A 72,089-nucleotide genomic window follows, 5' to 3' on the forward strand; every position below is an offset into this window, starting at 1 on the left:
TTTTCTCTTTCTTACCAGTAATGAATTGTAAAAAAAATACTTACATGCAAAAGCAGAAGTGTAAAAAAAATAAATGGCATTTATTCTATAGGAAATATATACTGTAAGTATGTGTTTAAACATGATGTAGAAATATAAAATGAATGTTTTTTTATAAAGTAAGAAAGGAAACATTTTAAATAATGATTAGTGGTAATCGAAAACAGGATATTAAAAACAAGAGATAATATACTTTTATTTAATTGATATAGCAAATGCATTAAATAATGTAGGTAATTAATAAGGGTAATGTTGTTCATTAGAAGGGTAGAGGTACAAAAATGATTTTTATTCAAAAGGTAACAAAGGAAAAATAAGAATAAGGATTTGGGAATCAGTATCTAGCCCAAGGACACTTCGCCATTCAGAATGGGGAAGACTAGGATCAAACCGCCAGCCTTCTGGCTAGAGGACAACCACTCTAACCCCTGAGACACAGTATATATATATATATATATATATAAGGATAAATCTAATGTAACAAATACGTGATGGATTTTAAACTTAGGGTTGTTACGCAGTTACTACTACATGAAATATATCCCATTTCTGCAAAGAAATCCTCATAAATTCTACAATGTGCTCCTTTGTTTTTTGTTCATCATTTAATTTTCAAATTAAATATTATTTGTATAGTTCATATTCACAAATCACAATTTGTCTCATAGAGCTTAATATGGTGTGGCACTTTGAGTCGTCATCAAGATTAAAAAAGTTCCATAAAAATACAGACCATTTACATCTGAGTGATCCCTCTCCCAGGATGGAAACATGCACACCAGTAGCCTGCTGGAGGTTATTATGTAGGGCTCTGTCCGTGCTCCTCCTGTTCCTCCTCGCACAAAGGAGCAGATACCGGTCCTGCTGCTGAGTTGATGGCCTTCTACAGCCCTGTCAAGCTCTCCTTGTGCACCAGCCGGTGTCCTTGTATCTCCTCTATGCTCTTGAGACTTGATCATGAACCACACCGCAATGTTATATAGTTTCCTATCTGCATGCACTTCATTGTCACTGTAACAGGTTTGATCTTTTAACCTGCAACCTTGGCTCTACTTTTTAAGTATTCCTGTGTCACATATGTGATATTGATATATGTGTTTGTCTCCTATTTGATTCTAAACTATTTTACTTTAATTATTTATTTGATTCTGGCAGCAGTGGAGAAAAAAAACTTTATAGGGAAAACTCCAACAGAACCAGACTCCAGATGAATGACACTCCTTGGCTTGGTCAGGGGAACATTGGGGAGAATGTAAAGAGAAGAGAGAGAGACCAAGAGTAGTTTTTTTTAATAATTGTTAGACTGGTTGTTGTAATAGGATAATTAGACAAAGCACAAAATATGGGACAGAGAAAAAGCAAAGTTAAAGATATGTCGTAATGTGATATATGCGAGATAGAGAAGTGCTAAGTTCATACAAATTATAATAAACTTTATATAGCAATATTGTAATTCCTTGAAGCACTGGAAGACAAAAGTTGTTTCCTTGCTGTGAAAAAAGAAATGAAAAAAAGACACACATGTAGCGAGTTCCAGACACACTCCATGAAAACACTGCGACACCACAGCTATGTTTAGATTGATTTATCTGTCATGATATAACATGAAACAAATCGCCACAGGTAGTGGGTTCAAAGATCAAAATAATCAACATATTCATATAAAATAAATTGACATAACATATAAACCCATATGTCAGTAAAGACAATCTGCTAACATTATTAGAGCTGATTTAACATAACAATTAACATTTAAATGTATACAGATACAAGAAAGTTATACTATCCCCTCCTCTTAATGTGGGCAAATGGAAACTCCCATTACACACATTTCTTTGCAGGATGCGTAGCAATGATGTAATGTATTGTAATTGTAATTCTGATCGTATCCATCTTCTTTGTAAGAAACGTGGAGTTGGCGAGGAGCGGCATGCTGGCGGCAAGGGTTAGCCTATAGCTTACAGACGGCAACAGGCATTGAGAATAGGTTATAGAAAAAGTCAATTTTCTGCCTGATTTTCTCATTTGCTGTTGGTAGGTCATAAAGAGGCAGCAATACTAAAATTACACCGTTTTATACCCAGTTAAAAAAAAACTTGTAGGGGCTTTAAAATATGATACAGGATACACACAAGATATGATACTAAAAGCCAAGATCAGGATAAAAAGAAAAAGATATGTAACATGTTTGATGTGTAACTGAGCCTTAACTCTGTGTTTTTTTTTCATTTTGTAGTTTGTATGAGGCACCTGTAGCAAGACAGTACAGACGAAACGTGTGAACAGTTCGGGTGGACAACCTGAGAGTTAATATGGTGCCAGTGAATTTTTGGCTTTAAAAACATATTGAGTTAAATGTGTTCAAGCTGCACCAAATTGCACATACTCATAGATATCAGTCTTATAAGTATGCCTGATGTTTTCATTATTCTTAAAAATTCACAAACATTTTGAAAAACACCCTCGCCTCATGAAATGTTGATGAAAGTAAAAAGCAATATCCCTGGCTCACCCCTATCCACTTTTGCACCAACGTTTAATGGCTTTCTGGCCTGACCAATACTGCATCCTTCAACCAGGTTTGGTGGTAGTTTTGTGTAATCCTGCTAACAAAGAAATTATCAAACCCAATCAGTGTTTCCCATTAGTTATCTAGATGATTTGTCATGTCACAGTTTCCTAACTAACCAACACTTCTCAAAATAACGCAAGAGATCTCTAAAATGGTGTCTTGCGCTGTTGCTGCATTGTATAATTGTATTATTTTTCACAAACCAGCACGTGACAATGCAGTTCAAATTTCCACACACAACTTATCTTTCATGCTTTGGTCTATGTAGCTGTCACACAGAATGTGGTGTGCCCTGCAGTGATTTGGTGTGCATGCACCTACTACCATCTAGTTTGAATTAATTATCTTCACTTGAAAGAAAATCATTTCTGAATCTACCAATTTATTTCAATGTGGTAGAATTTGGATAATCCTACACACACACACATTTGTTGGAATGCATGGTTACACAGATACACTAATAAAACCTTATCCCTAAACAGCCATCGATTTATGGAGAATTTGCTCATTGTATTTTTTAAGAATATATTAAACAGGTTCTTTCCTCTCCTTCCTTTCCATTGAACTGACTCGGTAGTGCGCAGCAGCCTGGCAACCGGTGGTGCGTGGCGTGGATGCCCGATCTTTTTAACTGGCAGTATAGAGTCGCCGCTCAGGCATACTGAAGTAAATACAAGACGAAAACTAAATCTAGCACCATGTAAACGTTGCGTCCTTCAATGGAGAAGGTCTCGAGCTGCGCGCGCCCACGGTGTTTACTACTCACCAATGCAGACGGGGATGCGGCGATCAGAGGGTGTGAGCTCCTGAAGACAGAAGAGGAGCTGCATCCCGCCAGCCTGACAGACATTACAGCAGCAGCACATGCCGCCGAGGATGTGTTTTTACACCCTGCCGTTTTCCATCCTCTCTCGGTTAAAGTCGAGTGACGGGAACCTGAGAGACTGAAGACATCTATTTCCCTCGGCAGCAGCAGCAATAGCCAGAGAAACAAGATGAAATTTCCGACTGAGAATCCAAGAAAACCAGGGAACATAAACCCTCCGCCAGGTTAGACCATCAATTACTTTGATAGTGCATTGTATTTTGCAGTGGCTCTTGTACGGTAAAGGACCGTGGCTCCAGCTGAATAAGATTCTACAGTGCTATATATATGGCGACAATTCATTTCCACATGATCTCATTATGTGCGTTTCGAAAAGAAATGCTGCAGTCTGTCAAACTGTACCTGCTGCCGCACGGTCTCTCCCTGTAGCCTTCCATGCATCTCCAGCAGGCTTAGCAAATTCATGCTGACCACAGTTTGACTTTCCAGAAAAAAAAACGGTACAGCAGAGGCTGATGCTGAAGTTTTATTCAGGAGGATGGGGGAACTTTTGCTGACACGGGATACGCTAGGAGGAATTCACATCAGTAAATCATGGCCACAACGACACTACTTTGGAAAACGTGAAGAGGAGCTGTCAGTCACCACCATAGACCTTATAGTCACCACATGCTTCAGTGTGATGCAGTGGGGGGTGGGGGGTGCACGCAGGGTCTGAGTGAAACATTACCTCATTCAGCGGCGGGGAGATGCCCACAAATCCTACATGGGTATCACGTCCTCCCAGCGCGTCGGCATCAGCACATGTTAGCCCGGGCGTTACAGTCATTCAGACCATTCATCGTGTCAACTCTGAAGCCCACCGTTCATCACCTCACCTGCATGCTAGCAAAGACACATTCAAACCACTCCACTGGTACACAAGTATCCTCAGGATGAGACGCAACGGTCACGATTCCCCAGCCTGTTGTTACATAACATTATTTAGCGAGCAGATGATAAAAAGTACCATGTGTTTTGGGCAGTCAGTCCCTCTGGGAGCAAATCAACACTTACTGGAGTCTAACACATGTAATGATCATAGCAGCATCACAGGAAGAGGTGTGACATGTAGCAATGTCTTTTGGAGATGAACACTTTTAAACAGGTACACCAGTGAGATATAGCCATTTCTATTAGAGTAATTATCAAATCAAGGATGCTTTGTCCGGAGCTTTCAACTACATCTCTCTATCTAGCCAGCTTTTATTTCACCTGAAAGGAATTTCTGTTTGGTCTTCATCTGTTGATGTAGATTAAGAGATGCTGTTCAATTTCAGATTAAAGCTATTTAGTTATCAATGAGGTGAGATTGTCTGCCTAAAAGAACCTATATAAAATGTTTCTATAATTGTACTTTACTGCACGGTTTGATTTTTGACCGTTCCATCACTTTATTTGAACAACCCATGAGTCCTTTAATTTATAAAATGTTAGAAAATAGTTTAAAGCCAAGCTGAGTTCTTCAGTATGTTTATTTTGTCTGATCACCAGTCAAAAACATAGAAATTGTTGATTTGTTATTCCAAGTTCTTTGGGTATTTGTTGTGATGGTGATTCTGTTGATTACAGGGTTTATGGACTGCATAGCACTGTTCTATTCCTAACACTCAAAGCACTTTACAATACAAGTTGCCAATGTTGTGCACGTTCGTTTTTATGAGAACCATGAACTGAACGCAACTCAATGACAAATAATGAATTTGAACGGTGAACACGTTCATATTATCTGAGGTCTAGCTAAAATGTTACGGAATGTTTGTCTGCTGGGACTCCTGAGCCACTGCCATCCCAGGGATCTCTCCACTATTAATTAAGAAGAGCGCTTGTATAAACTTGCAAGAAAGATGTAAAAAAAAAAAAAATTGACAAACGCTGCAGAGGCAAGATATCCTGACATTTGAGTGCAACACACAACAACTCCATCACGTTGCGCCCATGATTTAAAACAAAATGACACCCGTTGCATACAGAGCAGTTGTCATTCAGAGGAAAGGGCAAAGGTATCTGGGATGAAGTGATCTGGGAAATAAATCTGTTTTTTATTAAATTCAAAATTTCTGTCACTTCATCATTCTACAGGCTTAGATAGAGAGCAACATCTGCGTGTGTTTAATGTGAGTCACATCCCTTCACCATAAGGCTGTGATTAATAGCTGTTGGTAAAACAAATTTGAATCACATTAGAGTCTTCCATCTACTGCCTGTCTGCTCTTTAGTTCCATCAGTTTTGGAAGAGACAGACATCAATCGGGCAAATCATATTCCTGGGGAGAAATGGCTTTTTGAGATAACATGTCGTTAGTGCAGTGCCAAATTCAAGCATACCTGTAGGAATACAAGTTGCAGCCTTCTTCTATAACTTTTGAAATTACCTGCAGTGGTATGACTTTACGCAAAAACCCAGATGTGAAGAATCAGCTTTTGTCTTCAAAATGCCTATTGTCATGATCAACAATGTCACTTTACTGATGACGCTAAGCTGCCTCTGCTAGAGTGCCGGTCACCTGTATATGTAAAGCTTGTTATTACTGAACAGTCATGTCAAAATTGCCCCAAATTTGATAGTGCACTTTCTTGGTCCCCTAAAAAAACATGTGTGTGAAGCTGATAAGTTTAATGGTTCTCAAGAAATGTATTCAATATACAGAGAGACAGATGGACAGATAGACATAAATGTCTGGAATAAGTAGATTGATAAGCCTTGTTAAATTCTCACTGTCGATAGAGATGAATTCAGTCCATCTCTGATATTTTTAACTGATGGTGAAAGCAGCTAAGATTCTCTTTACCAATTATTTCCTTTATGCTGTTCACCAGCAGGTAACATCACTGTGTAACACACATATTACTGTCCTTTGTTTCAGTGGAAGTACAGACCAACCTGGTCCCCCCGAAGAAGGTGCAGCCAGGCATGCTGCAGTCCAGCCTGGTGCACGCCAGTTTGGCCACCATGCAGAACCCAATGGGCTGCGCAGTGCCGAGGCTTTCTGTCTCGTCCCGCCCTGCCAGCATGGTGGTTAGCATGGAGGCATTGGCTGATGGCTCAGCCCCATTCACCATGATGAAACTGAAGACGGTGCTGGCTGTGTTTGTGGTGGTGGTGGCCTACTTGGTGGCAGGGGGCCTAGTGTTCCAAGCTATGGAGCAGCCCTTTGAAAACAACCAGAAAATCACCATCACAGCAGAGAAAGCATCCTTCCTGCAGAAACACTTATGTGTGTCCCCAGATGAGCTGGAGGCTATCATCAAGGTAAGAGCATCTGGCGGTCGATACCCCAGTCTTTCCTAAGGCCTGGATGTGGTCCCCAGTGGGGACTCAGGTAATCTGCAACCTGAGCTTCACATTGATCAGACGCCATTCAAGCTCCACACTTACTCCACACTCGGCCAGACACCCTGGAACTGGATACAAACCACACTGAACTGTCCCGTATATACAAACGTCTCAATGTATTAATGGCTCCCATACATCTTTGAAACTCCTTGGTGTAATATTCCCTGAGATGTTTTTGTGTGGGTAAAAAACTTTAACTTCTGCTCTGTTGAGTCTATAGACATGTTTCCATGGACATCAATATTCCAACTATTGACCTTTTTCAGAATAAGACGTTATTTCAATTATAGTGTTTTACACTTATAGAGTTAGTAATACAATATTCCGTTCATTCCCGTATACATGTTGCAGAGTTAGGCCGATGATGACTCACATCATTCTGTCCACTACACCTTAACGTCCAACGTTATCTTGCCACTTTAAAAACCTTAACCTGAAAGAGTGCACTATGCTACCGTCAGTGATGCCGATAACGTGTTACTTAGTAACGCATTAGTCTTATCTGACCACTTTTTTCAGTAACGAGTAATCTAACGCGTTACTATTTCCAAACCAGTAATCAGATTAAAGTTACTTGTCCAAATCACTGTGCGTTACTATTTCGTTGTTTGTGGTTAAACCGCTGGGCACGTCCCGCAGCTGGGGGAGAAGTCGCTCCGTCGCCCTCCTCTTCACGCCGCAGGAGTGCGGCATGCCTCAACGTTTTTTTGGGGGGGGAGGTGCTCGTCCGCGGTGCGGAGGCTTTCCTTCTGTTGGGCCGCGGGGCGGTGTCCCCGCGATTTTTAAAATCAAGTAATCTGTAAATTAACTAAGTTACTTTCACAATCAAGTAACTTGTAAAGTAACTATTGAAACACTGGCTACCGTTAACTACTTTAAGTTTGCCAAAGCTACAACTTCTTTTTTATTTTTCCATCTTTTTTTCTGTCCAGGGCATGAGTCATCAAGCAGTTGTTAACTGCTGTTTTCGATGTTGCAAATGCATCGAAAACTTAAATAGGATATTGTAGGGGACAGGTGATGATACAGAATTCACCAAAGACAGTTTACACTAATGTGGTTTGCACACTTACATACCTGGTAGGGAGCTGTGGGGTTACCAAGGTAACAGGTGCACTGGGTGTGGTTAAAAGCGGATGTTTTGGTGGCGCCCGGAAGTTCTGTGAGTGAATTGTTTGGTCAAAATAAACGCACGCCGAGAGGTGCACAAAACAAGATATCCGGACTCCGTGATTCCCTCGACTCCTACATTGGTGACCTTGATTTCTCTGGACGTATTCAGAGACGGACATGGCGATAAACGCAGTCTCGCTTAAGCTCCCGGAGTTTTGGGAATCGCAACCATCGGCCTGGTTTGCTCAGACGGAGGCGCAGTTCTCGCTGAGAGACATTACAGCAGATACGACCAAGTATTATTATATCGTCACGGCTCTCAATAGCCTAACAGCGGGCAGATTGGTAAGCCTATTGGAAAACCCTCCAGAGCACGATAAATATGGTGCGCTGAAGGATCATCTGTTGAAAGCTTTCGGGCGCTCCGACCCCGAGCGCGCACGCCAGCTTCTGTCGCTAAACGGTCTCGGCGACTCCAAGCCTTCGGAGTTAATGGATAAGATGCTGTCTCTCCTGGGAAGCCACAAGCCGGAGCTTCTGTTCAAGGAGCTTTTCCTGCAGCAGCTGCCTACTCAGGTGCGGTCTGCTTTTGCCAACACGAGCATCACGGATTGCCGCGCACTGGCTGAGGAAGCCGACAAGTTTTTCCTGGCGGGGCGGCAGAGCTGTGCGGCGGCTTGGGACTCACCCGGTGACGGTCCATGGCGCCAGGGGGACACGGCCGTGGTCAGCGTCGCAGCGGTGAAGCGGCAACAGAGCTCCCACCTGTGTTTCTACCATGCACGGTATGGTTCCAAAGCTAAATGGTGTTGCCCCCCATGCCGCTACAGCAGGATGGGAAACGGCTCGGCCGGCGCCCACTAGCTGCCATGAGCGTCGGCAGGACATGCAGGCTGCTGTTTATTCAGGATTTCATTTCTGGGCGGCGCTTTCTGTGCGACACGGGAGAGCAGAAGAGCGTTTTGCCCGCATCACAAGTGGACATGCTGAGCGACAGGCACGGCCCTCCGCTGCAAGCAGCCAACGGCACCCCCATCCGCACCTACGGGATCAGGTACATGGAGCTGTGTTTTGGTGACCAACGTTTCAGCTGGGACTTTATAACAGCCAAAGTTACTGTTCCCCTGCTAGGGGCAGATTTCCTGTGCGCTTATGGGCTGTTAGTAGATATCAAGGGCCACCGCTTAATTGATGCGGTGACTTTTTTTTCTTATACCTGCTCAATCGGAGTATCAGACTTTGTGGGGCTCTCCAGCATTATACCAGCCACGGATGAGTTCCACCACCTCCTGATACGGTTTCCAAGCTTAACAAAGCCCACGTTCTCATCCAATAGCACCAAACATGGCGTGGAACATCACATGTCTACATCAGGTCCACCAGTTCATGCCCGGAGCCGGCGCCTAGACCCGGTAAAGCTGGTTATTGCTTAGGTTGAGTTTGAGACCATGGAGCGCCTGGGAATTATTCGTAGTTCAAGTAGCCCATGGTCTTCACCGCTGCATATTGTAGCAAAGAAAGGCGGCGGATGGCGCCCGTGAGGCGATTACCGCCGGCTCAATGATTCAACGACACCTGATCGTTATCCTGTCCCACACATCCAGGACTTTTCTGCCCGTTTGGCTGCTTAAGTCATATTTTCCAAAGTGGACCTAGTCCATGGCTATCACCAGGTGCCGGTGCACCCACTGGATATACCCAAGACAGCGGTTATCACACCATTTGGCCTCTTCGAATTCCTTCGGATGCCGTTTGGTCTTAAAAATGCAGCACAGACCTTCCAGCGACTGATGGATACAGTACTGAGGGACCTTTCTTTTTTATTTGTTTATCTGGATGATATACTGGTGGCTAGTACATCTAAGGCAGAACACACGTCTCACCTGTTGACACTCTTTGAGCGACTCAGTCAGCATGGCCTGATTATAAACCCAGCCAACTGTCAGTTTGGGTTGACTTCTTGGGACACCACATTACTAAGGACGGTGCAGTTCCTCTCCCTTCAAAGGTGGAGGCTGTAACGAATTTCCCAGGCCCACTCTCAGTGAAGACACTGCAGGAGTTTTTGGGCATGGTGAACTTTTACCACCGCTTTCTTCCGCATGCAGCACAGCTAATGCAACCCCTTTATGAGGCCCTGAAGGGTAAAGCCGCCAGGCACGCAGTGATTTGGACAGAGGAAAGGAATAAAGCGTTCGAGGATGCTAAGGCAGCTTTGGCTAAGGCGACGATGCTGGCACACCCCGCACCCAATGTACCGATATCCATCACAAGCGATGCTTTGGACTATGCAGTTGGAGCGGTGCATGAGTAGTGGGTCAAGGGGGCCTGGCAGCCGCTCGCCTTTTTCAGCAGACAACTGCGCCCAAATGAGCGGATTTATAGTACCTTTCGATAGGGAGCTGCTAGCCCTCTATCTTGCCATCCGACACTTTCGTTTCCTGCTAGAGGGCCGAAGTTTCACAGTGTACGTGGACCACAAGCCATTGACTTTCGCTATGGTTAAAGTTGCAGAACCGTGGTCTGAACGCCAGCAGCGCCAGCTTTCCTTCATATCGGAGTTCACAACTGATATACAACATGTTGCGGGCAAGCACAACCTGGTGGCTGACTGCCTCTCCCGAGCAATCACTGGAGCCGTCCAGTTTGGTGTGGATTATGATGGCATGGCAGCAGGTCAAATTTCGGATCCAGATGTTCAGGCGTTGAGGACGGCTGAGACAGGACTGAGGTTGGAGGATGTTGCTTTTGGTGCTGCTGGCACTATACTCCTATGTGATGTTTCCACAGGCCAGACACGAACAGTCGTTCCAACAGGATGGAGACGACAGATTTTCGACGCTGTCCATGGCCTGTCACACCCAGGAAAATGGCCCTCACAGAAGTTGGTTGCAGCAAAGTTTGTCTGGCATGGGCTTAAAAAGGATGTGCGGAAATCGGCTGAAACATGTGTGGTGTGCCAACGCTCTAAAGTCCACCACCACACTAAGGCCCCCCTGGCACATTTCTTAGTACCCGAAAGAAGGTTTGACCATGTTAACCTGGACCTGGTTGGGCCCCTGCCCACCTCTCAGGGGTTCACACACCTTCTCACCATGGTTGACAGAACCATTCGTTGGCCGGAAGCTGTTCCATTAGTTTCAACAGCAGCGGCTGATGTGGCTCGGGCATTTATCACCACCTGGGTCCCTCGGTTCGGCATCCCATCTGACATTTCGTCTGATCGGGGCCCGCAGTTTACGTCTGGGCTCTGGAACACGGTGGCAGAGAGCCTGGGGACTAAGCTTCACCGCTTCACCGCATACCATCCGCAGGCTAACGGACTGTGCGAGCGGTTCCACCGTTGTATGAAAGCTGCTCTACGTGCCAGCCTCAAGGATGGTAACTGGGTCGATACGCTTCCATGGGTCATGTTGGGGCTTAGGACCGCCCCCAAGGAAGACCTACAAGCTTCATCTGCCGAGTTGGTTTGTGGCCAGCCATTGAGAGTCCCGGGGGATTTTGTCCCTGACCCTACAGTTTCTTGGTCAGCAGCACAACAACGAGCTACGCTCCTGGACAATGCCAAGGTTTCCGCACCAGTTCCCACATCACAACACAGCATCCCTAGTTCTTATATCCCTTTCAAACTTCATTCGGCAGGATATGTGTTCATTCGTCATGATGCTCATCGCGGGCCATTTCAACTTCCCTATGACGGGCCATTTCGGGTCATTGAGGCTGGCCCCAAAACGTTTATCGTTGACATTGGCGGTAAATCAGAACATGTATCGGTGGACCGGTTGAAACCTGCCCACTTGGATCTAACTCAACCTACTGAGGTAGCTAAGCCTCCACTGCGGGGGCGCCCTCCTGCACATCCCCCGGGCCAACGTACAGCCTTTCGTGTTCCTCAAGTTAAACCCCCGGATTACGTTTTAAGGAGCTGTGCAGGTCGGATGATTCGAGCTCCAACATATTAACTTTGGGTGTGAATTCTGGGGGGACGTATGTAGGGGACAGGTGATGATACAGAATTCACCAAAGACAGTTTACACTAATGTGGTTTGCACACTTACATACCTGGTAGGGAGCTGTGGGGTTACCAAGGTAGCAGTTGCACTGGGTGTGGTTAAAAGCGGATGTTTTTGTGGCGCCCGGAAGTTCTCTGTGAGTGAATTGTTTGGTCAAAATAAACGCACGCCGAGAGGCGCACAAAACAAGAAGATCTCCGGACTCCGTGATTCCCTAGACTCCTACAATATCATAATGTCACTAAGACATACACATAATGGCCCTTAGATCAGAATACTCCACATCAACATTTTTCTGTTTCTAATTCCTACTATAACCTTATTCAGTTTAATGTCATCAAAAATTGCTATTTTCAAGGCAGTTTCTTATTCAGACTATTATCTCAATCAGGTTGATATCGAAATATTAGTGTCCATGTAAACTTATTTTATAATGAGAAGTTGATTTAATAAAAGTCAATGTTGGTTCTATTAACATTTAGTCAACCACTCTTTTTTACATTTCAATTACTAAGTAAAGATTAGTTGATAAAAAGTGAGATTTTATTCTAGTTTTGGTGGAGACGAGAATGAGCATTCCAGTCAAGCAAACTTCTATCAAATACATTTTTGGCTGAAAGAAATGCAAAAATAGACAGGACATTTGAATAAGAATGTGTCCAGTTGGATGTTGTATATTCAAGCAATACATCTCGACACGAAAGAGAATGACTCAATGAGGACGGGATAGAAGCAACGACAATAGAAAATCAAATTCAATCAAACTCTTGCAATATGAGTCAACCATTGATATTTGTAAGATAACAGAAACCCAGAGAATTTGGAGGAAACAAAAGAACCTTGGACAATAACCCTACAATAAATTCTACTTTAACAATGCTCAGGACTGTGGGGTTTACAAATCTACAGTAGCAAAATACTATGACAATGAAACTCTGTGACATAACAGAAAAGAAAAGTTTATATTTTGTCTTGCAAACAAAAATTAAGAGCAATTTTGGTAAAATTATTTGTAAACTAAATTCTAGTCTGGTCTTCAGTCGTAGGTTTTTTTCCTTTGTTGCCTTTTCATTGTATTGTCTTAGTCATTTATAAAACCAGCAAAGGCCAAATGTGGTACCTATCAAACGTATCCTGTTACCCATTACTAAATTAAAAAGATGGCAACAAAGGGCTTCATTCACCAAAATGTCTTCTTAAAACCAACATTTTTTAAGAAGATTTGGACATTCATCAGTGTTTTCTTATCTAGGATTTCTTCTTATGTAAGAACCGAATGTACGCAATACTCAAGATCACTCTTATGTACAATTGACTATTGAGATTCTTGTGCAAAATAATCATGTTTTTATTCTGCAGTTGTATGATAAGATTTAATTTATCATCATATTTAATCATTTTTATCTCTAAAAAAGACTTCAGTGCATATTATTACTCTTGCAAAGTGTCTCAGAGATGTCAGAAACATGGACATGAAGGGGAAAACTCAATAGTCATTAAGTTTTACACATTGTTTTGTGTCACATGTTTCATGGTTTGACAGCTTTTAGTTCAAATGTTCCATCCAATTTTTGCCTATTGATTCTGAAAAAACAGCTGAATTTCTGACTCTGAGATGGGAGATGCTTAGGAGAGGCTGGGTGCATGTGGGCAGTGGGCTCAATGTGTGCTGAGTCTGAAATGAACCTGTGCCTGACCCGTGCCTGGTGCAGATAATGTAAGCTGCAGTGAGTTCGTGTTCCTGTCTCCCTGACACAGGCTATAGCTGGTTTTCCCATTATTTAAAATGTTTTGTCCGAGCCCTGTCCATGTACCGTCAGGCTCGGGTATCCACAGATGCAGTGCCATGAAACCAATGATGTGCTGCTCCAGCTCAGATAGCTGTGCAGCAGAGAGGGACCTGGATGCAGACATAATGGCGGATCTCCGCATCAGCATGTGCAATAGACACAATAGACGCCTCCGTAAGAGCATTTGCAACAGCTACCTTTACGTTTGCATGGAGAGGGACCAATAATTACAGAGGAGCTGATATCCAGTTTGTTCGGTGAGTGAACTCCTGTTATCTTAACATGTTTTCACTATGCTTCACAAACGCTGTTTTCTTCTATGTGTTCTGACCGGAGAAGGTGAAACTGTTAGCATGCTAATAACTGTCACAATGAATGTGAATTATGATGCCATCCAAGATAGCTAGTAAAATGATAGCATTGCTATAGCAGTTCCCTCAGGGCTGCTTACCTGTGTTAACCAGGTATTAAAGTTAAACTTGATTTAACCAACATTAAGATTACAAAGCTTGTTTTGTTCAGTTTAACATAATGTTTAGGTATCGTTTTAAATGTTGTTAAACTTTAGCATTAACGGTCTGTGTTTTGTCCTGGTCGTGTAATTACCTGCAGTATGTCTAAAGTTAAGCAGGTGAAAAAAGGTCATGTGTAGGTCAATTTAGCTATGTAGTGTATCTGTCAGATTTTAGTGTAGGGATAACACCAGACACTAAATGTACTACATTCAATTCAGAAGATTCCTTCATTGTGATCCATCATGTCTCGACTAAATTGTTTTTCTGTAATTTTAAAGGTGTCCTCACTGAAAACTGATAGCTGCAGCTGAACCCTTACTTCACGGGAGAGAAAACCACAGAGGAAAACAATCTTCTTTTGCTACAATCGCATTATTTCCTGTCAAACGTGAAGGTCTCTGTTACAGAGATGTTCCTGCTGAGGTGCTTCTGCGCATGTGGAGGTCCACCATTTTGGTTGCTGCTGCAGCCTGTCCTCCAGTCTCTTCAGTGTTTGACAATATTTCTTTTGACCTCAGATTTGAGATCAAAGTATTCTTTTACTTCAGCTGTCTTTCTCCAGACAGCTTTCAGTCAACATGTTACTGTATCCCTCGTAGCGTTTTTTTAAAGTTATTTTGTATCCACAGCTGAGACCATAAAATATAAGAGCTTTAAATAGTTTATCTCAGTGTGCCACCGTCTCTATATTTCTGTTAAGTCATTCTTGACTTCTTAGATGCACTTCTCAGTTTCTTTGATTTCTTTGTGCACACTGCCAATCATGTCATGCCCTTTTGTGGGCATTGTGGGCGTTATCCTATGCTAATTAGACACTTATCAGTTTACGGGTGCAGGTGCAAACAATTCTGAAGTTTAAGAACACTTTATGAATATAACATAGATTTTTCTTAGAAACATTCTCAAGAACAATTTTTCTTTAAACCTTACAAGGTATTGGTGAATGAGGCCCAAAGTCTGTGCAGGTTCTCAGTCATCTTCCCTCCCTCCTGTCTTCATTGAAATCACTTCAACCATTGTTATTACACTCATCAGTCCCAATAAGCTTTATTTTCTTCCGTTTTTTATAGTTTATTCAACAGGGGCAAAGCACAATCCATTTAACGGACAGGATACAGATGAAGCTAACATCTCCCTGTTGCCCCTGGGCAAAGGTCACAGTGATATGCTCACTGACATAGTAAGTTTTGATGGATTTAAACATTACACTTTAGAAACAGGCATGGTAAATACTTAAATCAATGGTAAAAGTGTTAGTCTTAGTCTGGAAAATATTGCCAACAGTTTTTTAATCTGCAGAACATGAACAGACGTCAGAGCAGCTATCACCATCATTTTAGTCTAACTACATGCTGTTGCTAATTTTAAATGAAAGAGCAGTTTCTGTTCCTCCCCCCAGGCTTTGGACCTAACTCTTACAGTGATGAGACTACTGCACCAAATACTGTAAGGTTTATATGAAGTACGATCATACTATTGTTCTTTCTAAATTGTAACATTTCTACTCACTAAATATCAAGCACTAGAGATTAATCTTCTTTTGATAATTAAGATAATGTTTACCTTGATCCTCATTTTTTGTTGGTTGATTATAAATAAATAACCTAGTTCAATTTGTAATAAAGTTATGTATGAAACTCTTGGCTTAAATCATAATTTTAGGGATCACATCTTGTCTAAAGTAACAGCAACATGTACAGTATTATAGAAGAACACATTGATGGACGTGTTGTCAGAGTTTTGAATTAATCAAGCCTTTAAGAAGACTTTAGTTTCTAACTAATTAAGCATTGGCAATTGAGAAAGATATTAGTCAATAATTTCCTTATGTGGAAAACATGAATTCAACAAAGTGTCAGCCTCTGTCTCTGCCTCTGTGTCCGAAGCCTGGCCTTAACAGTATAATCCGGCCACAATGGATTTGGCAGAGTAAGCTGAGGCCCTCAGAGAGGCAATGGCTTGCTGAGGCTGAGGTAGAAGTAAAGTCAAATATGGTTTATTGGATCTCCAATAATGCAGGTAGGTAAGTGGCAGACATGCAGGCAGGGGCTGGAGTTGGGGCAATAGTCCAGCTGCTGGTCCTGGGCAGGGAGACAGAGAAGGTCAGACGGGAATGAACAGGATGTTACAGAAATCGTCGCAATATTAAGGCTGCGACAACTAACTAGAATTAGTCTATAGACCGGCGCCGACTGAGAGCAGGAGTGGAGCTTTTAAAGGCAGCTGGTCAATCAAGGCCCCAACTCCAGCACACCAGGCCCTCATCAGCAACTAACGATGTCACCTGCACACACCCCAAGAGAGAGAGAGAAAGAGAGATCCTAGGAGGCAGATGAGGCAGAGGTCATGACAAAATGGAGATTTACGTTAGCGACACCATGATGTATCTTTTAACGGATGCAAATCTACGTAAAATCGGCCTGATGGGAACAAAACAAAGACAGGAAACGACGGTTTGTTACCATGCGCTTTTCAAAATAAAATCGACACAGCGGTCTTAAGACAACATACACTCAAATAAATGAAACGCTAAGTATTAAAACTAGTCTCTGCCCAGACAATAAAGCCTCTTACTGTGAACCTTGCGGTGATGCATGCATGTTTGGCGTGGATTTCCCGGAAGTCCAGTGAATGATGCCGTGGCCTCTCAAGCTCTGTTTGAAACTTCGTCCTTCTGCAGGAATAACCACTGTGGCGGAGTTGTTTGTAGCAACAACAACTAGAGCAGCTCTTGTTTAAAATTTGATTTCCCAAATGCTATGATGAGGAATCCTAGATTTGCTGTGATCCATCTAAGTAAGAACCTCGGTTTCACATGGAGGACAGGTGACGTATACAGATTGCCAAATATACAAGGGTCCCCATGGCGCAAAAAGGGTCGATGTGAGGCTCTGCAGAAAGTGTCCGTGTGTCCTTGCAGCCACATAGCTATAAGGCAGGAGTATTCAATTAGATGACTCTAAATCTGTGTGTAGTCAAAAACTGTCTGTCAAAACAAAGAAAGCACAATGCAATAATATTTTAACAGTAGTTATCTTCACTTTCAGATTGGAAGGACTATAAATAAATACCCTGATAAAAATAAATGCGCTTTGCTCATGTCAAGATAGAAAATAAAAATACAATTTTTTTTTTTTAAATATGCTTGATTAAAGAAATACAAAGAATAAAAAGTGTAAATTACATTTGAAGCAATTTTCGAACAATTTCTCAAATTTTTACAACTGAAGAGCTTTAACAGCTGCTTTTCTCTCTCTTACTTATCCTCGTATATCCCATCCCTACTTGTTTTGATGCCTAATGCAAAAGAAAATTAATCTCAAAGACAACTATCAAAAACGGGTTGTAATCCCCCTGTTGTTACAACACTCTTTTGCCAACACCAAGGTTTTTTATGGCCAAATGCTCACAGACACTTGTAAAGCAGCATTGTAACAGCCAGCTGTTTGTCCTGGGTTGTTATTGGCCTCAGCAGTAGTGAAACCCTGTATGATAATGGACAGGATAATGCAGAGCACAACCACTGCAGCTGAAAGTAGAAAGCTGCCTCTGGATCAGTGCCAGCTTTACTCAACTGCCTTATACATCCATGGGCTCAGAGAACTGCATGGTTAACATCCCCATTTACAACACTAACTATGGCTACACTGCACATTTCTGTTCATGTGCCCTTTAACTATCTTTCTGGTGATACTTGCACACCAGCAGTCCCACGATGGACGCACTGACAGCAGTGCTTCACAGGACCTAGCTAAGTACTCAACTTTTGACTATTGTTGGTTTTCTTTTTCCATCCATCTAATTTAGCCATAGAGCATTAGTTAGATTGCATTTGTTAATTTGGTTACAAAAACAATCAGATTGTCATCTCCCTTTCCATTGTCTTTTTTTACTCTAACCTGAATCAAAAAATAGCTGACAAAGCTAGCACTATCTCACATATGCCGCAGTTAGTGTCAGTTCTGCAATTGCATGTTGATTCTAAAAGCAAACACTGACGTGGTCATTAATCTTGTTTAGACGAAGTAAGAACATGGCTTAAAACCAGAGAGCTAGCAGTTATCAGATCAATTCCCTTGAGAGAGAAGATGAGTTGGAATGAGCTAACGGCTGCAGCCTGCAGGGAAACAGGCTGAGTGCAGCGGCTAAGGCTCACTGATTTCATATAATCATGCTGGGAGGTGTGATGCTGCTATAACAAGCATGCTCTTGCAGTAAAACAATTTTAAAACAAAAAGCGACTGTTTTAAGGGCCTCCCTTGTGCATGCTGCAGTACAGTTCCTTTTTGCTGCATATACTGTATCTCTGGGACAACAACATTCTCTGTGCACCACCTGATTTACGCTCAACTCTTATCTTAATCTTAGCGAGAGCACTCACGCTGTTGCTGTGGTGCCTAAGGTCTGCTAACAATACATGTGACATATCGAGTGATAATTGTAAAATGTTTAGCTCAAAGAGGCAAAATCAAGCCTTCAGGTTATGAAGCTTTTCCCACATTATTAATAATTTATTACGTGGTCCAGTGGTAATAGCAACAACTGTAGAAATACCCTCAAAAATATGAGTGCTTGCACCCAAAAAGCAGGTTTGACTTGAAATATAGGGCTTTCACTATGCTTGAAGTAAACTAGATAATATACGTCTTAACTATTTTTTATATTCTGTATATATTGGGGGCTACAATATGAGGGGCCGTGAGGGACATTATTCAGAATATCCTCTCACACACACATCTGAAATGCTCTCACACACACTACTGAAAAGCTATCACACACACATCTGAAATGCTCTCACACACACTACTGAAAAGCTCTCATACACACTAGTGAAAAGCTCTCATACAAACTAGTGAAAAGCTCTCACACACACATATGAAAAGCTCTCATACACACATGAAAATTTTAGTTGAAACGGAAGGTGTTTCAGTTGAAACGGAAGGTGTATCAGTTGAAACGGAAGGTGATCAAGGATAGTTATGTGAGGAGGGGGGGGGGGCTTGTGAGCGCCGCGTAGCAGACTTTCGGGTGCGTTGAGGAAGGACACACGGTGTGGACCCGCTGCCTGGCCGGCCCCCTCTGGGAGCCGGTCGACCCCCACGCGGTGCTTGCCGGTCGCGTCGCTCCGGTGCCGGAGGACCAGCCCGAGGACCAGCGGGGACCCCAGCACTCGTAGCTTTATCAGGACCGGGCGGAGCAGGGTCACTCCGCCTCGGACAGCTCTCACCGTGTGTCCCTCCTCTCCGCACCCGAAACACTGCTCCGCGGCGCCCACAAGCATTTCAGTTGACCACGCCGCGGTGCCGGCCGGCCCCTCCGGGGAGGCCGGTAAGCTCCACAGGCTTCACCGTCAACATCTCCGCGGAGCAGGCACATGCACAGACATTTTGATTGGGCAGGTGCTCAAACCCCCCAAAAAGGGCACCCATCGCCCATAATTATTTATGAAATTAAAAATAATAATAATGATAATAATAAATAAAAAACACAGTAGGATATTTTCAACTGATATATTTATTATTATTTATTTATCAAAAACAAACAAAACAAGGCCATACTGAATAACCAAATAATATGTTAGGGTTAGAGTTAGTGATGTGTTTTGGGGGCTTGTGAGTGCCGCGGAGCATGTCGGGGTGACATTCTCACAAGAACTCAAATAAATGCCCCGTCAGATATCAGAACACATTTAGGGGGAATTGATGACAGAGAGAATCATTTTTATGCTTAAATATTGATGAATGAAGAAAAAATTGGGCTCCAGCAGAAGGGCACCTTTCTCATCCAGGGCAGTAGGGCCAGTGCTTGAGCATCACTAGGGGTGTATCTGTGCACGTGCCTGCCGCGGAGCATGTCGGGGCGACATTATCACAAGAACTCAAATAAATGCCAGTCAGTTTGGATGATTTGAAATGGTCATTTATTATCACACTAGCATTTAATTATCACTGCAAACAATTACGCTTCACTGAACTGTAAGTAAAGTACAAGAAAGTTAAAATAACAAAACGTGTAATTATTACTTGTGAACGAATATCATTCACAGTTATATTCCACAATACTATGCAAGAGCATTTCAGTTGTGTATATGAGCACATTTCACTAGTGTGTGTGAGAGCTTTTCAGTAGTGTGTGTGAGAGCTTTTCAGTAGTGTGTGTGAGAGCTTTTCAGTAGTGCGTGTGAGAGCTTTTCAGTAGTGTGTGTGAGAGCTTTTTAGTAGTGTGTGTGAGAGCGTATAGTTTTTCAGTAGTGTGTGTGAGAGCATTTCAGTAGTGTGTGCGAGAGCATTTCAGTAGTGTGTGTGAGAGCGTATAGTTTTTCAGTAGTGTGTGTGAGAGCATTTCAGTGGTGTGTGTGAAAGCGTATAGTTTTTCAGTAGTGTGTGTGAGAGCATTTCAGTTGTGTGTGTGAGCGTATAGTTTTTCAGTACTGTGTGTGAGAGCATTTCATATGTGTTTGTGAGAGCTTTTCAGTAGTGTGTGTGAGAGGGTATTCTGAATAATGTCCCTCACGGCCCCTCATACTACAAAGGCTGCTGCCACAAACTCCTCCTGGCTGCATCATACTGTTCCCCCAATCTTTTCCAAAAAGTCTTTCTTCGTCTTCTTTTTAGTCTCTACATGATGAATCCTATTGTTAGTGATAATGGCTAACAAAGGTATATACATACTATATATAAAAAAACACTAAACAAAAAGCCTTAAAACAAACATTTTGCATGTTTATAAATCTTTCTAAATTTGTTTTGATTCCTTACCATTTTATCAGATGCATTTGTAATTGAACAATTTCCGATCGGTTTCTTGCCTTTCTATATGGCTAAAAAGAAACAGGTTATGGCTGGCAGTCATGTTCAGGTTAAGCTTTCACTGGCTATGTAAGTGAATACAAAGTATGGGATGCATATTTGATCATTTATATCATATAAAAAATGTCATAAATATCGTTTAAAATAATTTTTCAGTGTGTTTCCTGTTGAAATACGCTCGCGTCAAGCGGAAAAAATAGACTCGACGCCGAAACGATCGCTTCAGGGCGCTAGGCAGCTGCTGCGCGGCGCTTCAGCCTTTTTAAGGCTTGGCGCTGCGCTTACGCCACGCTTACGCGTCCGGTGTGAACCCGGCGTAAGAAGATATTTAATGAAGGAACGCGTGGCAGACGACCACAGCCTCGAAGAGTATTGTCAATTATAAAGTTGTTTTCACTGTTTTAATTAGGAATCCTTTTCATTGTGAAGTTGATAATATGTTAAAGAACATGGAATCCTGGTGACAGTTTCCTCGTCTGAAATTCTGTTCCAATATTCAGGAAATTTGTTAAAGGTCAAATGAACGTGCTTAAAGTGCGATGAACTATATTGTTTTTATTTTTACATTTTTAATGAAAAGTGTAGCTGTCTTTTAGGGATTGTGTATTTTGGCTGCATTATAGAAATATATTACTATGGAAAAGGGACGGTCTAGGTCGACGGGCCTAAAAATAGCTTAGCTAATCGATCTCTGGCCATCACGGGCGTCTGCAAGTTCCTCTTGTATTTACTGTTAGTTTGCATCACACTGTTTCCCTTGGGAATATGCAATGATGTTGATGATTCATTATTTCAGTTTATATTCTCTTGAGACCTGCATAATAGAGCCAAACACTTTCTGCTAGTCTGTGTTTACATCAGATGCTAATATGAAGCAACATCCAGCTGTGTCCTCCTGATGTATTGTTGAATACTGAATACTAGCTGCTTGCATGCGGTAAGCAGACGGTAAATAGGGTGCATGATAGGAGTATATAGTACACTTGTCTATATCTAGACAGTACACTTGTCTAGATATATACTCCTATCATGCATAGCTTTTGAGATTTGTAAGAACTGTAGAAAAAATCCATTCCAGGACATATTTGCTGAGAGCAATGCACTTGCAAAGTATATTTTAGGAATGGTCTGCATGCAAGAACTATTTCTGTTTGGGATAGGGATCCTAAAGGAGAGGTGGTGGACTAGTGGCAGAAACTTGGACTATGGGCAGAAAAGGTCTCTGGTTCGGACGAACCTGGATTTATCTGTCCAAAAATCCAAGAGAATTCTCCTTACCCTGTCTAGTGCCCCTGAGCAAGGCACCTTACCCGCCCAACATCTGCTCCCCGTGCGCCGTACATGGTCGTTCACTGCTCTGTGTGTCCTGCACCAGATGGGTTAAAAGCAGAGGTTAAATTTCCCTACTATTGCACGAGTGTGCCTGTGCATGTCTGTGCATGTGTTTGGGATAAATGAATGTATCTTAATCTTAATAAATTATTTGTGTTAAAAGTCTGGGATGCCCAAAACATATTTACGGTTTTATTCAGTGCTGTTGTTGACTTTAAGTTTTTTCCAAATGGTCAAAATCAACATTCCCTTTCTCTGATGGATTGTTAGCACATCAACAGTGAATGGGTGAATGGAAAACTGTACTGTAAACTTTAGGTGGTCATCAGGATTAGAAAAGAGCTATATACAGTAAGTACAGACCATTTACTAAATATACTCTGATTCAGAGCACAGTCCATTCACAGCTCAGTCAGATCCTTGCTGTCTATCAGCTGTATCCCATCATTTGTCTGTGCCAAAGATGGGACAATGGTAGTCATGATTAAAAGAAACAATTAACAGACAATATATTTTTTCTTCAAAGACTGTAATTCTTAAATTACTAAAATGGGTTATTATGTTTTTCATTAGCAGAGAATTGCAGTGAAATGTACAACATGACAACAAAGCACTGGAACCTGAAGGCCTCCCTGGTGAATTTCACACACTTCTTTCCTGTCATCACTTTTTCACAAACTAGCCAGTGACCCATCATATATCAATACACTCAGTTACTGTACTAAATTGGCACTTAGTAGTCGTCTCAGTTACACACCTGTTAACCTGACAAGTTTCGACTGTATCTTGTAAACACACAGACACACACACACACACATTCACTCTCAAGGTGAGACAATAACATAGAAAGATTTTTATAATATAATGAAATGTCATATCTTCTATAATCCATCAGATCAACCCAATTTTATTAAAGTATATACTCATTAGGTTATACAAACAGAAATGTCAGACAGTTCAATTTTAAATTGTTCAATTATTAATTTCTTTAGCAAACAGAAACCATTTATTTTCCCTGATGGAGAGATTACTTTGTCTCTTTTCCAATGTCATCAATAATTGGCAAACATCACAAAATTGTACATTGCACAGAGGGACTAATCAAGAATACTGGACCAAAGGCACTATCCTCCCTCCATCGGCAAGCTTGAAGCAACCCATACACCACTGTCTAGGGCCTTACATTTACCCGTTTGGTCAAAGCAGTGAAACTATTATTGCAATTATTTTGATGATCTCCAAAGTGATGGACTGAGGCTACTGTGTGTAGCAGCTAATACTTACAAACTCTGATAATAGCCTTTACTTTATCAGGGGGCCTGATCTACACACTTAACCAAGTAGAACTTTGGATCAGAGGCTGACTTCCAGTGAATGAAGCAACTCAGTTGTCCTTGTGTATTTGCCCTTCAGCAAGCCAAACAGCTATCTGCCACATGTTGAGTGGGACTCATCACACTGAGTCTCCATCTGTTCGGATGGACACTTGCAGAGCAGAATGGCACCGGGTGTGATATCACTGATGTTTTCGACTCTGCATCTCACCACACCTCAACTAAACCATAAGCTAAGCTGGCATTAAATAGCTTTTACATCCCAAACAATTGAAGACAGGATTGAACGAAGACAGAGTGGCCCATTCCAAGCCTAGAACTTGCCCAATAGTTATCAAAGTCGTCATATGTTAAATATATCTTATAGAAATATTTTGCGGGTTAACAGCTTTCCTCCTCAAATCTCACTAGTTTAGTAATTTCTGACATTGGGCTGTACGTCGGAAAGAAAGTATTTCAGCTGTGGATAAATCAGCGAAGGATCAACCCTTTATACACATTCATACAGTGCATCTATTGGCAGCACTTTTTTATTCTATGGGGGGCCATTCGGGGTTAAGCATCTTGCCCAAAGACACTTCGGCATGCAGATGGGTCAGACTGGGAGTCAAACTGCCGACCTTCAGGTTGGAGGACGACCACTCTACCCCTCAGCCACAGCCGCCCCACTTACTGTCTGTAACAGTTGGTTGAAGATATCCCTGCTTTTACTTTTTCAGCAATGCTCATCCTGATTCATATTATGTTTTGTTATCAAGCAATCACAATATTTGATATGTGTTTTCAGCTGTGACATTATGGAAGATGATTACGTCTCATTCAGAGTTGAAATGCTCGACTGGTTAGAGATAGTATTCACTTATTAGTATGAGCAAAGCCTTAATGAATCTGAACTGTGACAAGACTTCTGTTGAATAAGCTCACCAAAAACTCCAAAACAAAATCTGGAATCTAGTTCACAACAATGTTCTGATTGCCTTTGAATGCCGTCAAAATCCTAGACTTATCTCCGTAGGTTAATCTCATGTGAGAATGCAGCAAGGTGAGTCTAAATGGATTTAGGTCATGCAGAGAAACTCTTAAAAGCCAGACCTCCTCTCTAGCTAACCACATGCAATAAGAATTTCAATATAAACAGCAGTTGTTATCAAAGTGTGTCGAAAGTATTCTGTAATTATCAGTTTGAGACCGCATGAGCTGTAAGACAACACTCAAAACTACTTTAAACCTTCACAGGAGTAAAAGGTCAAATCAATTAAGAGCATACAGATTTGTTTCCTGTTGGTTAGAGATTTAGCAGCACAGCAAACTAATTGGCTAGCAGAACAGAATTACCTGTAGGCAGGCAGAAAAAAATCAATGCCTATAATTCATACTCAACCCATCCTGATTGTGGACCAGTGACAGCACAGCAGCAAGACCGACCTGAGATTGTAGTCATCTCTAGCTCCTTTGCATTGCCATGGGAACACTAAAATGTCTGAGAGAGAAAATGCTATGTCACAATCAATCAATGAGAGTATGAGCAGCACAGCGGCAGAAACTCAGGGAGATGGGGAGTTGAAATTCAGTGAGTAATCTTCTTTGGCTTCTGTCCTACAGCATCTGAACGGCCAGCTGTTTTTATCAACCCAGACAGTGGTGACGCCAGCTGCTCCCTGATATTATTTACTCCTTAATAAAGTCATCCGGAACAGGAAGCCTGGAGTGCGTCTGAAGCAACCACATTGATGAGTGTGATCAGTTATGACTGAATGTTAGGAGTCACACAGCTGATAATGATGTGTTGTTTCTATTGCAGTTTGAGTTTTAAAGGCAGAGGCACACATTGTTAAGCCCTATTAGGCATTTCTAAATATAGGCTATATAAATATATTTTGATTGATTGATCCATGGAGACACAGTAAATTTAACAGGAATCTACATCATCCAAAGACACCTGAGTGGGACCAAGATTTTCTTATATTGCTCTGTCTCTGATTTTCCTCCAAGCACTCTGTGGAGGCTGTGAACGCCGGAGTGAGTCCCATTGGTGACACGTCCTACAACTCCAGTCACTGGGACCTGGGTAGTGCCTTCTTCTTCGCTGGAACTGTCATCACAACCATCGGTACAGTAATTATATTATATATTTATAATATATATTTATATATATTTATTTATTTTGCTTAAACAATATATAAACAAACCAATCTTTTTTTTTTTAACATCTTTTATTAGTTTTTTCGTTCACATACAGCAATAATTCATACATACGGTGAATACGAAAATTCTTAGAGATAGAAAATAGCGGTAGGATGTTCTTCATGATGTATGATGATAACAACAATGAGCTTAAACTGAGCCAGAGCTCTATGAACCACAACCCTTGACCCTTCCCACCCACTGACAAGAAAAAAGTAAAATAATTGCATAATTAAACCATTACATACTTTACATTACATAAAAAAAATCGGGGTTTCGATGCAGGGAGACATAGTGTCATAAGTGGAGGCAGGCCAAACAGGGTCGTGTAAGGCTCAGGGTTAAGATCCTAAACAAACCAATCTTATCTATATGTGGGACACAACAGAAAAGGTTAGTGCACTGAAAAACAAGTTACGCCTGTTCTTTCAACTTTACTTTTCAACTTTGATCAGAAATCTACGGCCTCAATTGAATCTACAAATCTTTTTCATATTCACCAAGTATAACAATATCATCTGTATATAATATGTTCACAGCCCTACCTAGCATCCTTATTTAGGGGACAGCTGTGGCTCAGGGGTTAGGGCGGTAACCAGTAGGGTCGATGGTTCAGTCCCAGTCTTCCCCATTCCTCATGCCAAAGTGTTCTTGGCAAAATACTGAACTTAATCTTCAATTAGATGCAGTGTGTGAATGTGAGTAGGAGAATGTAAAACTGTACTGTAAAGGGTTTTGAGTGGTCACTAAGACTTGAAAAGTCAATTTTTTTCTTTTCAGAATAGACCAAGGATGTCAGTTCACTTTTTAACATTATTTCCCAGTTGTTTTTATCGAGCTAAAGAAAGCTTGAAAATCAGAGCCAGTGGTTTACACCTCTAGAGGACTCACAGCACAGCAGCTGATGAGGTTTTTAATTTGACAACAGACTTTCTTTATTTTGCAGATGTGATCTACACCCTGTATCATTCATAATAATAAATGAACAGAATAGTCTGTGAAATGTTATTAGAATTAAAAACTGGCATGCATCTTGTTCAGAACAGCCATTATAAAAAGTAAATGTTATAAATCTACTTTTTGTCTGCTGTTGGTCCTCCAGGTTATGGTAACATTGCCCCAAGCACTGAGGGAGGGAAGATTTTCTGCATTCTGTATGCAATATTTGGCATCCCACTGTTTGGATTCCTGCTGGCCGGGGTTGGGGACCAGCTTGGTACCATATTTGTCAAAAGCATTGCCAAGGTGGAGAAGATGTTCCGGGTGAGTCACACTGTAAATGTCCTTTGATCTATGACTCAGCTTTCTTGAAAGTATATGGACATTTTGAATTTGGTCTATCCGTTTGGGGGACAGCAACACACAAGAGGTAATATTTTACTTGTGAGACACACAAAGCACAATCTGCTCAGAAGTCTCTGCAGGCTACTCACACTGTACATATTATTTGAGTTTGAAGTGATCAGCTGCAAAGGGGACATATGAAAGACAAAATAATGAACCTGGCAAAGATGTGAAGTAAGTTTTGCTCATAAGGTGGTAGATACTGTTCCATTTGCACTCTGCACAGTGACACAGTACACAGCTGTTCTAAGTCATGGGCGAAGAGATTGCATCAGAAAAAGATTGATGTGAAGCTGAAGAAACAAATGGAGTATGCAGCCAGCTGAGTTGATTCAAACCGAATCTCTCCTGCCATACAGACAGCTAAAATGATGACAATTACACAAAAACAAAAGTGTATGATCTGTGTCTTTTGTTTCAGAATCTCATTTTACATCAAGCACGAACAGAAGACACAAAAATGAATACATTTCCAACACAGAACAGCTAAACATAAATAAAATCTCCTGTTAAACTAATGACCCTCATCCTATGTGGAGACATTTACAGAAAACACAGTGTCATGCTGAATGGATATTAAAGCTGCCGGGACTGATGCATCACTGTCCTCTTTCAGGCTCTGTGACATTCACAAAGGAGTAAAATTTGAGCGCTGCTGAAAATGAGACTGATGTCATGGCTTACACTGCTTTACATTTGTATCTGACTCTCTCTGATAGAAGAAACACAACCAGATCAGTCAGACTAAAATCCGTGTGACCTCCACCCTCCTCTTCATCCTGGCTGGTTGCATCCTTTTCGTCACCATCCCTGCAGTGATCTTCAAACACATCGAGGGCTGGACGGCCTTGGAGTCCACATACTTTGTGGTCATTACTTTGACAACAGTTGGAATAGGAGACTATGTGGCAGGTAAGGACTGGTCTGTCATTGTCGGTGTATTCTTGAATTGACATGTCAGACCACGAAGTTCCTGATTACAGATTTTAAATTTGATTTATGATTCATTTATTTCCAAAATATTTGATTTGACTAAAACGGGAAAAAACTAAGAGATCGAATTAAGAAAATATTTGATATAGTTTAGAATGATAGAGATGCAATTGCGAGTTTTGTGGAAAACAATTCAATTATTTGCAATCCATTAACGTGACTAATGTACATTATTGTAAGCTGTGTTCTTCAGGCACCCACCCCTGAGCTAAGTCACAGTAAACAAGATGGAAAATAAGCTCATAAATGGAATCAATCTGTCTTGCTTGTTCACTTGCTTGATGAGTACTCGTGTGAGCAGGTTGAGACGACGTTACAAGTGGAAGGTTGTTTTGTGCACTATGAATTGTAATCCAGGCAACGTTCCTGCCTTCAAATACCATGCCAAGGATGAAACTGGCGGTGGTCTAGTGGCAGAAACTTGGACTATGTGCAGAGAAGGTCTCTGGTTCGACTCCACGGAGAGACAACAAAAAGACAAACCTGGATTGATGTGTCCAAAAATCCAAGAGTCTCCCTACCCTGTCTAATGCCCCTGAGCAAGGCACCTTGCTCCCCCAACATCTGCTCCCCGAGCGCCGTACATGGTCGCTCACTGCTCTGTGTGTCCTGCACCAGATGGGTCAAAAGCAGATATTAAATTTCCCTACCTGCATGAGTATGTCTGTGCATGTGTTTGGGACTAATAAATGCATCTTAATCTTAATGTGTGGATTGCTGAGTTCTAACTCCTCTGCTTATTTGTAAAATTTGGTAAATCATCACTACACCCTTTGTGTTAGTATCAGCTTATTTGGCAATGCATTCATTTTATACAGCAGCATCTGGATTAGATATGAAGGTCCCTGAGCATAGACGCTACAATGTGCTGCTGGTTGGCCCTTTATCTATAGCCTGACATGGGTTTGACTTGGAGAGAAAATAGAATAAGTGGATGAGACAGGCTTCACTCTGTTGATGGAGATGCCATGTGTGAGGATTGCCACAAATAGGACTATTCTACCAGCCACCATGAACTTTTGTGTGATTTTGTGACTGTTTAAGTTTCTTTGAGATTCACCTGTGAAGTGATACCTTCTTCTTTATGTATTCATACCTTGTTTTCTTATCAGGGGGAGACCGGAGGATTGAATACCGGAAGTGGTACAGACCATTGGTGTGGTTCTGGATCCTGGGAGGTTTAGCTTACTTTGCTGCTGTGCTGAACATGATTGGTGACTGGCTGAGGGTACTGTCCAAAAAGACAAAAGAAGAGGTATGCTCACATAAGAAATGATTAATACCGACACCATGTCTCTGACCAGGGCGGCACAAGCTTTGGCATCCTCTGATTTATTACACTGGCGATATTGTGGCTGCATAATTCATGATTTATATATTATTATGTTAATTGAATGATGAATAATTGATCCTGTGATTCTATTTTAATCATATTCTATTGGAATTTTTTACCACCAAAGTTCTCAAGAAGTTCTGGAATAAGAGTAGCACTCCATAAACTGTTGCCTCTAGATGAATTTTACTGTCGCATGACCTCCACCTTGCAGTGGGATTCTTGAGATTATCCCACTGAGACGCACCCTGTTTGTCGAAGAGTATGCCAGCCTGGCCTACCCTGTTCAGACCTGGTATTTACATCCATCTCTAGTGATCTGCTCACAAGTGGACAGCTCTAAGTACAGCTGTGAACTCACCCATTGAAGAGGCATCACATATCCAATCACCCAGAACACATGTCGCCACTTTCTTTTGGCATTGTAAACACAAATTCCACCTCAACTGATGTCCTCTGACCCAGTGGTTCTCAACTGGTCTGGCTTCGGGAGCCACCATCAACCCTTAATGACAAGCCACGACCAAAATCGAGGAAAATGTTCAACTTCTCAAATGAAAAGATGGTTCAGTTTGAACCTGACATCGTACAGAATATCACAGAATGCAACACACAAAAAACAAGTTTAATGATAGACCAAAATGACCAGAAGGTGGCGATGCTAGAGAGGGAAATATTCCCTTGTACACTCAATTATCTGCATTTTAATTAAAAACCTAAATGTGCATCTTAAGGACACAACATACATAACAATTCAGTAACATCAGCATTTTTTAGCAGGCTCAACAGTTTTTTTCATGCACAAACATGAAATAAATAAGTCCAACTACTGAGAAGTAGTTTAAAAAAGACTCAAATTATGTAGCTTTAGCTGAGAATACTCACTCACTGAATCTATGACAACCAACAGTGCACTATGGAACAAATTCAGTGTCTTGAGTAGCAGCTTTTATCCATAAACTCACAATTTGTTTTTGCCCAGACAAATGCACAGTGAAAACGGGTCCGCGGCCCAATTTTAGATTTATTTGTGCCGCAATATATACGTTGACCAATACAAAATGATTATCCTTTTTTTAACTCACTTTCTCTTCCTCACTCACACACAAGTGAAATCTGATCAAAGTGGGAGACCCTTGTGGAGAAACATTCGGATGCCAGGTGTGAACTGACCTACTTAGGTCCACATGTGATCCGATATGTCAGGACGGATGTGAATACCAGGTCTGAACAGGGCCATAGATTATTGATATACATTATGATAATGAATTATAAAAAAAAAAAATACATTTAAATGTTTGAAATAATAAATGGTCTGTCAATCTTGTCAGTTACTATAGTGTTAGAAAAAACAGACTTATTAAATTATGCACTCATTATCTTGAATGAGGCACAGTTAAAAAAGGATTTGAGCTTATTAGTTGGAAATGCTTTGTTTTTTTACTGGGGAATTTATGTTTTTTTCCATTATACAATCTAAAACATTTCTCCATGACTACTGAAAACTGTATGATAATGAGCTGTTAATAGTTAGCAAAGTAAATAATTAAACGGTTGCATAAACTTTTATTGAGTGTAAAGGTTAATGAAATGTCATAGATACAACAAAAAAAAAATTATTCATTTAAAAAATCACCTAATTGGACCGCAGCATTATTTTTCTAATAACTTTTTTCCTCCTTGTTTGGCTAAGGTTGGAGGGATCAAGGCTCACGCAGCAGAGTGGAAAGCAAATGTGCGAGCAGAGTTCCGGGAGACGCGCCGACGTATGAGCGTGGAGGTCCATGACAAGCTGCAGCGTGCCGCCACCATCCGAAGCATGGAGAGACGTCAGTTGGGCCTAGACCAGCGTGCAGTGTCTCTGGACATGCTTTCCCCAGAGCGCCGTGCTATCTTTAACAGTCTGGACACCAACAACTATAAAACTTCTTCGCAGGAGAGCATTGACACCAAGTTGAACAACCTCCGGTTACGCGGAGCCGAGCAGTGCGAACGGCAAAACAACCACCAAACTATATCCGAGGACAACATTTTCAACCGCCTAGGCTCTGTCACAAAGCTGGCCAAGCGCAACAGGAATCGTGACCTGAAGAAGAACATCCCAGATGAGGGTCGCCGGCCTCACAGTGAGGCCTATGGCTGCACCACACCCACCTTTGACTGCAGCATACCCTTTGCAGATGAAGGAATAAGGAAGGATGAAGAAGAGGATGAAAATGAAGACAAGGAGTGCAATACTAGCTTGTCAGATTTTCCACTGTTTGTTGAAGTTTGTATGCCACAGAATGGGTTTTTATCAGAGCAGACCAAAGAGAATGAAACACTTGAAGCAAGAGAGTTGCTTAGTGAGATGGGCCCATAAACAGAATGTACCCCTACAAGAGGAGATTAAAAAAAACACCGGTAGTGCCTTAGGTCTCCCTTATTCCTGTGTGTTCTTAAGTAGGGACTATACTTGTCCCATTGTGTTACATATTGTAATGTTCACAGAATTCACTGTGCCCTATGGATCTGATGGACACATATTGTGTTTCATAAATGTGAGAAGTGGTGGGATCTCTGCAATTGTGCCATGCCAAATGGTGGTCATATTAAAAAAGTCATCAGCTAATAGGTGTTTAAATGATAAATAACTTAAGTCTGAGCCTTGAAACTGTGGCCATCATGTCTCTCAGTTAGGCTAACACTGTACTGAGCTAATGTTATCTCAGTAAGACGCACTCACATGTGTACGTCAACCAGCAACAATGAACACAACAGCGCCTGTCTTATGAACCCTTGCCAAAGTTTAAGGTCAGTTTTGAATTGTCTGTATCATGCGTAAATTGTGATTAAACGAAGATGACACTTGCTGTTTGTTCACACCATTGTTGGTTCACGTGTATAAGAAATGATAAAGCTACCCTTATGACAGCTGTTGTTAATTCAAGCATACAATATACCTTGTTCACCAATTAGACACATATGTGTGGTATTAAAATGTGTGATTGTCTGCTGTCCATGTTAAACTACTTGACAGGTGTTTTCCTTTATTATCTGGAGAATGATCTGGGGTTCAACATTGGGTGAATATTTCACAAAGATTTCTACGTTTTGATTAACCAGGTTATATTTATGTTGTTGAGGTAAATGCAGACCTTCTTGCACTTTTGAAAGTTGTGTGTGCACTGACTTATTCATTGATTTTGTATGATTACCTCATTGTTTTGTGATCAGTGTATTTTGTGTTTTACTTTACATTTAACATGTAGCTACTGGTTATCCTCTCTGGAACTGTTCGCCCTTCGTCAATGAGGTAACAATGACAATTTTGAAAGGAAATATTGGGTATTTTTTCCAAAACTTGGGCCAGTACTATATTTAACTTTCAGGAGAAAATAGGAACCTTACTTAAACATTGGGTTACTGGTCCCTCCTAGATGATGTCAGGCTGTCTATTTGGGTAGCAAAGCTGAATAGAATACCTCCTCCCTAATGTCTGACATACTTCTTCTCTCGTTATCAGACTTGATGATATGGTCCCAGATTTGAACATTTCACTTGGTGAGTGCATTGTTATCATCATCACTGATAGAAATGATGGCCAAAAAGGCAATGACCACTTTCTAAAAAGCTTGTATCGTGTTTGAATAAATCTGGAATATCCTTTAACCCAGACCTAGAGGATGCTGGTCACATCCAAGATGATGACACTGTCAGCCAGGTGTTAGACTCAAATAAAATCAGACAAGGCTGGACAGAAATAGGGTTTGTTCTCAAAGTGTTAATCTCAAACTTATTGGATGGCATTGACATAATTGTAAATATTTTAAATAAGGTCTGACACAGTATGGACCTCCAACTCGGTGCTGTGACTCCATATTGGCTCAAGTCAGAACACAAGTAAAAGACAAAAACGATCATGACCCAAAAAAGCTCATGTCAAGGAGTAAAATAGTAAAACAAGAGAGGCTTGATCTAAATGTAACAATTCCACTATGTGTTTATTGTCATGCTGTTTTTTACATTGCCTACAAAAACTGAGTTGATAGAACTTGGATTTAAATGTCAACTGAGAAAACGCCACACGTTCTCTGTGCATGGTCCCTAAGCTAAGCTGTTTTCTCTGTACCTTGTCCATTGGATGATGACCTCTTAGAACACTATCTCAGGGCTTGTTGTCCTAATGTCTGTTGATGACACTGTTTGAAAAGTGCTGCATTCACACTTTGAGAGGATGACGGAACAATGACTGCACCGATGCTCCATGAAAATGAGTGAGAACAGAATGGAAGATAAGCCATAATGCAAGAGGAGGGACTGGTCCATACTTTAAATGAAATACCAGTTAAGCAATGGTTTGAGATTATGAAGAGCACTGTGAGCATGCACTGTATACTTTTCATTGGACTTAAGTCAAACATATCAAAAGACAAGTAAGAGACAGCCGGAAAGTGCCTGAAGGGACTTCCTGGAGCATGGATTTGGGTTTACCCCTCAGTGGAATCTTAATTGAAAATGTTATTATGAACAAAGTATAAGGAGCATTGATGGAGTTAAGCTGGGATAAGCAAGTAGCAACCACCATCACTAACACACTTGAAAGGCCGTCGATCAAGCAAACATACAACATTATATACTCCTGTTAAAGCCTTAATACCGCTTTGGTAAATTGTCATACTCACCATGATGTCACAGAGGAAGGAAGAGTAGCTCTGTAGACCCAAATTTCATGTGATAACAACGTATTCTGCAGAAAACAGTTTTATTACATTAGGGACATTTTTGATGGAATTCTATGCAGTCGAAAAAATGTCACAGCCAGCATCAAAGGCCATTAAGGGTACTGCATCTTCGTCTGCAGCAATGGTGGTGGCTGTATAAGCTAACTATGTTCTTCCCATGAAATTAAGAACATTGTCATTCACACAATGTACCATTGAGAGAAATGACACCAAATGCATACAAATATGTCACTTACTGTGATAAAATCCCATTAATTTTTTTAACCTCGCTTAAATTCATGTTAATGTACTCGCTATATGTGTATGCACATATCTGTCTGATCCTACTGTTCAGATTACTAAGTGAAGCTCTAGGCTAGTTTGAATGCAGCGAAAGCAAAGACTATCATCACTAACATGTGTTTTAAAACGCTTCTAAGAGCTACCAAACTGTCTACATTTAAAAAGAAAACCAAGACATGGAACAAAAAAGGCATGCTATGTTGCAAAAATATATTACAATGTATATGGTGTTGATTGTATACCACTATTTGCTTCACAGGATGATGCTTACTGACACATTTAGTATTTTTATGTAACTCCCTGTGTTAAGATGCACAAGATGCTAGTGCTCTGTACTTGAACGTTGCTCACAGTATTTCTCCTGCAACCATTACATTAAATGTACTGATTGCATTTTGCAAATAAAGATCACTGAATAAAGTGTTGTTTCTAAGTTTGGAGAAGTACATTTCAAGGTCTCAAAGGTGGCTCTGAGTCTCATGTGCCTCTTTCACAGTAACCATCAGGGGCTTTCATCAGGGCAGTGAGAGGAGAATAGATCGGTTTCACAGTCACAGACTGGGACCTCTGGTCACTGACATTATCCCTGGATTTCCTGATATTATTTTATATGTTTGCCTCTGAATAATTATGTAATGAAGATGTGTATAACCTTGCCTGCAGACACACTATTTGACTATGTGTGGTATTCAAATTCCCCATCGGCTGAAGAGAGTTAACACAACATAAGCTGAGCATTGTATTCCATCGGGAAAACACAATTTGATTTCTACGAGGTTTATGCTACCGTAGTTCTTCTACATGCACCATAATAATACATTTGGGGAATATTGACGTGGAATAATTTCATTTGTCCAGCCCATATTCCCGAATCACAATTTGTGTCATAGGGCTTTAACAAGGTGTGACATCCTCTGCCCTTAACCCTCAACAAGAGTAAAGGAAAAACTACAAACTCAGAGAGAGCCACATGTGAGGTATCCCTCTCCCAGGACGGACAGAAGTGCAATAGATGTAACGTGTAATGGAAAACATTAGAAAGATAAAGGTATTTGTAGCATTGATTAGAACAAATACTTTGTATCTTAATGGAAGGTAAATTAATTGATGGATTATTGTCAGTAATAGGAGAGAATCTGAGTAGACATATTCTATATCAAGCAGTCTTGTTGTAATCATAGTACATGGTCAGCAGCCACCATGATCATGATCCACCATAAAGATCGGATCTCAACACAATACAGGATCTGCCACAAGTCAGACTAATTTCTGACATGCAGTGGACTAATTTCCACTGCACGTCTCGTAACTCACAGGCAATAGCATTATATTCTAACAACTCACAAGTGTGGATTTATTGTGTTTCCGGAACCTTGTGAATCTGGTTGGGTTTTTTATAATCCTGTTTCCCAGTAGAAACACCCGGCCGAAAAATAAACTTAGTATCTGCCAGAGTTTATAACTCCACTCCTCTCAGAATGGGTAATGTAAATCATAATGTCTGTTTACAACCACAGCTTGTATGACTCCTCTGATCCTTTTACTTCCAGTAGTCTGAAACTGAAGTAAGTTTACATTCCTGACTTGTGGTGTGGGAATTGCATTAGGTCATATAAGGTCTTCTTCTCACCGAATCCTTTAACTGAGCCTGAGAAAAGATCAGATAAAATACAAACAGATGTTGCGAGGTCATGATGACAATTCAGCTGGTTTCTTTAACATTTCCTCATTGAGCTGTTACTCATCAAGATGTCACAGACACAGGGACTGAGAACAGCTTGCGTTAAAGGAGTCTAAATGACAAAACTGTGAACAACTACTTTTGGTGAATTTGTGACTTTACTGGAGTAGAACAGCTGGATGAGCAGCAGTAGTAAAGTGGTGGTACTGAGCAGCTTCAACCTCTGTTGGATAAGTGTGTGAGGTTGCAAATGAGGAATCATCAGCAGTAAAGTTTTGCTAGAAAAGACACAACTGATTCTCGCCTGCTGACTAGGACAAAAAAGAGAGACCATATCCCACCCATGTTGCGCCTCCTACACTGGCTTCCTGTTTGTCTTTTAAATCTCTTAACAGACTGGCGCCGTCTTATTTATCAGAACTTCTTATTGGGTACACTCGACAAACCTCAAACAAGACTACTAACAAGAGGAGATCGCGCAATCGCAGTGGCCGCACCAAACCTGTGGAACAACCTACCACTTCACATTGGATCTGCCCCATCTTTAACACTATTTAAATCACTATTAAAAACGCACCTGTTCTAACAGGCTTTCAGTTGAGTGCGTTTCAGTGCAGCTGATTTAATTTTTCTTATCGTATTTCTTATATTTTATTTTATTATTTGTATTATTATTTTTTATATATTTTTACATTATTAATTTGTTTTTTATTTGTATTACTTGAAATTTAATGTATTACGTTTTACTGTCCTTTGGTCGTACCACTCCACCTGTAAAGCACTTTGGTCATCCAAGTTGTTTTAAATGTGCTATGTAAAAAAAATTGAGATTGACATTGACTAGAAAAGACGTTTGTTGCTTATTAGCAGAGGTGTGGACTCGAGTCACATGACTTGGACTCGAGTCAGACTCGTGTCATGAATTTGATGACTTTAGACTCGACTTGACAAAATGTAAAGAGACTTGCAACTCGACTTGGACTTCAAAATCAATGACTCGTGACTTCACTTGGACTTGAGCCGTTTGACTTGATAAGACTTGCTCCTTTCCCCAAAACACAAAGATTAAAAAGTATGTTATTAAGGAGCGCTCTGTATCTGTCATCGTGTTTGTGTGCGTCTGTGTGTGCAGCGCCGCCGCTCCCACAACGCGCACTACGCGTTGTGCGTCGGGCACCAAGTCCTGAGGGGGCACCAAAAAAAAGCAACTGAAAAATTATCATAGTTATTATAATTATGTAGCCGAGCGTTTGGTTGTATTATAAGTCCGGCTTCAGCCGACAAAGGACACGAGAGCAGGTCATGCGCTTGGGACAGCACACCCGTTTATTCTCCGTTCATTTTACAACTTCACTATTCACAGCACCCACTTCCTTTAAAACCCCCTTTCAAAATAAGAGTCACTACCAACAACCCACTTAAAACCGGAAATACAAATCAACCCTCAACAATAACAATTGTTATTGTTGAAATATTAGGAAATATTAGGTACCTTTTAGCCATGTATATCACAAAAAAGGCAGAACAAGAGATATATTAAATTGCTCAAAAAAAGTTAAAGAAGATTGACTATTCTTGTTTGTACTTATTGTTGATTATTTAATGTAATCATAGAGGAGTTATGCTTAGGGCACCAAAATGGCTCGCAGCGGCACTGGGTGGAATCATACTACGTCCACATCGTGCACAAATGACTGACAGACTTTTGGCCAATTTGGTCTTTTGCAAATGCAATTCAGCATAGGGCCCTGACATATAAAAAGCACAACCCTGTTCATTGTTATGTTCAAGTATTTGTTATGTTTCTCACATGTACACACACACACAGACAATATGAGGTAAGATAAATGAGATGAGATAAACACAGGACAGGACAGAAATGTTCATGTTCATGTATTTGTTATGTTTCTCACATGTACACACACACACACAGACAATATGAGGTGAGATAAACACAGGACAGGACAGAAACTGCTGTGGAACTAGTTAAAATGCAAAATACAATGTTAGCACTTTTGTACAAATAATTACAGTTGCACTTGTTTTTTCAAATGTGTTCATTCTGTAGGAGTGGTTTAAAATGAAGAATATTCTTGCAAAATATGAGTTAAATGTTAAAAATGACTGGTTAATAGTGCAATAGGGAAGTGCAATGTTGGCACAATTTTTTTCTGTAATTTCAAATGCACTTGTTTTAATAAATAAATAAACACAGATTTTAAAAGCATACATGATCTGTGTAAATATCTTATTACTCAGTGATCAAAAGGACTCGAAAAGACTCAAAACTCAAACTGCAGGACTTGGACTTGACTTGAGACTTGTCAGTCTTGACTTTGGACTTGACTCGGGACTTGCCTGTCTTGACTTGGGACTTGACTCAGGACTTGAGAGCAAAGACTTGAGACTTACTTGGGACTTGCAAAAAAATGACTTGGTCCCACCTCTGCTTATTAGACACCACTGAAGATCTTGAAGTGATGGGAACTTGTCCTATGTAGAGCCCAGAGCTGTAATTGTGATCAATATGTTGTCATTTTGTTCTGTCAGCTGAATATGTAAATAGGCAACTTGGTGAACAGGATAACATCAACAATGTTACAGCATCAGCAGTTACCAGGGATGGAGTTGTGCCTGGAGAGGTGGGTGTATTCTTAATGTATGCCACAACTTTTGTGTCATATGTTATGCATACGTATGCCTGTCCTGCAAAAGATAGACATGTGTTTTGAACAGGGAAATCTAAGTCTACTCTTTCATGTTTAGTTCACCCAATACTGGGCCAATGTTATTAAAGACATTTTCATTTAATTTGTGATGAAGATTTAGATTTAGGGTGAGACAAATTCCTCATTTTATCCACTCTCATCTGACAAGTAGTGTGTTACTTTTGTAAACCGTCACTTTAAACAGTTGATAGTGTAGGCCAGCATGTGCCATCATGATAAAATGAATATTAATTTGCAAATAATAATGATCCTAAACAGACTTAATGCATGAATTACGTAATCAAACATTGTGGTTCGTAATGACACAGCCTTTTCTCTATATATGTTATGGAGCCATCTCATTACAGAAATGTAACAAAAAAAGGAATAAATATTGAACAATGGCAAGAAATTCATATTGAACAATACGACTGAGCATCAACGAGTCTAATATTTACAACTGTCTGTAGCGGCCACTTGGCATGAAGAAGCAAGATGCAGCTTTTGGATAATTTCAATCGTCTTGCTATGGAAGCCCATTTCTGCCACTATGCTGTAAAAAACAGAGAGGCAGTGGTCTAGTGGCAGAAACTTGGACTATGGGCAGAGAAGGTCTCTGGTTCGTCTCTGGTTCGACTCCACGGAGAGAAAACAAAAGACGAACCTGGATAGATCTGTCCAAAAATCCAAGAGTCTCCCTACCCTGTCTAGTGCCCCTGAGCAAGGCACCTTACTCCCCCAACATCTGCTCCCCAAGCGTCGTACATGGTCGCTCACTGCTCTGTGTGTCCTGCACCAGATGGGTCAAAAGCAGAGATTACATTTCCCTACCTGCATGAGTGTGCCTTTGCATGTCTGTGCATGTGTTTGGGACAAATAAATGCATCTTAATCTTAATCTCTTAATCTTAAAACAATTTGAATGAGAAACTATTGAGGACAAGAGGTGACTGACATGAACTGCTTGTGCTCTGTAGGTCATATGGCCTACAGGACGGGAATCATGTGGAGGAAACAAAAACACTCACGCTTGGGAGAAAAATGTAAATTGGCCTCAACTCCACTGTGCAGCCTACAGTTAGCTAAAGAGAAAAGTAGTTTGTAAAAACTTGCATCCTCACATCCATGTTACATAACAGCCATGTGTGATGACTAAAAATACTTCTCCACTGTAAAAAAAAACTTTGCCGCTGTGATTGAATCATTAAAGAAACCCAGGTGTAACCATCAGAAACTATGATTTACTAGGATTAGAGAACAAAACTTTTATTTTGAATGATTTTGTTACCTTGAGTTATGATATTTAACCGTAACATGGTCCAGAGCAGATACGTGATCTCAAAAAAGCTCACCTAGGGCAATTGGTCTTGAAGTAGGCCTTGCCATCATTTTCTGAAAATAAGTGTCGCCATATATTTGTTCAAAATATAGCTAGCTTTGAGGTCCAGGTCTCACTCCAGTTGTCTATATTGTTGAACAGTTTCTTTATTAATGTTCAGAACTCTTGGTCTCTTTAGTTCTTAAATTTCACATTGGCAAGCCACCAAACCCAGTTTTTATGTGTGTTACCCAATTTTTTGCCAATTTCTTCTAATGCAAATGACCAGGCCTTCAATAAATAGTTCTTATCGACACTGAACATTGTTGTTCCTGAGAAAAAAAAGATATCTGTCAAAACTTCTTCATGGATGGAGGAGATAATATAGCCTGCACATATTAGAAAGCTGAACACAGGTGAACATCTCTCAAATTGTAGGTACATTTTTCACTGTTGAAAGAAATACTTACTTTAAACAACTGCCAGATAAAGGAACCAAAGGACCTGTATTTCTCTAACCTCCACAGTTCAAAACAGATTGTAAACTGTACTTCACTTACTGCAGCCGATTGTCATTTTTATCAATGAGACACATAAATTTGAACACATACACTTCACATTTCATCTCACTTGCAGCCTCCACCTTGCCTGTGTGATCCTTTCTGCAGATATCTTTTACAAATAAAAATAAAAATAAAACTTGACTCTGATCCTTGTTTGTTGACCAAATTTCCACCACACACCTCTGTGTGGTACCAGATCCGTTTTGGAACTGCTTGTGTTCAGCTGCTGCTGAAGGAACTGGGTCCCCTCCGTCCGCCAACAAACTGTCCTTCATATGTGAAATATTGCATACAAACAAACAAAAACACTTCAATTGACTCTGCACTCTCCAAAATCCTCAGTAACACATGCTCCTTAGGGTCAATGGGATGAGTGATTGTTCAGAAAATCAGAGAGTCAGACACACAGATAAAAGAGGTTTCTGTATTTATTAGCAACAAAACCTGTGCATAATGACCCACGATTGATGGATTAACAAAAGAGACAGGCCCACTCCAAACAGATGCCTAAATAACATGACCTCACACTCCAACATCATCTAGAAAGCTGCCTGGTGTCTGCTGAATGAGATGTGGCAACATTGGCTCTGTTTGGTTTTACCCGTTCTTCAGTTCACTTCACCTACCCTTAGACAGAGAATCTGCTACAGGCCTAGAGGCCTTGTGCAACTCATTCATGTGCACCATTGTCCTCATTTTCCTGTTTTTGGAGCTGTAATGCAAGGCCTCCTGCAACGTGTTTGGACTTCTGGGGTTTCTGCAGCTTCTTCCAAATAATTTTCAGAGCAGAGGGGCGGAGGATGATGAAAACCCATGGGTTAATGATGGAGTGGAATGAAAGCAAACGGAGAGCTCGTAGATCATCTGTGTAATGCTTATCCGTGTTGCCTGTTAGGTTTATGCACACTCTGAGCTGTGGAGGTGTGAGTGCGTTTGTGTGTGTGTGTGTGTATGTGTGTGTGTATGTGTGTGTGCGTGCATGCGTGTGTGCGTGCGTGAGTGTGTGTGTGTATGTGTGTGTGTGTGTTGGGAATGGGAAAGAAAGGAAATACATAATTACAACATAATATAAGCATTAGGCCTAACGCTGCATCACGATAGCAACCAGTGAATACTGTGCAACAATGCATAACAACAAGGCTTTACTGCAAGGACAGTATACTGTATACTCAGAGCCTATAATGTTTACAATGCAGTTCCCCTCAGCTGTTATAGAAATCCAGCAAACAAAGCAACGCGCACATTTATGGAGAGTGCAGTGTTAAATTCTGAGGGATACTGTATTATAATATTATTTCCATTTTATATGCAGTATTAAGCAGTATATATATATATATATATATACAAAAAAATAATTATATCTGTTAAATAATGGTTGTAGTTCAGAGCACTAAATTTTTTTAGTGATGAAGCATAAAAGGCTAATACAGCGGCATAACAACCTGGAAAAGATTGAACAGAGATGTCTTTGTTTCTTTTTTGTCCTATGGCAATATACTCTGATACTCTATACCAGTAAGAACCGTCTGTGTTGTAATGGTTTATTGTTGATACCTCTGGATGAACCACATTGTTGTAAAATTGTAACCATTAGAGCTCTTACCACTATGGGGAAGGTGCAGCAGATGAAGACAACAGTGATGAAAGCTAGTGGCAGGAGATGAGCCACCTCCTCTGTCATGGACCTGTGGTGCCGGAAGAGCCGGCGGACCTTACCCCTCCCGTGCATCCTTACCAATAGATAAATGACAGATACGTTGCACACCACTGTCGTAGAGCTCATGATGAGGATGATAGAAGCGTAAAAAACGGTGTAAACTTTATCGTTTTTCCCCGTGTGAGCCATCTGCAGGAAGCACCAGGTCCCCGGGCAGTACTGCACGTAGTCACCAAAACCCATGAGAGGAGGGATGCAGAAAAGAATGCTGCCCGTGTAGACGAGCGTAATGACAACGTAAGCACAGTGTGTGCTTAAGTGCTGCTCGTACATGTAAGGGTGGCCAATGGAGAGGTAACGCTCGAGCGCTATTACGCATAGGATGCCCAGTGTGGATAGGCTCAGGAAGGTCATACTGAAGCCAAAGTAGGAACACACCTCTTTGTTCGAACTCATCGCCACCAGTGTTTTGTTGTGAAAATAAGCGGTCAGCACAACAGGGCTGACAGACAGGGAGCCAAGTAGGTCCGTCAGGAGAAGCGCAGTGACCAGGACCTGGTAAAGGGACCGGTTGGTCCTCCCGCGGCGGACTTTTAACAGGAGCAGTGCCACGATATTCCCGAACACACCTGCCGAAAACATAACCGCCGAAATATAGGGCTGTCCAGAGCTCACGAAGTCAATGTCCTGGCACTCGTTGTGCCACTTAGAGTTATTTCCCACAGACATTTAGAGTACACGAGTAAAGCGAGTGTTCAGTGGTAGTGTGCTGAAAGTCAGTGCTCATGTTGCAACTACTAAATTCGCGCCCCGCCCCTTATCCGATCTCACACACGCGCATCACTCACAGACATAATCTAAACCAAAAGCAACGTAATTTTACACTGTATTTTGATAATGTTGAAATGTAGCTCACTGAAGAGCCTTTACGGTAACTGCACTGTGTATTCTAAGCTGCTGATAGGGGACAATGTAGTGAGAACTCAGAAGTATATTGTATGGGTCATCATGCAATTTTGTTTTATCGCTCTGCACATTTGAATGCTATGTACATTGCCTTGAAAGGAGAAATTATAAATGCAGGGTAAGAACTGACTGGAATGGAAAACGTAGAGGAAAGCTGTCGGCTCCTGTCCTTTGGAACCAGTTTGCAATTTGGCTTCAGGTGATAGACTCCATCTCTAAGGTAAGGCTTAAAACCTGAATCTCCCAATCAAGCCAATGGTTGAGGCTGGCTCAGTTGATTCCAGAAGCATCCCTTAGATATGCAGCAATAGGCCAAGATTGCTGGGGGGAACTCCCATCATGCACTGAGAACTCCTCTGCAGATCTGACACTGCAGCTGTACATGCACGTGCGGGGTCATTTCCAATCTCACATGAATGAATCAGTGTGTTTTGACCTCAAATGATTAAGGTGGAAGTCCATGCTCTTACACAATAGTTAGCTTTTAAAATCACCTTGATAGGATTAAGTTGCTAAAAAACCTCTGCAATAAATCCTTTGTTCTGATATTCAAGTATATCGTAAAAGCTACTATTCACTGTGATGTCTGACGATGTCAGTTCTGTCTGTTCGTGTCAGTTTTGTATATGAGCTGCGTTTTAATTTGCAGGGGAAAAAATGTGATTTTTTTTGTGGCACACTATGTCCTTTGGATGGCGCCGTTGCCCACGATTTTTGCTTCACCCAATGTAGTACTATACATTTGTGTTGTAAGCTAAAAAACTAAAGTCTGGTACTGTTAATGATGCATGCTGCTGAATGACTTTCATTGATGATAATTAAAGGACCCTGAGGATACTGACACAAGCATGACACAATAAATAAGTTTTATTTTTTGTGCAGTAAAAATGTAATGTTTAATTAAAAAGGTGAAAGATTTTCTTTCTAAAATGGAAAGTCTTGTCACATGTAAATCAAAACCGAAATCGATGTATACCACTACAGATAAATCATGTTTTGGACTGAATTGCATTTTTGCAAATTAATTTATTTTGCTGGAATTTAGTTATATTGTTTTTTTAATTGAAAAAAAAAATAACCCTACTGTAGAGTTAGACAGCTCTGCAGCAGTCTATCGTTATCACAGTCACCAGAGTGGTTAGCTAGTAGCTTCTAGTAGCTAATATTAACAGAGTTTATTCCACGCATGTGCACAACAGCATCCCAGTGCACGCAGGCACAACATGTTCTAATTTGACATCACTGCTACTCATATTATCAAATATGCTCAACACTCCCACTCAAAGATATGTGTATAGCTCTCTATAGTGGTAAATAAAAACCAAAAATACATAACTCCAAAATAAAACATTTGGCATACTGACAGTGTTCTAAAACCTTCAAAACATTTACATTTGCCAGTTCTCATTACTCTCCAAACAAATACCCCTTGAAACTCTCAAACTTAGCCTTTGTCACTGGCTTGGTAAGGATATCAGCTACCATGTTTGCAGTAGGACTGTATTCTATAGATATTTTGCCTTCTGTGTGTGCAGACCGTACAAAGTGAAACTTTATATCTATGTGTTTGCTTCTCTGTCTGCATACTGGATTCTTAGATGAAGCTATCGCCCCCTGGTTGTCCTCATATATCTTGACTGGTACATGCTGGTTACTACTATCTATTTTTCTAAGTAGTTTTACAAAGTACATACTCTCTTCAGTAGAAGCTGCTATAGCCATATATTCAGATGTTTTGCTGCAGCCCAATGCTACTGCTTTAGTTCTGTTAGGTATTGAGATAATTTTCTAACAGCCCAGCTCAGGTCAGGTCTGATTCATGTCATAATTTATATCAAGCTACCTATTATCTCTCTATATCCTGTTGAATCAATAACTTCACCCTCACTGTCAAAGTTTTACTTTTGCTCCCATGGGGTGGATCTCAGTTTGCATTCGGACATTCCAAATTTCGCTAATATATTCTCTATGTGTCTCTTTTGAGTCATTTTGATCTCTCCCTCACTCTGTATGAAATCAATACCCAGGAAGTGTTTAAGTGGACCCATATCTTTCATCTTAAACCTTCTCTTCAACATTTCTTTAACATCATTGAGTAAGGTGTTGTTACTCGCTGCTATGATTAAGTCAACTACCCATACTAACAGAATCACTTTCTGGTGCTCAGATTTTCTGCTGTAGACCCAATGATCAGCATAATTTTGCACAAAACCATTCACTGTAAGGTAAAAATGTAGTAACATGTTCCAGTTATGCCCAGACTGTTTTAAACCACAAAGACTTGTTGAGTTTACACACTAACTGTTCTCCGGTTTTTGACTTCATCTCAAACCTTCCGGTTGCTCCATATATACTTCACAGTCCATTGGAGCATGGAGGTAAGCAGTTTTCACATCCATTTGGTGTAAAGTAAGATCCTCCTGTACAGCCACCTGCATTAATGCTCCTACAGAGGTCATGTTGGCTGTCGGTGAAAGGGTGTCTTTATAGTCGATCCCTTTGCATACCCCTTTGCGACATATCTGGCTTTACAAGTCTCAGATCCATCTGGGCTCTCTTTCACTGCATACACCCAGCGACCTCCCACTGCTTGTTTGCCTCTTGGCAGTGGGTTCAGAGTGAAAGTGTCATTCTCTGTCAAAGAGTTCATCTCCTCTTTCATCGCGTCAGCCCACATTTTTAACTTCTTAGAGTCCATTGCCTATTTAAGTGTTTTAGGTAAATCATAAGCCACTCTGTAGAAATAATCTACATTTTCACATTCCTCATCATTACACTCTTTTGTACTGGTACTCCTTTAAGTATTCTGGTGCCTTTCCCTGTCTCGTAGGATATCTCTTTTCTCCCTATTCTCTCTGAGTCCTATCTCTTTGGGTCGGACCTGCCTCAGCAGTATCCTCAACTTTGGACTCTTTACTTTCCTAAGGCTGTCCCTGACCCTGGTTGACTATCTTCGGTGGTGTGTCTCCATAACTCTCAATGTCTTTCCCCATGTAACAATCTGTCTGAGACTGGTTATCTGCGTTACCTTTGGTGATGAATTTCACCAGCCTACAAGGATCCCCTTTTCACTTCTAGATTCCAGCGTTTTCTTATCCTGCTTATATACGTAGCATTCAGAACGCTCGCACACACACACGCACACACACACACACACACACACACACACACACACACACACACACACACACACACACACACACACACACACACAGAGTTCTCCAGAGCGGCTGGTTTCAGACCCCTGTGTGGAATCGAATTCGTATGGTGTATTGGAAGTTTTTGTGTCTGCTGTGGCAGCAGTGTCCATCACTTTTAGCTGTCCTCCGGAAACACTTCCGTCGTCTTTTCTTCTCTATTTGCAGCGCGTTTCACTATCTTCATCTTCATGCAAGGAAAAGGAAGATGTTTTCATTTGAAAGTGTCTTCTGAAATGTTTCCTCTGATCAGACTCTGCCCCTGCTGGACGCACCAGACTGGGGCAGGTGCGTCCAGCAGGGGCGCTGTGTGCCCCAGGCTGCACAGTGGGCCCGCCCACCCCGCAGCCATGGCCGTCGCCTGCTGAAAACCAAGTGCGCAGGAGAACGACGCGTCAGAAGGGGGCTCTTCACGGAGCAGTAAACAACAACTACCGAAGTGAAACAGCAGCTCTTATCCTTCACCAGCCAACATGACAGCAACTGTTATATATCCTTTCCTGGAATACGGAGAAGTCGCTAGCAAGGTAAATGACGCATCGCCGGGAGCTGGCCGACAGACGGTCTTTTCGGCTCCAAACATGCTAACATTAGCCTAGCCACTTTTCTTGCTGCAAGTTTGACTTGAAGTTTTTCAGGCACGTAACTCGGGTCACCCGCTTGGTGGTCGACTCCTCATGGTACACGCCATTCATCCACTCAGAGGTTTTATATAATGTCTTTTGAATTTAGTCTTTGCACTGGTGGTTAACAGGCGAGTGTTAGTTGGCGTCATCTGGGAGGTGATGTGAGCGTGGCGCACACTGAAGCAGTCAGCGATTAAAACGTTAGACGGGTCTCCATGACTTGTTACGTGATTCGAACTTTGCACCAAACAGTGTGCAATCGAACAGCTACAGATCCCCTTAGCTGTTTCTAGTTAACTTGTGGTGGCTCGTCCGTGTCTGTCTGGATATACACTCAGTTAAAACTGTGTCACCGGAGGTAAAAAGTTGCAGCACATGGCTTTGTTTGTCCCAAGTTAGTTCTAGGTGAATGAGCTGCGAGTCCTCTGCTGCAGCGGTGAGACTTTCCCCATGAGCTGTTGAGATGCAACTTTTATGTGATAGTGTGAAACGGACAATGAGGACCAGCTATCTGTGTTAACAGCCAATATAACAACGAACAACTTCAGGTGGAGGAGGAAAATGTCCCCTTCAAAAGAATTTCAATTTAATATTTTGAAATCTCAAATAAGACATGTCAATGTATTAAAATAGTAATTGAGATAAAATAATGAGCTGCAAAGCTAGTCACAAGCAGCTTTGAGTTTAAGAGTTTGTAAATTTATGTTTTCACCTGGTTACTTTAATAAAGATGCTGAGAAGCACCAGTAGGGAGCCAAAGTGGCATATATTGCCACTTTGGCAAACTGCAGGCAGCAGAGAGCAGACTGTGGCATGCTCCTGCCGCACAGCGCTAAAGCCAGCAGCGAGCCATCAGTGTAATATTAATCTAATAGCGACACAATGGTCACAATAGTGTTACCTACAAGTTATATTATTAGAATATAACTAAATGGTTTCAAGTCAGTGTGGGTCAGATGGAATACTGATATAAATATTTGGACCACAACATTGATTGTGCAATACCATCGTAACCGTTATAAATCAATAGCCTTGTTTTATTAAAAAGTAAGACATAATAGACATATCAGCAGCTGCCTTCATTTAAGGTGAACAGTATTGCAGCCAATTCCAATACAAAGGAAGTAAATGGTGACCACAAACACACATAAAATGGCTCCATACTGCTCTAGATGTGTCATCCAAGTGTCTGAATGCTCCAACATTCAAATTCGACTTGATGACATCATTTAAACCATGTTTTTAGCCTCAATGTCTGCAGTTGTCTATCTTGTAGTTACCCCTGCAGTCATGCAGCTATCGCGAGCTCTCGCAATACTCACCAGTGTTCTCGCGAGAACTTGCAGTAGCTGCAGTTACCCCTCCATCGGCAGAGGGGTTAGTAGATAATGTATGAATTCTCATTTATTAGTGAATTATCCCTTTTTAAAAAGATGAGTGTTTGAACCAAACGGGGACACAGGGCAGTCACACGAGAGGAAACTTTGTCGACTAGGCTTTAAATCACAGGCGGCCTACCGCTGCAAATTGAATACTGCCAGTTTCAGGATCAGGGCAGAAGCACCTTTGGCCCGGTCACAATTTACCATGCCAGAGTATCCTGTTGAATTGACCTAACTCCGCCCTGGCCTACACTACCTTTTTTCCATGTAAAGACAAACATTAATCAGATGTTATTAGGACCCGTACAGTACTTGCAGTGGGGCGGCTGTGGCGTAGTGTGGTCGTCCTCCAACCTGAAGGTCGGCGGTTCGATCCCCAGTCTAACCAATCTGCATGCCGAAGTGTCCACGGTCAAGATGCTGAACCCTGAATGGCCCCCCATAGAATAACAAATTGCTGCGATTAGATGCACTGTATGAATGTGTGTGTGAATGTAAAACTGTACTGTAAAGCCCTTTGAGTGGGCATCAAGACTAGAAAAAGCGCTATATAAATACAAAAACATTTACCATTACTTTGTGTCTGTTTGATTCAATCTTGAGGCACGCATTTTAAACACATTGGAAAAGAAGAATAATGCACACTCACTTCACCTGCCACATGCAACACGAGACACAAACAGCCAGGACATCAGTTTTAAAGTGATCGAAACGATCAAGATTCTTGATTTGGCCCCATCGATTAATCCCTAAATAAATGTATCATCTGTTTGAGTAGAGTGACAGAGACACACACACAGGTTGTAGACAGGAGAGAAGTTCTTCTGGCAGATTATGTTTTAACTTCAATGTGGAAGAAGTAGCGTTTCAATTAACAATAATATTGATTCAGAAGATTATTTTAAAGATCAGCTCTACGTGTGAATTGAAAAGATCTGGACCTATGCTCTGAACAACAGAAAAATGGGCCACTTTGAGATTTACCGTTACTGTGTATTCATTATAGGGATTTATCCAACCAAAAACGTTGCCAGTAAAATCAGATTTGGCTGTTCATTAAGATTATTCTAGTCACACTAAAATGTCCTCAGAAGTAGCTGCCTATTTGGCAGATGATGTGGACCTTTACTCTCAGGTGGAGTTTTACATTTCATAGTTATCAGTTCTGGTTCTTATGGAAAAACGTTTCTGGATTCTGGGGGGAAGCCGAATATGTGGAAGCGCTGAGGCTCAAGGGTAGCATTAAAACACATCTTATATCAATCTGCATGGAATTCACACACTACACAATTAATTATGTAAAGATAAGGTCTTTACATACAATGATTTCCAAAAGGAGAGTTACCAAAAAAAAAAAATCTGTGTTAGGGCTCGGCGGAATATTGACTTATTACAATCTATTTCAAAGGAAAGCAATACCGTTTACGTTGATGTAAAGCATTCCCCTTATTTGTGTCTCTCCTGAGGCGTAGGGGGGGGGGGTCTGTCTCTCTCTTACTCCACGTAACCTTGCTCCCTCTTCCCCTCTGTGTTAACGTCCTGCAACATGGATGGGGTCAAGGTACCAGTAGGCACAACTTACTAAGACCTGGTTTATTAAAACAAAAACCGTGATGTGACCGATGAAATAGAAAAAAGTGTTAAAAGAAAAAGATTATAACTGATGTGTCTGTGATCATGCAAGCTATCATTCGTGCTCCATCGTTTGACCAGCCATCCATACATTTTGAGTCCCCCATTTAGACCTCTGTGGTACATGTTGAAACGGCTCACAGTTGCTGTCGAGAACAACTTTATGACTCATTTGTCTCACTCTCTTAAAAGTGTAGCAGTATTAGAGACCTACCTGAAAAGAAGCTACGAAAACGTTAGTCTTTGAACAAACAATACAATTTAAATTAATTATAAGTCTGCTTTAGCTGGGGCTGGGCGATATGGTAAAAAACCTCTTGTATATATCACTATAGGAATCCAATCAGCACCTCTATACTGAGACGCATTGCTCTGTGCAGATCAACAAGTGACAGTGCTCCTCTGACATCTTTTATAATCACTAACACTTAGAACGGTTCTTTATAGAAACCGGATGAATTCATATTTATTAGTACTGTCAAACGATTAAAATATATAATCGCATTTAGTTCATAGTTAACTAAAAATTAATCACAATTAATCACACATTTTTATCTACTCTAAATGTCCCTTCATTGATTTGTTTTCCATAATTTTTTTTTTTTTTTCATTTTAATGCTCTTAACATGGAAAAGTGGATTTGCTTGCTTTATGCAAATGTTTTATTTTATTGAAAAACAAAATTGTTTTTAACAGGGTGTTACAAAATAAAATAGTGCAGTTAAACCATGGCTTAATATTTTCTTTTTTTTGAGTTTGCTGTGAACATAGCAGTCAGGCCTCTTATTTCAGAAACAATGAACCGTAACAGTTAGGTTACCAATAAAAGCTAAGCCTACTACTTCTTTGCTTTCAGCCAGCTACTCAAACAGACAAGCAACAAAATAACAAAAAAACAAAATATGAAGTGTCGGCTTACTTTGAAATAAATTAAACACAGAACTTTGTAGGGCTATTTGAGTCCTACTCATATTTATGGAACATGTATGAAATAAGAAGTCCCCTATTTTTAAATAAATAAAAACATATTGCTGCAGCCTAATAGCTTAAACATATATATTTTAGTTGGCGAAATATTAAAACAAAAAGCGAGAGCAGGTCAGACTGGAGGCGACCACAGATACTGAAGCTCGGTAGAAACCAACTGCAGCTTCTGCTCTAATCAAGAAGCTGACGCGCTGATCTGTGAGCAGCTGAGACCAGAGAAACTCTGTGTTCTCACGGTTTCCATAGTTAAGAAGCAGTCAGTCATTGAGCGGATGCTTCACGTGAACGAGCTCTGATCTCACTGTGTCTCTCTGAGCGAGTGAGCGGTGGGGGGGGGGATGGAGCCTCCGGACCGGTGCGCTGTCTGGGAGCAAACACACACACTCGACCGCTCCTGGTACTTCATGACGGCCTGATACGATGATGTTTTAAAAAATTCTTGTGACTTAGTCAACCACCAACATGAGTTCTATAGACCATATCTTATATTTCTATCGAGGATAATTATGTTTGTTTTATCACCCTTTTTATTCTGGATTAGTAGAGACAAATTACCTAATTTTGGAAAAAAAAGATTGTATTATGTTCATGTGAAGTGTAAAACGGGTTCCCAGTATCTCATAGAGATAAAAACACCCACTTAACATGGAGTTATACATTTTTTAGAAATGTCAACCTGTAAGTCGCACAAATTTAACTTGAAGTGCTTAAAACTCTATTTACTCTGATACTGCCAGATTCTTTAAAAGAAGTTAGCTTCCAGTATAAAATAAATGTTCTGTACATTTTGAGTAATAGTCTGAGGCTAAAGTACTTTCTAGAGGATACATTTCAGTTTATTCATTCTGATTTTATTGTGGGATTAAAACGTAAATCACGTAAAAAGTAATCGTGACCCATCTAACTTTTTAATCTGTGACTGGTCAGTGTGCGCCACGCTCGCAACACTTCCAAGATGACGCTAACTAACACTCGCCAGTTAACCACCAGTGCAAAGGCTAAATTCCAAAGACATACTATAAAATATCTATTAAAACTCTTCCATGAGTAGTTTATGAGACTTATACTTTTCTCCTTAGGGCTTCTTTACCTACTTGTACAATACTAAATAAATTAGTTTAATTTATTATATTATTAACAGTCTTTTTTTAATAAAATATCGATTTGTGTATCGCTATTCAGCATAACTAGTTAGGATTTTTGGTGCATATTGCCAAGCTATTATCAGTATTTAAAATGTAAAGCTCTTTGGTCCCAAACCTGCTTGTGAGAACGTTGACTGCTTTCCGATTGCTTTACCCAGAGGTTCTGTTCAAATGAATAGACTGCTCAGAAAGGATTCGTAAACGCATCACACACTAGTCACTGACTATTTATATTACCATGGTGGAAACTATTAATATTACCATGCACTTACTTAACTTTCTTCCCTTTACAGGACAATAAGATGTTCAAATACAGCAACAACAATAGTCTTGGTGGAAATCCGCTGACGCCTGCCACATGCTCCAGTGCCAACCACTCGTGCAACCCCATTGAGCTTCTGCTGGACAGGAAGGTGGTGGAGGCCCCCTCTCCAGTAGGCCTTTTCCAGCGCCGTCACTCAGTCAGCCTCCCCAGTACGAAGTTCATTCAGAATCAGTTTGTCAACAGCCATAAAATGGATCCCTCAGTGTTGCTCGGTAACAGCTGCAGTGTCAACAACAAGGAGAACCATTTTCGTGAGCGCTCTTACTCAGAGTTAGGGGACAGGCTGCGGCCAGGTAATCAAGTGTGTGTGGGGGTAATTAGCCAAGTCAACCCTAGCCGTTATAAAACAGAGTTGTGCCGACCCTTTGAGGAGAACGGCTCCTGCAAGTACGGAGATAAGTGCCAATTTGCCCATGGCTTGCATGAGCTGCGCAGCCTCAGCCGTCACCCAAAGTATAAGACTGATCTGTGCCGCACCTTCCACACAATTGGTTTCTGCCCATACGGCCCTCGCTGCCATTTTATTCACAATGCAGAGGAGCGCCGTGGGCCCCCTCCCCTCTCTGTCTTCAACAAGATGGTGCGCCCTCGGCTGCAACACAGCTTCAGCTTCGCTGGCTTCCCCAGCTCAGGCGGCCTGGATGATAACCCCACCTCAGGCACTCCTACACCAGTGTTCTCCACTGAAGACCTGACGGCGTTGCAGAGCAAGCCTTTCACCTACTCAAGCCAGGAGCTTACCAGCCTCTTTGGCCATAGCTTGGAGCACCCACTTCCATGCAAGCATCAAGGTCTGGTCCCCTCTTCCCCAACCACTCCTTGCTGTTTTCAACCCACATCAGAGAGCCCCTCCATTCCCCCAGATTCTCTGTCTGACCAAGAGGGGTACCAGAGCAGCATGGGCAGCCAGAGTGGCTCTGAGTCCCCCCTCCTGGATGCCTCTCGTCGTCTCCCCATCTTCAGCAGGCTTTCAATCTCTGATGATTAAGGTGGACCCCGGCATTGTTTGACCTGAGGGAGAGCAGGAGGGAAGGAGACGATTGAGACCATCAACTTCAATAACTCTGAACGTACAGGCCCTGCATTGGAGGCCATGATTAAGTAAATGTGAATGATTTTGAGAAGAAGCTCAGAGGTCACACTATAAAGTAGGTTAATGACTTGTTGGTGCAGTCAGAGTGGCAGTTGGGGCAGTTTGTGTGTTCATTGTCCAGTGGAGGGTTATTACCTGTGCTGCAATCTTTACACCTCCAGGCTAATCATAGCTCAGTGTTCAACTTTTAAATGATAGTTACCAAAAAGTGAACAGGAGAATGTTTCTTAATTAGACTTCTCTTCTAGTTGTGTCCAGCTTCCTGTTCCTTGCCATGTAATTGTTTATTTTGTGAGGCCGACTTGGATTATGTGTTTCACTGAGCTGGTGGTCAGTAATTTTTTCTAGGGGTTGTGAGTGCACAAATATTTTGAACAGGATTCAATAGAAATTCTGAAGTCAAAGCTTGAATTAAAGGGGAGTTTCACTCAAATTAAAAGAAATATTCTTTCACTTCCCTTTATTAACTTGTATAGTCAAGCTTTTCCTCTTCCAGTCTCTTAAGATTTCAGCCTACATACAAAAACATTGACTGTCAGTGGAATTTAGTTTATATTTAATGAGTTCAAATAGATTTGCTTTAGATCAACATCAGCATATCTGAACTAGTATCTCTGGATCACCCACAGAAAACACTGGGGGCTGTTTTCTCAGTCTTTCTGTAAAAGTATTTCTATTGACTGCTGTTGTCACTGAAGTCTGTCTGGAAAAATACAAGACTTTGGCTAGGGAGAAGGTAAGAAAGATAATGTCTTTTCTTTGGTAGTTAGGGTGACCTATTAGCCATTGCCAGGTTCCTGCTATTAATTTGTACTTCAGAGTCTTTAGAGTTCAAACTCTGCTACAAAGTTAATATCATTAAACCCTAAATAGTTCAGCTGCTTATCCTTTTCAATCCCAGACCTTTCCAAACCCCCTCAGATCAATTCTGTGTCTGAGGTGATATGTTAGACAGCTGTCTGAAATCAGGTGAACCTGAACTCTTCTGTTGATTCCACCATATTCAATTATTATGATTATTAATATTATGGTCATGTTTGTTTCTCAGAGTCTTTAGTGTTGGGGCTCTGGTCATCACTGCTTATTTATCAAAATGTATTTATTGCTGATCTTAAGCATTTTTTTTATTATGTATTTATCTGGTTAATTAAACTATAGAATATATATTTTCTTCTGTTAAATTATGATCTTCCGTATTAATCACAGGATGACTGTTTATTTTTATTCAGAGTTAATATATCATTCTGCAATGACGTTTTTTGTAACACTTGATTTATTTTGAACGTGAGTTTTAATTTATAACACAAAGGTTTAGCATTTGTATTTATTTTGAGTTCCTTCCACATGCACCATCAGTTCGAAGTTCTTTTTGGCAATCTGAAAGCACGGATGCATTGGAAGTGGCAAAGTTAATGCCCCGCTGCAAGCTGTATGCCTAACTACAAACTTTATCTATTCATTATAGGGGTAGAAATATTTTGCTGCCATTATCAATTTCAAGTGAAGAGAGAAGCCAACATGGTAATTGCTAACTAATTGAATAACAAGGATAGAGTCATAGTTTCTGATGGTCTGGACTAAGTATGAATGCACTTAGGGTGCGGATGGTGTTGGTTTGACAGGGTTTTTCCAGCCAACATTCACAATATGTGCCTCTATCACAGCTGCCAGATACCGTGTGTGTAAAAGATGGAGCGATCTTACTTTCTGACACGCTGTTAATAGGTTGTGTGAGAGTTAATACCTTAGGTGTAGTGTTAGGGGCTGGAGAATGCATTCTCAATGAGCGTCTGAACAGCTAATGTGAGTGTGAGTGAGTGTGTGTGTGTGTGTGTTGTTCTACTGGCTCTGTGTCTGATACCTGCACTCTGGATTAGGATTTGTGTTCAGTGAGGTAACTTCAGGTTTAACCCTTGGTAAATCGTCATGGTAATTTATGCTGCCCAGCTACTTTGAGATAACGGGTCAGCATTTATATAAGCGTAGCATGACCAATCAGTTCTCTTGGAAAATTTAGTCACTACAAATAGTGTTTTCAAGAAACTTTTTATTTATTTGACACGTAGGACTGCAGGTGAAAGTATAAGACTTAAAACCGTAAAACGCATCCTGTGAATAGATTTAAGCAAACACATTAACTTAATGGAATACAAAAATGTACTTAGACAGATCTGCTGAGGCTGTAGTGATGAACAATATTAACCTACACAGTCACACAGTCTTGTTTGTCTTCTTGCTACTGCTGTTTTCCCCCTTCAATATCTTAACACACAGGGTGTATTTTTGTCAGATTACCTAATGGCTCTGAGGTATTAAATTCACTGACAGTATATAAATTTATATACTGATATATAAATGATTTTAAGGGCTATCAGCCTCATTTGGAAATTGCACCAAGAAGTATGGGGATATATGTTGTGAACAATATAATAAGTGGTTTTAACTCCCTCCTATGATAAGTATACCACAGGAAAACGATTTTCTAAGAGAATCGGCACAACCAATTTTGAACATTAGGATATTCAGAAATGAAGGTATTTGTATTGATCTACGGAAGTTGATTGAATTCACAGTGAGTCATACACTTGGAATATTGGAACAGAACTAGTGTGTACATATCCCTTTACCATCTTCTCTCTGCACTCAGCAAAATTCTTAATGTCAAGATGGGAGTGTTGACCACCGTTTACAATTAATCCAGGCCTCTTATCTCTCACCCTGCAGCAGTTGTGGGTACAACTAGCATATCTATCCTTTAGATTGGTTCTGGAATAGTCTCGTCGTCATACTATGGTGAATTCTCATTTGATTATCAGCCACTTATACTGACAAAACATTTTTTGGTTGTTTTGAAAGGCTGAGATAGCACATCTGTTCCACAGTATCACACATAGTTCATGATGATCAGGATTATGTAAAGCTTATTTTTGACCACTTTTTCAGTGAAGTGCCTATAAACACATTCCAGGTTCGCCAAATCTTGTGCCTTCATATTTTTCTCTGACACGTGAAATGCAACTGTTGAATGTATTCTACAGCAGATTTTGCTGTCACCACAGTAATTTCTCAGTTTATGGTTTATTTTGTAATGAGAGATTGCAGTTACAACCAATAAAGTCTTCATACTGAATATGTGAGTTGATCTTTGAAGCTGTTGAACTTGTACATTTTACCATTATTCCCACACTATACATTATCTCTGCTTATGCATACTATTTCTGCTTGTGTAACTGTCAAGATGACATCAGGGCCACACATCTGAGACTGCTGGTCTCCCCCCATCAAGACCTCAAAGAAGCCTTCAGCGTGTCTTATCCCCTGGGATTTTCCTATTCATTCAGTTCAGACACATAGCTCGCATACACACACAAAGTTCACACACTCAGCTATAGACTCGAAACACATCTCCTCACTGCAACTGTTTCTTAATGCACTTCACATGCTGTATGATTGTCTGACCTTCCATGCAAGGAATAAAGTTTACTTAAAAGACTATGATGCTCTGATCTCTTTATTTCAGAAGTCTCACCAGGTCAAATTTCCATCACACTAACATTCATTTTTTTTATTCAGCTTGCTGTTTTGCACTGTCTCTCATCTTGGTCAGGATCCTTTGGCTTCCGTTTTTACACTGGCTACATAAGGTAGTCTGATAGACTTCTATTGTTCTCTGCAGTGTTCAAAGTCAAAACAGGAATCGTATTACATTACATTTCATTTAGCTGACACTTTTATCCAAAGCAACTTACAATAAGTGCATAAAACCCTGAGGGTACAGACCCAGGACAACAAGAATCAAGAAAGTACAATTTCTTCAAAATAACAAAGTCCTATAAGTAAGTGCTACTAAATTGTTAGTATTTTTTTTTATTATTCAAGGTATAGTCAGAGCTGTGTTTTTAGTTTTCGGCGGAAGATGCCTAAACTTTCTGATGTACGGATGTCGATGGGGAGCTCATTCCACCATTTAGTAGCCAGGACAGCAAACAGTCGTGATTTTGATGAGTGTTTAGCTCGCAGTGAGGGAGCAACAAGCCGATTGGCCGAAGCAGAGCGGAGTGAACGAACTGGGGTGTAGGATGAGAGCAGGGAGAGAGCAGAGCCTGAGACACCCAGGTCCTGAAGGGAGGAAATAAGGATCTGGTGGTTCACTGTGTCAAATGCAGCAGAGAGGTCTAGAAGGATAAGGTCAGAGGAGAGAAAAGCAGCTCTAGCAGTGTGAAGTTGCTCAGAGACAGCAAGGAGGGCAGTCTCAGTTGAGTGACCTGCCTTCAAACCAGATTGGTGAGGGTCAAGAAGGTTATTGTGATTAAGATAGGAGGAGAGTTGAATAAAGATAGCGCGCTCTAGAGTTTTGGAAACAAAGGGAAGAAGAGAGACAGGTCTGTAATTATTTACTTCAGACGGATCGAGGATGAGTTTCTTCAGGAGAGGATTTACTCTTGCCTCCTTCAGAGAATTAGGGAAACAGCCAGTTGACAGGGAAATGTTGATAAGATGGGTGAGAAAAGGAAGAAGGTTAGGAGCGATAGACTTGAGAATGTGAGAGGGGAAGGGGGCAGGTGGTCGGGCGGGTGAAGGTTAGAACTTGATGGGGGGGTGAAAGAGGAAAGCGAAGGTGATGAAGATGAAGTTGATGGAAGTGTATTTATAGAGGGAGGATCAGAAAATGAAGAGCGTATGTCATCTATCTTTTTTGTGAAGTAGTTGACGAAGTGGCTTGTTGGGAAGATAGAGGTGGTTGGAAAAGATGGAGAAGAGTTTTTTGGGGTTAGAAAATGAGGATTGAATTGCAGTTCGGTAAAAAGTGCTTTTGGCTGTGGAAATAGAGGCAGAGAAAGAGGAGAGAAGAGACTGATATGCGAGCAGGTCTTCCAGGTGTTTAGATTTCTGCCATTTCCTTTCTGATGCTCGTATAGTGGCTCTGTCGGCATGCACCGAGTCAGACAACCAGGGAGCTGGGGAGGACTTGCGGACCTGTCGTGACATAAGAGGACAGAGAGAGTCAAGAGAGGAGGACAGAGTAGAAAGGAGAATGTCTGAGGCAGAGTTAGGGTGCATGAGTGAGTAAGAGTCAGTGGAAGGGAGGGCTGATAAAAAAAGAGGAGGCTAGAGAGGCAGGAGAGAGGGAACGACTGTTGCGACGGACAGGTACAGACTCTGTTGATGTGGTGGGGTTGTTGTTTTGAGATAGTGGGAGAGAGTAAGAGATAAAGAAGTGGTCGGAGACATGAAGTGGGGTTACAGTGAGGTTAGATGTTGAACACTTTCTGGTGAAAATATAGTCAAGGTGGTAACCTGCTTTGTGAGAAGGAGGGGAAGGTCTGATTGTTGTATACTGACGTACCAAGGATGAGTAGGTATTCTGGTTTTGAAGTCGGTATACGTTTCATTATCAAACCATACCACACTCTCTAATTTAGTGTAAATGAGAGTCCAAACATATACAAAACCTTCTGTTGTTTAAACCTAACCACAGACAGGAATTCTGGATTGGAACCCAGGTATTTGGTGTGAAGGTAAGGGTCCTAAACAAGAGTCTGTGTGGTCAGTTGGGAGTGAGGATTGTCTGACCATCTAATCCCTCTGGGTTGGGTTCGGTTGAGAACAGTTCAACAATTCATAGTGTAAGTGTAATAACTTTTCTGCCTTGCACATGAGGTGCATCTCAATAAATTCGAATATCATGGAAAAGTTCATTTATTTCAATATTTCAATTCAAAAAGTGAAACTATAATTCATTACACACAGAGTGAAATATTTCAAGTGTTTATCTCTTTTAATTTGGATGATTATGTCTAACAGCTAATGAAAACCCCAAATTCAGTATTTCAGAAAATTTGAATATTACATACGACCAATAAAACAAATACAGAAATGTCCGCCCACTGAAAAGTATATTCATATATATAAGCACTCAATACTTGGTCAGGGCTCCTTTAGCATGAATTACTGCATCAATGTGGCGTGACATGGAGTCAATCAGTCTTTGGCCCTGCTGAGATGTTATGGAAGCCCAGGTTGCTTTGATAGTGGCCTTCAGCTCGTCTGCATTGTTGGGTCTGGTGTCGCTCATCTTCCTCTTGACAATACCATAGATTCTCTATGGGGTTCAGGTCAGACGAGTTTGCTGGCCAATCAAACACAGTGCTACAATGGTCATTAAACCAGGTATTGGTACTTTTGGCAGAGTGGGCAGGTGCCAAGTCCTGCTGGAAAATGAAATCAGCACCTCCATAAACCTTGTCAGTGGAAAGAAGGATGCTCTAAAATGTCCTGGTAGACGGCTGCATTGACTTTGGAATTGATAAAACACAGTGGACCAACACCAGCCGATGACATGGCTCCCCAAATCATCACTGACTGTGGAAACTTCACACTGGACTTCAAGCAACTTGGATTCTGTGCCTCTCCACTCTTCCTGCAGACTCTGTGACCTGGATTTCCAAATGAAATGCAAAATTACTTTCATCTTAAAAAAGGACTTTGGACCACTGATATATGTTAATATAAAGGCTACTTTCTTTGACATTGCATTGTTTGATGTTTTTGCCAGTTTCACAGTGAACAATTCATGGATCTTGATGAAACAAAATGGCGCATTTAGGAGACTGATCAATGCTTGATAGAATTTAAAGGGACTGTTTGGCCTTGCTGGGGGTATGCACTCTTCTGAATGCTAGTCTAGCTGATATTAATTAGTCCTGGAGTATCAGAACCAACAGATGGTGTCCCTGCAGCTCAACTGTGTCTTTACTCTCTGAAAGACAGGCACATGCAGTGGACCGTCAGATACTCTGTGGCTACTTAATGTGTGCAGGTTACGCTGACTGCCTCCTCGTGCTCCCAGCTCCTTACACACACCTCCCTGCCAGATTCCTGCACAAATGTGTTGTGTTTATTTGCAAATGTTTCGATCGTTGAGAAAACGTGATTCCTACATTATGGGGAAGTTGGTTGAGGAATCGCTTCATCTGTGCAAATATGCTGTGTGTTTCATGGGCAATATTATGTTGTAGCATCATAACGTATAAATCTGTGACGCGATTAGATTAGGAGAGCAGTTAGCCTGCCTCAAAGGAACAGTTAACTTGTGGTTTTACCCTGGTTTTTAACCATTTGGAATTTTCTCTTCGAATAGCATAATGTTTGCTCTTGACCTTTGGTTATGCTCCGGAGCTACTTCAGAATTATTCCTTGTCTAATGAGTCTTTCTCAAACAGCTCTACAATATACTAATAGTCACTTTTTTTATTTATTTTTGCGTGCTGGACGTTGTGTGTAGAGCTTTTTGTTGCAGACTGAAGTTATAAAACGTTCTTCCTATTCATCCTAGTCAATGTTTTTCATTTTTACAATTACTTTGTACAACAAATTTGTATTAATATTGAATGTACCAAATTCAATGCTACACTTTCTCAGACAATGCACAATTTACATGCCAAGTGTGAAGTCGATTAAATAAACAGTTCCACTAAAAGAATTTCAGACAGACGCTGGTGGATTTATTAGGGAGATTATGTGAATGTAATAATCAGTTGTTCTGTCAACAAAACAATGAAAAGCCGTTTTAACCACTTATTACCTGTGCTAATGGACACTTTAAGTGCCTTAAGAGTGCTGGCCCTGTAATTATTATATCAACATACCAATTATAAACCAAACCGTGGTTATTGGTGAATTAATTCTGAGAAATATGAAGTTAGTGACACCAGCAACCACTGTAAATTGTATTCCTGGGGCAAGATACACAAAGTTATAACTGCTGGTTAATGGTTAGCATAGATACAATAATATTGTTATTCGCACCAGCAGTAACGACATCCGACTACGTCAATCAGAGGTCACAAGAAATTACATTAGTTCAGTGTGCAAAGACAATGTCGGACTCTGTAGATAACTCTGGGCCCCTGCTTATGTGAACAGTGATGACATGTACAGCCACCTGTCATGCTTTCACCGCTGGCTGTCAAGGAGGTGTTCAGGTGGGCTTCGTAGATAATTGGTAATGCTATTGGGGAAAACCTGGTCTGATTAGGAGACACAGCATTCATTCCATTTTGGATGCAGCATGCAACTCTCATATATATGACAACGTTTATTAGACAGGCAAAACCAGCAGTCTTCCCCCACTGCCCTAAATAAACTGTCTGCCCCCCAACCAGCTAAGTTTATAAAATCTGGAAAAATAGCAGAGGAGTAGTACATTCAAATTTAATACAAGTTAATACAACTACTATATTAGAACCAAAAAGAATAATACAATTTGGTCTATTGAATCTTAGGTCACACTATTTACTGACTGATCATCTATTTAATTTGTCCTGTGTGATTGAAACCCAATCGTACAATTTAAAGTGCATTGAAATAATGTGTGTTATGATTTAGTGCCACACACGTGAAATATGAATTGAATTATACAGGTTGTTGTAAGATGACTTAGGGAAACTACAACTTTTAAAACCTCTCTGACATTACAATTAAACTTCTCCTTGTGACCACTGGCAGAGCTGTTTGCTCTAGACTTATGCTAGAATGCTGGTGGTGGTTTTCCCTCAGTTAGAGAAACAACTCATGATGTCCACTGATATATTAGTAGACCAAATGTATCTTTACAAAGCAGATCTGTGTGCTGTATTGCATGTTTGTTGAATTTTAACCACATCCAAGACTGACCTTAGCAAAACGAGTGTCAGAGCACAGCATAAAGAACCAGCGCACTGTGTGAAGCCCAACGTCTTTCTACCTTAAGCACTGATGCAGCCCAGAGATAATTAAAGGATCTGAGATGAGTAGCCAGGTCGTGTGTGTGTGTGTGTGTGTTTCTGTGTGTGTAAGTGTAAGTGTGTGTGTGTGTGTGTGTGAGACGATGAAGTTTGATTTACAGTGCCTCACTAAACTGTAAGGAGACCAAAGTTCATGTTTGATGAGAAGCTCAAATCTGAGCTTAATAAAAGGGATAAAAACACCTACGCCAAATTCAAAAGACAAGAGTAACTTCACATCTCTTTAATGAAGCATATATGACAAGAAGGAAAACAGAAAGTTAATATCTTGTTGTTTTTATTAAGACCAACCTGTAACGTACAGCTTGCCCTACACACACACATACACACACACCAGTGGGTTCATGCTCCTGCAGCTGAACAGGCTGGGTGTGTCGTTTGGTCATAGTAACCAGCAGGAAATGCTAGAAATAACACTATTGTTCTCTTGAGTGGCCAAACTTCCCCTGGAGGCTCTTGGCCATGGGAACAGAAGTCATGGGAACAGGTGCCATGGTAACAGCCTGTCAGAGCCGGTTAATGACCTGCAGGACTGATGGGTCATGTTCCATCCAGAGCATTAGCAGCTTATTCAGGCTGCTGTGTGCTGAAGCAGCTGATCTGTAGAGGTGTAAACAGTCGCAGCCACCTTCCTCTGGCCTCCCTACCCCACCGCCTGGAAGCCCCACTGCAGTGTGTACACTAACGTAGGTCTGACGGGACCCATCTGTGCAGCACAACGGCCAAATGAAGAAGCTTTCCACTTGATGAAAGTGGAATACAATCAGCACATGCAGACCATTCAATCCTGATCTTTCCACTGATCTTCAATTGATTTAGATTGAATCAATTGTGTTTCCACAGAGAGTAAAAATTTTCATACAAGACTAGGGCTACGTTGTAGCACTTGCGAGCCCGAGCACCCGCACGTTTAAGCCTGTAGTTGTCGGTGGAGAGAGCGAACAATGACCAAGCGAACGTCTCTGAGTTGCATGCGTTTTGCGCACTGCGGCAAGATAAACGCTTCACTATCTTCGTCCGTCAAGCAACGCCGATCCTTGCCTGCTAATTGCTCATTACGGTCCACGCTATCAATTGCACGTCACACTGTGAAAATGAAATGTAAATCGAATGATAGTTGAAAAACAAAGTTTACTTCCTGTTGCCAGTAGGTGGCGCCATTACTATTATTACACACAGACCTGATCTGTTCAAGTAGGCGCTTTGATGTAGCGTGAGCAATTTTGTGCAAATTGGACAATTTTACCACAACGTAATTTTCACACTGATCAGTAGGTGGCGCTATGACCCTAACCCAAATAGTCAGATATGGAGCTGTTAAGGTCACGATTGTGATCAGAGGTCAGTAGTTTGGAGCCTGTTGGATAATGCAGAGTGGAGTAACAAAGTACTTCCTGTTTCATGGATAATCAATGGGTGGCGCTATGACACTGAGGAAATATTGACGCATAGGGCTGTTCAGGCTTGTACTCTTATCATGTGACAGAAGTTTGGTAGTGATAGGACAATGCACAGTGGACTTATGAAAAAATCGTCTTGTCTGGCGAAGGATGATCCTTTGCCAAACATCAATGTTTACATGGTTTTAGGAAATGTCACAATTCTGACCTTGATCCAATGACTTGACTGAGCTCATTTGAGCTGTATATTGTAAAGCAGCCAGGAGCAGTTCATCAAAATATAAAACATCTCACTTCCTGTAGCCACCATTTCAAATCATGATTTCTGTGTAGCTGTCATCAGGCCGGGACACTTGTCTTACATGTCTAGTTTGGACCCGATTGGACCAAATATGTCAGATATACAGAGGCTCTTGTTTTGATAGCGTGTAACCAAACTTTGACGCCACGCCACGGTCACATGGTGTGACGAAAAATAAATCCCTAAATCATTTTTTTTCTCAATCTTGTTGTGATGACACTCATCTGAATATTAAGTTGATCTGATGAAAGTTCTACGACAAGTACATCAAAGTAAAAATGTGGAATATGGCCAAAATGGCCACTAAATTCAAAATGGCGGGCTTCCTGTTTGGTCTAGCATATCTATCAAAGAGACTTATTTGTTTGTTATGAAAAGACACATGCCCAAATCGATTTTTGAAAATGTCGGCCAATCGTAGTGCCGGGGCTGCCCGTTAGGGGGCGCTAGTCAGTTATTTTGCCACGCCCATTCCTTAAAACCATATGAATATCTTCAGGGGGGGGATTTTGCTACACACATGTAGTTTGAGTGAGATAGAACCATTAACACTGAAGTTACAGCAATTTCGTGTTTCACGGCGAGTTGATGAACTTTGATGCCACGCCATTAATATGGCGTTTGACGAAAAGTCAGTTATCTTATGCCTTCATTATCAATGTCTTGAGACCCATTTGATACAGTTTGACATGGTTGAGATCAATGGGTGAGGAAAAATACATCCAAGTGTAAGACATGCAAAAAGAAAGACATTTCCTGTTGCCACCAGGGGGCGCTGTGATTTCAAGTCATGATTTCTATGTAGATGTCATCAGGCCGGGACTCTTGTCTTACATGTCAAGTTTGGACTCGATTGGACCATGTATGTCCGTGATACAGATGCTCGTGTTTTGATGGCGTTTAATCAAACTTTGACGCCACGCCACGGTCACATGGTGTGACGAAAAATAAAATCCCTTAATCATTTTTTTTCTCAATCTTGTTGTGATGACACTCATCTGAATTTGAAGTTGATCAGATGAAAGCTTTTTTCATAATGCTCCTTGAGACTTTTTTTCATGACTGGTCACTATACACCTATGTCCCGATTTTGGTGAAGATCAATGAAGGGGAAACCTAGGGGCTGGTTCCAGGGGGGCTGTTGAGCCATTTTGCCACGCCCAATTCAAATTACGCCAGAATACAAAAATAAACCGCAGACCTTGAATTTCCTGCAAAGTTTCACAACTTTTTGAGCATGTCTAGACCCTGAAAAAGCCCCCCAAAGGGAAATAATAATAAAAACCCTTACAAATTCAATAGGGCCTCTCACCGATTTCGGTGCTCGGACCCTAACTAGGGCTACGTTGTAGCACTAACGGGCCCGAGCACAGGCAATTTCAAGTCTGTTGCGGTGGAGAGAGAGAGATCGATGACCAAGCGCATGTCTCTTCCTTGCATGCGTTTTAAGCTCTGCAGCAACAATAAACGCTTCACTTCCTGTAGCCAGCAGGTGGCGCTAGGATTTTAAGTCATGGTGTCTTTGTAGATGTCATCAGGTCGCAACTCTTGTCTTACATGTCTAGTTTGGAGTCGATTGGACCAAATATGTCCAAGATACAGACACTCGTGTTTTTATGGCGTGTGATCAGACTTTGACTCCACGCCATGGTCAGAGTTTGGTGTTTTCCTATTTTGTAGCAGGTAAAAATAGCAGTTAAATGTCAACAGTTGTCTTTATTGTCATTCTATTATGTAATAAGTGCAACAAACTATAGTTTTTATATATATTGTATAACTATATATATATATATATATAACTTTATAACCTGTGTTAACAAATATGTTGTGCGGCTCCAGACAGCTTTAAATTTGGGGAAGAGGGGACGAAATGGCTCTTTCAATAGTAAAGGTTGCCTACCCCTGCCTTAGGTGACACAATTTGTGCCTTGATCAAACCATGATCTTACACTGCCCTCTAGTGACTTAATATTGCGGTACAAGTAGGTGTGCCGGCAATATAAAGTCACTAGAGGTCAGTGTAAGACCATGAATCACAGACATGGTCGAAATGAAAACAAGTCTTTTCATTTCGCACATCAAGCTTTTAAGCCACACCACAGTCACACGGTATGACGAAAAGTTAAAATTTTGATAACTTTAGATCTTCACCTTGTTTTGAAGAGACTCATCAAATTTTTGCGTTGATCTGACGAAAGCCCTACGACAAGTACTTCAAACTGTACGACGTACCAAAAACAAGATATTTTCTGTTGCCACCAGGGGGCGCTGTGATTGTAAGTCACAATTTCTGCACAGATGTCTTCTGGTCACAACTCTTGTCTTATGTGTCTAGTTTGGACTCGATTGGACAAAATAGGTCTGAGATATAGAAGCTTGTGTTTTGATGGCGTTTTGTCACACTTTGACGCCACACCACGGTCAGACGGTGTGTCAAAAAGGTGTTTCTTTGATAACTTTAGATCTCCATTTTGTTGTGATAACGATCGTCTAAATTTTAAGTTGATCTGATGAAAGCTGTACGAGAAGTACTTAAAAGAAAAAATAATTATGTTTTCACACTGAGGAAAGTGGAGAGACTTGATGTGGACTGTTATCAACAGCTCTGTGGGAGATCATCACCTTGAATATTACAGATGAGGTAGAAAGACATTTTATCTATGTGTACAATGTTGTATTTCTTTCTCACGTTTTATCAAAAGCGATTTCAAGTATGTGCATTTAACCATTAGGATACAAACCCAGACCCCAGTACATCGGTTCTAGCTGAAATATGTGGTGCTTCATAAACAACACAAAACATTCATAACAGTACGCTTCTGCTCCTCATTAATGCTGCTCCTGATGTCCCCAGCAGCAACATGGTGGAGATCTGCTGCTTCATGCTGGTCAACTGGAAGACAACTGATTAAGATTAAAAGATTAAGATTAAGATCCATTTATTCGTCCCAAACACATGCACAGACATGCAAAGGCACACTCATGCAGGTAGGGAAATGTAATCTCTGCTTTTTACCCATCTGGTGCAGGACACACAGAGCAGTGAGCGACCATGTACGGCGCTCGGGGAGCAGATGTTGGGGGAGTGAGGTGCCTTGCTCATGGGCACTAGAGAGGGTAGGGAGACTCTTGGATTTTTGGACAGATCAATCCAGGTTCGACTTTTGTTGTCTCTCCATGGAGTCGAACCAAAGACGAACAAGAGACCTTCTCTGCCCATAGTCCAAGTTTCTGCCACTCGACCACCGCCTCTCCTCATGCATCATCAAACTATTAATCTACACATCACTCCATGCGTTGCTCCCTTAACTACAGATGGCCTGCGAATGTCATGGAGTTTTACAGTGAATTAGACAGTTTAGATATGATTTTAATCTCCACACATCAGTGTTGTAAACAGTTCTCAAATTAATTATAGAAATATGTTTTCACACTGAGAGAAGTGGAAAGACTTGATGTGGACTGTTTTCAAGGTGATAAACTCTGTGGGAGATTATCACCTTGAATAGTACTGATGAGGTAGAAAGACATTTTATCTATTTGTACAATGTTGTATTTCTTTCAGTACTTTTATCAGAAGGGACTTAAAATATGTACATTTAACCATGAGGATACAAACCAAGACCACACTACAACGGTTCTATCTGAAATCTGTTGTGCTTTATACACAACACAAAACATTCTTTAACAGTGCGTTTTTTCTCTTCATAGATGAAGAACTGCAGCACCTGATGTCCTCAGCAGCAACATGGTGGAGATCTGATTTGATACACTTTAGATAAGAACCCAGTATTTTATATTTCTGCTTTGCCATAAGAGACAGAACATGGTCATCACAGCTGTGTCCTTCAGTCTCGTCCGTCCCTAATAAAATGATAGGAAACATGAAAGTGATCGTCATTATTGTAGAGGAAGAGTTACATATGAACAAAGTGTGTATTCTTATTTTCTGTGGATATTCAACTATGTATTTGAATATGCTTTTGGATTAAAACGTGCACTACCATGACAATGAATGTTTAGTATGGAGCTATTTCACATTAAAAGTATTGCATTATAATTTAATACATTATGTATCATGTGCAATACTTTGATTGTTTTTAAGTAATGAAATCAGGTCTGTACCTGGAGTCAGTATTCAGTCCGGTTGGATTCAAGTTGTGTGTCAAGTTGGACCTTCTAGAGGAACATAAAACCAATACACAGATATGTAAAGTCATACATGGGCCAGGTTAAGTGTTGTGCAATAGTAGGGGGACTCGACGTTGGCTAGTTATCGATAATCATGGAATATGATTATTGAAACAATAAAGATTATTTATTTAAAAATAATTAGATTATTAATTGAAGATGATCAGTAATCAAATAACAATAAAACCATTAATGAGTAAATAAGGAAGTTTAACAATTAAGAATTGTTAAATCATTAATTTGAGAATGATAAAGTCTATTGATTAAGAATAATTAAATAATTAATGTAAACTTATGAATAATCAATCAATGAATAACAACTACCAATGAAAAACAAGTAATTTATCAATCTAGAAAGTACCAGCTATCAATCAATAATCATAAGGTTATCAACCAAGAATAATTAAATAATTAGTCAAAACCATAAAATCGTTAATTTAAGGATAATACGATCTATATTAATACTCGAGAAGGGGCACCACCCTGGTTACAGGGACCAACAAGTCAGTCTATAAGCATCAGTCTCATCTGATAAAGTAAATCAATAATCTCAATAGTTTATTTTAATGATTATATAATAAACGATGAAGGGTTAAGTTCAAGCACTGGCTATCGTTATCCAACTGTGTTCACATAAACATGCACCAATAATCACAAGATTCAAATGTTTTAAGTATAAAAGGATTTATTAAAAGATATAAAAGAAAAGGTCAATGTTGTTCCAAATGATTCTTCACTTAACACAATCCGCTATATCCAATACAGTCGCAGCACATTCATCACAATTAATCACACTGCAAATCCTTCTGATAGGGTTGTGTGTGTGTTCTTGTGTGCGTGTGTGTGTGTGAGTGGGTGGGTGTGTGTGTGTGTGTGTGTGTGTGAGAGAGGAAAAGGGGGGTCGATGACTCACGAAGTTTAAGAGGGCTGGCTTAACCCTGGGGGTTTGACTCTGTGACTTTAGATCCCAACATAAGTAATTAACAGACTTTTACATGGTAAAAATAAAATATTAATTCAAAGTTAATCAGATCATAATCATTTCAGCTTAGGAAATAGGTAGTGCATATAAGCCTACAACTCTGTATGACACTGTCTGTTCTAGTAAAGTTACAAGGCTATGATTTACTCATATTTAACAAAAGAATTCAGTGAAGTCTGTCTGAGATTAACGATTTAAATACTGAAGGTGGGAGACACGGTTATTTTTCACTGTAACACGTTACAACACTACTCTGAAGAAAGAGATTAATGATTTAAATACTGAAGGTGGGAGACAAGGTTATTTTTCACTGTAACACGTTACAACACTACTCTGAAGAAAGAGCTTAACACTCAGGTTTCAGTTAGCTTAGCTAGCCCGCTAGCAAAGCTAGCTTACAAGCCGACACACAGTCTCCTGTCTCAGAGTCATCCTCATAAAGTAAAGCTTATATCTGCTGGGTGGACCCGCTCATGTCGTTTCATGTCGGTGTTTGTCGGTAATAACCCCAATCGAATCGAAGGACAGTTACTGCACCCATGCAAAGATATTGTTTAGCCTCGGGGCTAGCGCAGCTTTGCTAACAAGTTGCTAATCACTTCTAACACATCGAAATAAAATAGTTAACTTCACTTACCACAGAAACGGGAGCGCAGTCGCCGTTAACGTGTCCGTCAGATGAACAAGCAGAACATCAAACTGTGCTACTGATCCATGTGTGAGGAAACTTTCACCACAGACTCAGTTTGTATTAACTGAAGGATTGTGATGATGCGTTCACTTGCAGCTGTGTTAAATTGCGTTTCGTATTTAATGTCGAGATGATGAACTCTGCTGCCAAGCAATTAATCATCATTATGAAAAGTCACAGCAATCTTATGCCTACATTATCAATATCTTGAGACCCATTTCACACAGTTTGACATGGTTTAGCAAAGTGAATGAGGAGAAATACATCCAAGTGTGAGACGTAACAAAACGAAAGCGGTCTCATGATGCGTTCATGGTAACTCCGTTAAAATTGATTTCGTTTGTCATGGTTAGCTGATGAACTTTGATGCCACGCCAATAATAATCCGCATGATGAAAATTCACAGTAATGTTATGCCTACATTATCAATATCTTGAGGCCCATTTCACACAGTTTAACATGGTTTAGCAAAGTGGCTTGGGAGAAATACATCAAAGAGTAAGATGACCAAAACAAGACATTTCCTAATACCCCCAGGGGGCGCTGTCCTTTTAAATCATGATTTCTAGGTATATGTCTTCCGGTCACGACTCTTGTCTTATATGTGTAGTTTGGAGTCGATTGGACAAAATATGTCTAAGTTACAGAAGCTCGCTTATATTGGCGTTTAGTCGAACTTTGAGACCTCACCACGGTCACACGGTATGATGAAAAGTTTAAATATTGATAACTTTAGATCTTCATCTTGTTTTGTAGAGTCTCATCTAATTTTTAAGTTGATCTGATGAAAGCTCTCCGAGTAGTACATAAAAACATAACACGTCTTAAAAACAAGACATTTCCTGTTGCCACCAGGGGGCGCTGTGATTGTAAGTCACAATTTCTGCAGTGATGTCTTCTGGTCGCGACTCTTGTCGTATGTGTCTAGTTTGGACTCAATTGGACAAACTATGTCAAAAATATGGAAGCTTGTGTTTTGATGGCGTTTCATCAAACTTTAACGCCACACCACGGTCAGACGGTTTTGCTAAAACGTAATCCTTCAATAACTTTAGATCTCCAATTTGTTGTGATGACGATCGTCTAAATTTGAAGTTGATCTGATGAAAGCTGTACGACAAGTACATCAAAGAAAAAATATGGAATATGACCAAAATGGCCACTAAAGTCAAACTGGCGGGCTTCCTGTTGCGTTATTCATAATGCACTGATGGACTTTTTTGTGCATCTAGTCATGATACACAATAGTCTACGTTTTTTTTGAGGATCGGTGAATGCTAAATGAGGGGCTTTTCCATAGGTGGCGCTCTTGAGCCATTTTGCCACGCCCTTTTCAAAATACACCAGAATACGTAAATTTACGCCGCCTTCGAATTTGCTGCAAACTCCTACAACTTTTTGAGCACATTAAAGCCCTCAAAACAGGTTGATCTGAGGAGGTCTGCTTTAGACAGAGTAAAAAGGTGCTGTTTTAAATTATCCTTGGGGTATTTTTACCAAAATATTTTACAGACATTTCATTAAGACCCCAAGGAACCATATCAACTGTGGTGAAATGGAAATAATATGTCCCCTTTAAAGCGAATATGTCCCCTTTAAGCGTTTTCGTGTGTCATGGTGAGCTGATTTGACGCCCCGCCACAGTCAGACGGTGTGTCGAAAAAGTTGTTTCTTTGATAACTTTAGATCTCCATCTTGTTGTGATGCCACCCGTCTAAATTTTAAATTGATGTGATGAAAGCTCTCCGACAAATAAATCAAAGCGCACGATGTACAAAAACAAGACATTTCCTGATGCCACCAGGGGGCGCTTTCCTTTTAAGTCATGATTTCTAGGTAGATGTCTTCCGGTCGCGACTCTTGTCTTATATGTGTAGTTT

General features: G+C 40.8%; 3 protein-coding genes and 1 long non-coding RNA gene across 4 annotated transcripts; 2 read left to right on the forward strand and 2 right to left on the reverse strand.

The window, feature by feature from the left end:
- Positions 1 to 3,606: 3,606 nt before the first annotated feature.
- Positions 3,607 to 34,983, forward strand: kcnk10a (potassium channel, subfamily K, member 10a). The gene is made up of 7 exons (XM_062410772.1): positions 3,607 to 3,661; positions 6,344 to 6,729; positions 25,712 to 25,829; positions 27,006 to 27,166; positions 27,967 to 28,159; positions 29,353 to 29,495; positions 31,267 to 34,983. Exons 1-7 carry the CDS (start codon positions 3,607 to 3,609, stop codon positions 31,933 to 31,935), a joined length of 1,725 nt encoding a protein of 574 aa, XP_062266756.1. The 3' UTR covers positions 31,936 to 34,983.
- A 6,280-nt stretch (positions 34,984 to 41,263) lies between these two features.
- On the reverse strand, positions 41,264 to 43,234 carry ptger2b (prostaglandin E receptor 2b (subtype EP2)). The gene is made up of 2 exons (XM_062410771.1): positions 42,452 to 43,234; positions 41,264 to 41,761 (listed from the first exon to the last, which is right to left on the reverse strand). The coding sequence occupies exons 1-2, from the start codon at positions 43,232 to 43,234 to the stop codon at positions 41,519 to 41,521; spliced, it is 1,026 nt and encodes a 341-aa protein (XP_062266755.1). The 3' UTR covers positions 41,264 to 41,518.
- Positions 43,235 to 47,010: 3,776 nt separating this feature from the next.
- zfp36l1b (zinc finger protein 36, C3H type-like 1b) lies at positions 47,011 to 57,351 on the forward strand. Its single transcript, XM_062410770.1, has 2 exons — positions 47,011 to 47,195; positions 52,734 to 57,351. The coding sequence occupies exons 1-2, from the start codon at positions 47,142 to 47,144 to the stop codon at positions 53,751 to 53,753; spliced, it is 1,074 nt and encodes a 357-aa protein (XP_062266754.1). The 5' UTR covers positions 47,011 to 47,141; the 3' UTR covers positions 53,754 to 57,351.
- Positions 57,352 to 67,065: 9,714 nt separating this feature from the next.
- LOC133973121 (uncharacterized) lies at positions 67,066 to 70,285 on the reverse strand. The gene is made up of 3 exons (XR_009924529.1): positions 70,156 to 70,285; positions 68,471 to 68,524; positions 67,066 to 68,209 (listed from the first exon to the last, which is right to left on the reverse strand). It is a non-coding gene; the product is annotated as an uncharacterized LOC133973121 (long non-coding RNA).
- Positions 70,286 to 72,089: the final 1,804 nt, after the last annotated feature.

The sequence above is a fragment of the Platichthys flesus genome, chromosome 18 (genome assembly GCF_949316205.1).
Source record: "Platichthys flesus chromosome 18, fPlaFle2.1, whole genome shotgun sequence".
In the NCBI taxonomy this organism is placed as follows: domain Eukaryota; kingdom Metazoa; phylum Chordata; class Actinopteri; order Pleuronectiformes; family Pleuronectidae; genus Platichthys; species Platichthys flesus.

Excerpts from the sequence above, each read along its gene's own strand:
- kcnk10a (XM_062410772.1), top strand. The coding sequence starts at position 3,607 with ATGAAATTTCCGACTGAGAATCCAAGAAAACCAGGGAACATAAACCCT. Across the intron at positions 28,160-29,352 it reads AATAGGAGACTATGTGGCAG|GGGGAGACCGGAGGATTGAA; the intron begins GTAAGGACTGGT and ends TTTTCTTATCAG. Across the intron at positions 29,496-31,266 it reads CCAAAAAGACAAAAGAAGAG|GTTGGAGGGATCAAGGCTCA; the intron begins GTATGCTCACAT and ends TGTTTGGCTAAG.
- ptger2b (XM_062410771.1), bottom strand. The coding sequence starts at position 43,234 with ATGTCTGTGGGAAATAACTCTAAGTGGCACAACGAGTGCCAGGACATT. Across the intron at positions 41,762-42,451 it reads GCTGCACCTTCCCCATAGTG|CTCAGAGTGTGCATAAACCT; the intron begins GTAAGAGCTCTA and ends ACACCTCCACAG.
- zfp36l1b (XM_062410770.1), top strand. The coding sequence starts at position 47,142 with ATGACAGCAACTGTTATATATCCTTTCCTGGAATACGGAGAAGTCGCT. Across the intron at positions 47,196-52,733 it reads ACGGAGAAGTCGCTAGCAAG|GACAATAAGATGTTCAAATA; the intron begins GTAAATGACGCA and ends TTCCCTTTACAG.